This window comes from Phaseolus vulgaris, chromosome 7 (genome assembly GCF_051622355.1).
Source record: "Phaseolus vulgaris cultivar YP4 chromosome 7, ASM5162235v1, whole genome shotgun sequence".
In the NCBI taxonomy this organism is placed as follows: Eukaryota; Viridiplantae; Streptophyta; class Magnoliopsida; order Fabales; family Fabaceae; genus Phaseolus; species Phaseolus vulgaris.
Genome location: NC_143504.1, coordinates 16,087,283 through 16,148,729, shown reverse-complemented (window position 1 = coordinate 16,148,729; position 61,447 = coordinate 16,087,283). Strand labels below are relative to the sequence as shown.

Sequence of the window (61,447 nt, the reverse complement as noted above, 5' to 3'; positions counted from 1 at the left end):
TTCGTTCAAGGGCACACTATCACAGTGTTGCAACAGAACAAAATCTTTCCTCTAGGGAGTACATAAAATAATATCAAAATAACCGCCAGAGTACCAATTCATACCAGCATCAGGGGTCTAATCTATTTACGTAGGCACCCTCAACATGGTGTTATGCCCCTTCTCATCATACATGCACCATAACTCTTACATGCCCTAGCACAAATGGGATTAGGTTTAAAATAAAGTATTTACTTAAGCTAGACCCCGTGCGCACTAAGCGCACCCTTAGGTCCATAATTACCCCTCGCTAGCCGCCTACTTATGCATGAAGGATTACCTTAATTACACAAAAATGGACTTATACATACATTTGGGGTCCAATTACATGGCCTGCTATTCTAACCCAAAAGCCGATCTGACTTGTCTGTGATAGGTGCCGAGGTCCGACCATCGAATACTGAGCTCTGAATGCTCTGGTCCAGTACAATTTTCAAATTTATAATTCATAATGTATTTTTTTGAAAAAACACATTATGTTTTATAGAATCTGAAAGGTAAAAATATCTTTCGAATTCTAGAATCTATAGTTTTTGTGTATCACCCATTTAGAAATGGAAAACAACAATAGAATAAAAAATATTTTTCGTATTTTAAGAAGTATGTAGATGAAACTATGGAGGTGCAGGAAGAAATAGCCCATATCATTCTAAACTCAGGAACAAAGCGTCAATGCAAGTCAAAGCCCAGAAGCTCTTGAAGTCCAAAATATTCATTTCAAGCCCAATGCCAAAAGATCCATACATCTTTATTAGGGGTAATTAATATACCAAGTCATCTAAGTCAAGCATTTTTCATATTGTAAAGTATGCCTTATTTTTCATTTTTTTTATCCTTAGAATTATATAAATGAATCTAGAAAGTACAACGTTGTCGCTAGTATTTTGAAGAAAATATTGAAAATGCATGAATCTCGAAAGCCATATTTAGTAACTATTCCATGCGAGATATATAGGAAATATATTGATGATTAAGGATTACATCTATAAATATGAATACAATACACCCAAGGATACCAAATAGAGCTAGCTAGTTAAGCATATAATATGCATATCATGTAGTTTTAAGTAGTAGCAAGGATTGAGGTTTGGCTTAAAGCTAAAACAATCACAAACCCACAATTGATTATTCAGTTAATTTTGCGACAATTTTGTCGTACTTCACCATTGTAATAGTCTTTCACATCAAGCAGGCCCATCTTCACCATTGCTTGTTGGAAATCAAAAAAGAACATGGCTTGGTTGAATGCATAAGCGTTCACAAAGTTCCTGGTTCTGGGGCTAGTGTACAGTGTTTGGTCTGATGTAAGAACCCCGTTTCTCCTCAGCAAAGCGTTGAAGTAAACGTTGTCAAAATCGTTACTCGTCGCATCGAATGGTTGCTTTGCGTTGTCACCAGAACTGCATGTTCTCCCAAGTGTCTTGCCAAATTCTGTATCCAGAGTTGGATCCACTTGGCTCAACCGGTTCTTGAAAGAACCACAACTTGCCACTCCTAGTGTATGAGCCCCTGCGTATGCATGCAATCCAAGTACCCAACATCTTAATCATACTTTTCTACTTTCTAGTGAAGTAGTGAAGTGCTTGTTACATGGGTTTCTGTAATTTTCTTGCATGTTTGATGTTTCAAAGAGAAAGATAAATAACCTTTTTTCTGAAATGGATCTCAATTTTTTGAAATTATATTATAAATCGGTCGTTTTCAAAGAAACATTTCTTTCATTGGTGAAAGTGAAAGTTAATGGGACATAATGTTTTTTTGTTTGAAATATCGTTAACATGATTCAAGAGAGTAGTATGTTTAGGCGAGTGGGTACCAGAGAGAGCCACCATCTCTTGTGCAGAAAAACCACGTTGAGCAAACGACCTAATGAGCTCAGAGGCATTGAAAGTAGGGAATGGCAAATTGATAGTATCCTCAATTTTGGATCTTCTTCCATCCTTTCTTCCTTTAGGTATGTCATATACTGGTCCTCCTGCCTGTCATCATTCCATAATCATGTCAATATCTACACCAACAACATAAATAACTATATTTGAAAAGAAATGATTAATGAGTAATGTATTTTTTGACTTGAATATCTTACAAAGAAAACTGCATCTCTAGCAGCCATGGCCAGAATATCAGCACATGAAACCACACCAGGGCATTGAATTTCAAGCTGTTCTTTGATAGCATCTATCACTTCGAACCCTCTCAGGCTCAAATTTCCTGGAGAATCCTTTTCTGCTGTATTATCCTTAGTGGAGTCAATCAAAACTGAGCCATCACATCCCTATAGTACCCAAAAACAAATATTTTATTACTGTGGATTACTATATTATGTGAATGCAAAGCCACTTTGTCCTTTCTTGAGACACATGCACCACACGACATCTTCCATAGTGGTGAACAATTTACCGACAACAAATAGTTGAGTAACCACTTTCACGTTTTGGCCATTTTCTAAGAAATAAAAATACAGTGTAAAAATAGATTGATTATATTTGCACTGTATCTTCAGAAATTGTGTAGCATACTAGTTTGAATTATTTAGAACTTATAGTTAACTAAACTGATATTTAATTACTTACGTTAAAGTTAGTGACAATTAAATACTCTTACTAGAGTAGGATTGTAGAAGACAAACATTGGAGGCTATATTATTTAACTGTATATTGCTAGGGTTTTAATGGTCTTACACCTCAGGGTTTTTTGGGGAGAGAGAGGTAAGGAGACAAACACAAAGAAAAAGAGAAAGTTTGATAGATTCAATAAATAATGTGCCAAAATGAAGATGGAATAGTATTACATCCATGTGTGAGTAGAGAGAGAAGGAACCTGAATGAAGCAGTCATGAAAGTGCATTCTAATAAGACCAGCTGCTAGAGTGGGATCTTCCATCAAAGCTCTGTTGACAGTGTTCTTAACAACAGGTTCAATGAAAGGACAACTCATCAAGTAGTAGTTCATGTTCAAGCCATCTGCTCCGAATCTGAAGCCATATGCAAACACCTCAATTAGCAACAACACTGTAACAAAGTTTGCCATGACCACCTTTGAAGGCCTCACACATGATTTGTACAACATCTTCACAAAACACACACACTTATATATACTGGGTTTGTAGGGAGAGGAGTGAGGTTGATTTGCTATATACAAGACCCAAAAATTAAGAACCTTATATAGTGGGGAATAGTTGGCAACTGCATAGTGGGGTACGGCACTAGTGTATTGTGTGTGTATACACATGTTATACTTATATAATGAAAATGATTGGAAAAAAAATGTTGGCCAAAACTTGAAAAAAAGGATAATCTAAAACAAAATAGAAAAAGTTAAAAGATAGTGGTATGCACTTTATTATTTAAACCTGCACCATGTTTTTAATTTCTCAAATCCTACCTAATCAGCTTAAAGTCAATGTAAACGTTGTGGATTTAATAAAACTTTATTGTGTGTGAATGTTGATTACATGTATTATGTGAAGGTTGACACGCTAAGAATTTCACATTAGTGAGGGTCGAATGTGCATGAGCCACGCACTCGTGTGGTGCAACAATTAACCTCATTCCGTAAAATGACGAAAACCTTTGAAAAACTTTAAAACTAAAAAATCAGCATTAGATTAAAAATGAGTAGAAAATAATTGAGATGTGTTATATCTGAATTTTTAGGAGCACTGAGAATATGTATATTGCAAGTCAACTTTATCTTGGAATGGTGGAATAGAAATTGACAGACACAAAATGATCATTAAAGTTTTGGTACCATTTCGGTCATAGATTAATTAAAATAGTATAATTAATTTTGGATGGTTACAAGTTTACATTGATAAGAGACAATCACATGCAATTATAGTAATATATAGAAAGCCCATTTCCATTTCCTTAATTTGTATATATGGGGAACTTCTTCCATAGGTATGTTAAATAAATAGTTACACTGCATTTTCTCGATTATAGGGTTCGTTTAAAAAGTAAAATATTATAATAAAAAACGAGACAAATTTTGTGAAACTAATTTGATATAGTTGCGTAGATTTGTTATATAATAGATTTTTTTTATCATAAAAAATGAAATAAATTAAGGGTGTTTCAACCTGTATAAAAAAAATATAATAACTTTATAAGTTTTAGTCCCGTACCCTTAATAACATTCAACTAACTATTAGATACTTTAATACAATGAGATTGACCCATACAATGTTCCTGTCATACATTAGGGAGACTAACTGAACCAAAAATAACTTCCTTCGTGAGCTTTGATATAAAGACATCTTGCACATTCATTGTCCTCCAATTTCTACATAACACCTCATACCTCATACCTCATACCTCATACCTAGTTGTCCATGTTACGGGTTTCTGAATTTTTGTCATCCTTACAGTTTACTTATAGTTTATGTATCCCCACAATCTAGGGTTTTGATATTAGTGCTCCCTTCTATGTAGTCTCTTGAATAAATGTTTGCATCCGAATTTTTACTATTTGAACTGAAACGATTGTGACAATTCATATTGTTTTGGGTAAGTGTTCGAACACCAATTTTGTGAGACTATATATTGTTATCCATCTTGTTGTTTCTCCGCTCACTGAACTAACATCCAATCAACTAAACCAAACATAACTCACTTCTTTCTCCTGCATAAATTAGTAAACAATCTCAATATGCTTTGGGAGGTGCATTACACATATATAATAAGCTCTTTTGTTGATCAATAATGTAATCAAGTCCTCATATATCTCTATCTCCCATATAATCATACAGTTTTTAGACATTCCTTTAAACAATCCAGTTGAATATGAAAACTTAGCTCTAGGTATTTATTTGACAGTCAAACTCAAACATTCAGTTGTCATACAAAACATTTTTATACCATATATTTTTTTTGTTTAAATATTATCCTGTTTTTGTGATTCCAAATCATTCACACAATAGCTACTAGATGTTCTTCCAAGTTTATATGTTTATAATTCAATTCCATTAGATTAAAATTTAGAAAATGTTCCACTAGGTTATTATGATGAACTGATTGGGTTCAAACTCATTTGTCACACATATGAGATAGAATAAAATACCTTACATGTTAAGAGTACATGTGAAACCATTTCCTCTGCTAGATGGCAGAATTCTCAAAGGGTACCAAGTAACCCTACCCCCTGCCTACCAAATTAATCTTTGTTGGTATTCTACCCTTCAATCGTCTCCATGCCACATGTGTAGCTAGTGGGGTTGAATTTGTGTTCTACATAATAGGGTAACAGTTGTAGTTGTCTACTGCAGATTGGTTCAGACAACTATATGTTGACTTTACATTATATTCTCTCGTCCTCCTTCCCTCCACAACCATGTATCCTCTTCTAAGTTCTTAAAGATTACACCCCTTAAATTGTCCATTAGTTGTAGTTCCTGTTCCTTTTCCCAATCAAATATGTTTCATCTCCACTCTAATTTCCATTCCAAGTTTACCTAGATCAACAATTATTTTATCCTTATCCTATGAGACATCATATAACCTAAAATATATATCCTTAAGTGTTATATGTGTAATATATATATATATATATATATATATAATTTATTATAATCGTAGATATAATAAAATGTATTATATAATTGATTATGTATATATAATAGATTATATAACAAATATTTCATTATATTTACATATATAATTATTATACTAAATATATATTATATTTTTTTATATAATTAATTCTTCTTATTAATTTATTAAAATATTTGAATTTGTATTAGAATAGAATAAATCTAATTAATTATAGAATATAACATAATAAAAATCATAAATAATAATAATTATTATTATTACTATTATTAATAATACAAAAAAACAATTATAAAATATTAATTAAAAATATATTAATAATCAATTTATACAATAATAATATAATTATAAAAATAAAATCATATAAATAAAAAATAATGATAAAATTAAACAATACTAATAATAAAAAAATTAAATTATTAACTAATAATAAAATTATTTTTTTATTTAGTTATAAACAATTTATTATAATTAGGATAATTTAGTTATTATATATATTTTTTCAAAATTTATTATACCTATCAAATCATTCCCAATTTTTCTCTTACTTTCCATTTTCTTTTTCTTAATCCAAACAATCTCACGTTTCAGTGTCTTACTTCTTTTTCACTCTTCAAATTCATCCCTCAACCCAAAGAAAACATTAAAGAAAGAAATGTAAGAAAACATTAAAAAAAGAAATGTATGCATTAATGATACATAGTTACCGGTGTTATCCTATTTTTTAAATAAAATATTGAAATAATGATGAATATGTACTTATTGTTTTTGTTCTTATATTCATCTCTATTTTAAATTTCGAAACATCTAAGTTTACTAGATAAGTTTAAAATTTATTTTTACTATTCTCTTAACCGTTAGACTAATTTGATTTTAATTAGAATAAAATATAATTATATATTATAGATATTATAATCAATTATTTTGTTTTCTTTATTTTTCAAAGTTGTTTAATTTATTAGTACATTACTATTATATATAACACTCTTTTCTCAATAAAAGAAACATTGAAAATGAATTCTTTCTCAATAATATCCTCCAAGTTCACTAGGATACTCAAGTTACTTTTCCTCTCTTCACGATACTAATTACACACACATTTTTTTTTCACAATATTAATTACACACATTTTTTTCACAATATTAATTACACACATTTTTTTCACAATATTAATTATACACATTTTTTTTCTTTGTGTGATTTGGTTCAAAACCATGTATTGTATTTCAAGAAAAGTATATCTCAATCTCTCGTTACAACACATTTAATCATATTTCACTTATTTTTAATATTAGTATTGTTGCTTTTTTTAAAGCTATAAAATTATCAATTTTGAGTGTACCATTGGATAAAGTCTTAGTTTATCATATAACCTAAAAAATTTATCTTCTTTTCTTTGGTGCTTATTTTCTTTTCATTTGAAGAATTTCTTTTTTACACAATTTTTTATTTTTTTACTAATTTGATGTCCATGTGCTCTATTTCCCCTTAGTTTGGTAATTACAACATAATGATGTCCATGTGCTCTCCCTCTCTTTTTACACAAACTTAGTTTGGTAATTACTTTCGTTATTATAAATTGAGTACAATATTTTCTTAGTATTGTTGTGAGAAGAGTTACATCAGAAAACAATTATGCAGGTATTTATTTTGTTAAATATAAAAGAAGTATATTATGTTTTTAGTAAGATACCATAATCATTTCCTTTTCTTTTCTATGCTTTAAGGTTTTTCTATTGGTTGTTTTTTCACTTATAAAAGAGGTTATTATTTGCTCCTAAAGTCTTAAGAAAGAAATGTGTTTATTCTTTCTCTAGTTGAATTATATTATTACTTTGTTTTTTTTATCTTTTATTTATTTTTATTAGTTATGAATTCTTGTTGTATTACCTAACCTAAATAAAGACTAAGTGAGTGTAGTGTGTCTAAACTCTAGACATAAAACATAAAATATATTACTACAAATTTAATACATTCAAGCAATGCATTTTGACATTACATGTGGCCATATATAGGTTGAACTTTCAAACTTAGTTCAAAACTTTATGTTGTATGTGCTTAACCTCATATATTGTGATCTGATTAGTTATCCATAATATGATTACTTAATATTTAATGTAAGACAAAAACTAAACCTTACTAAGTTGGGGTCGTTAAGAAAGTTGATTCAGCTAGCTGGTTGCCATTAGATTTAAGAGAAAAGAAAGTGCAAAATGTGATGAGTGCGTCCTAAAGTGGGACCAAACTTGGTAATGAGAAGCACAAATTTTTTACCCCCTTTATTCATTTTGCGAGTGCTGTAGACACGTTGCTTATGGCACTGGTGGTGCCTACTTTACTAACATTTAATATTCTTATGTACATTACAGGCTCCAAATTTCAATTATATTTTATTCATAATTTTAATTTTGTTCAAAATGACTATTAAATTATTATTTTTGTTTCTATTTGCACAAAATATATACATTTTGTGATAGATTTTTTTTTTTTACTTTATTTTTGTTTTTTGAATGATAGTTTTTTTTAAATATAATTAATAATTAATTATAAATGTGGCATAGAACATGAGAAAACCTATACATAAATATGCATAGGGAGCAAGTGTATTAAGAAACAATAATTTTGAAAATTTACTGATTTAAGTGTTTTTTAGACCAAGTGTTAAACCGGTATGTTAATAATGGTTTTAGTATTTATCTTGCAAAGAAAACACTAAAATTAACCATTAACATTAACTTTAAATAATTAACATGTATATATTTTAGTTTGATGCTAATAAAATAATTGATGAAATAAAAAGAGTATTATTTTGAACACTTTAGGGAAACAAAGGAAGCATGAAAAGAAGGATGTGAACTTTGGTGTTTATGAAGATTGGTTTAAAACAAAATGATATGTGGGTATATTAGTATGTACAGAGTTTAAAATTGTTTTGTAGTATTGGGAGATATTAAGAGTGTTTCTGGGTATGTATAACAAGCTGATATCCATTTTTGTGAGTGCTTGTAATTATTTAAGCGGGGGTGTATATTGAATTCTACCATCTTTAAATGAAAATTGACTTATAATAATAATAATGCATTATTTAATAATAACCTATCTTTGAGCCAATTCTTTTTTGCCACCCGACCTAACTTGAGGTGACCTATCATATCAGGTCAATCTTAATAATTTTACTAAATTAGAATAACATTCAATTCTACTAAATTAGAATAGTATTGAAGTGGAAGGCTACCATTTAATTTGTTTCCAAATAGAAGGTTGAGACATTAATCCTTTTTTACTTATTTTTTATTTTCTCTTCCTTTCTTTCTTTTTACCATCATCACAACCTAGGGTGTTTACAACCCTATTAATAGATTTTTTTTTTAATGAAAACTGAAACACAAACAATTGTTTTTAATTTTTTATATATAACTGAAATCAGATCCTACTGTACAAATATGTATAACTCTATATTTAAGAAAATGAATTTGTTAAATACTTATAATAGTTCTATTATTAAAAGACATAAATAATATATTTTACTATAATTGGTTTACATAAATAGATTACAGTAATATATATATATATATATATATATATATATAGATAGATATATAATATGTGTAGTGAGAGAAGTGTCTTATATTGAGACAGTAATTGATAAAAACATTGAGGTGGTGTAGTTAATTCGGGTTGATTAAATTTGTGGATCAGAATTGAATGGGCGAATGAATTAATTATTTTGATTGATATAGCATCTTATTAGTAAGATAGTAAAGAGGGCCGTCCGGCAGGCAGTTCGACCCTTTACCCGCTATTATTTAGGTGGACAAATTCTTTCTGTATTTTCATATTTTTATATTTTCTTTAATTTTAATGATATTTTTAATTAAAATATAAATATAATTAATAAAATGTTTAATTTATATTAATATTTTTTAGAAAAACATATATATAAATAAAAAATACTAAAAGTTTAAAAAAAATTAATTAAAGTTTTTTATAAAAAAAACAAAATTAGTAAATATCACGTTTAAATTGATTTTTTTTTCATTTAAAATATATATTTAATGTTATTTATTTTTAAATATTAAGAAAAGTTAACTATTGAATTATTTAAACTAATTTGTGTTATAAAAATATAAGTTAACATGATTAAATTATTCTTCTTCTAATAATAAAAAAATTAAATCAAACTAAATCTAAAAATATTTAAAATATATATTTATTTTTATTATTAGTTTGAATGAAAATAATATTTTATTTTTTAAAAGTTTTAATCATTCTTTTCTTTTGAAAGTCATAAATTTTTTAAACTAAAAATTAGCCAAAGTATAAAAATAGACAAAGTATAAAAATAGAGTAGAAAACAATCGAATACAACAATTTTTCTTATTAATTTTTTCGTTTAAATGATAAAATTGTTCTCTTGATTATATAGAAATAAAAGTGTTGTCAATGAAAGAGAGGAATAAGGTTAAAAGTGTTGTCATAAAGACCCTCTTTGGATTGAGGTGGAAATTTGTGTGGAGGGGAGGGAGTGAATTAGAAAGGATGTGTAGGGATGTCAGAGGTTGTTTGGATTGAAGGACAGTATAGTGAATTTGTGACGATTATTTATTAAAATTTGTGATGATATGATTATTAGAAGATAATTTAGAAATTATTTTAAAAATATAAAAATATAGAATGGAGGTTGTTTAAAAATATAAAATGTCACAACACCTAGAAGCAAAGAAGTGTGAAAGAGAGGGATAAAGTTAAGCTGAGATAATTTAAGAATGTAGGTTGTTTAGCTTGTTTTAAATCTGATTTTATAATTAATATGGTAGTGAAGGAAGGAAGTATGAAGAAGGTAGAAGAAGAATTTGCTTTAAACAAGACAAGACAAGTCAACTTATTGAACCTATCATATAGATCAATTTAATTATTAAAGTATTTGATATTTACTTAATTGTTAGATAGTAAATTTTTTAATTAAAATATTAAAATTTAATTTACTTTTATTATTTAAAACATGATATTATGACTACAATTAAATAAATATATAAAAAAATTAAAAAATAAAATAAAAAGAGCAGACTAGTCTGCCAATCCACTTTATGTCAGGTTACTGGCCACCATTTGACACCCCTACTTATTAGACTAAAAAAATCTCTAACGAAACATGTAATATTTCATACAAAAGTTATACTCTCAAAATAATATTATTTAAAAGTTATTGATTTAATAGAACGGTTACGTAGTTCTAAAGAAAACGTGTCCCTGTGACACCATTTAGTTTAAATATATTCATTAAAATCCTTGATAGCAGCATACCGAGGAGAAAATACAGATAAGTTGTAAAAAATTTTAAAACATAGATACTTTCTTACAATTACAGCATTATAAAGAAAAAGGGTTGAAATGTTATGGAAAACCATGAAGCTGTTAGAACCAAAGAAAAGAAAAGAAAGTAGAATATTTTGATTTTACGCCCTCCATATCCTTCGTCAGTCAGTCAGTATGTACAGAAAATAAACAAGCTAAGGAAGAACCTGAAATATGAACAAGACATGCCGTGTCCCTGAACCTATTCTAAGGCCTATCTGTGTGTTATGTACAGGTTCTTTCAGGCCTAGGCAAAAAAAAAGAGGAGGAGCTTTTCATACAAATCTAATAACTACCTAACTAACTGACATCTGATGGCACTGGGAAGGGTTTTCCGAAACAACTAGTTGAAGTGCTAACGTTAGTGACAGTCTCATCTTTGCAGTGCCCCCCAGATTTGAGTTTTGATTCAGAGGTTTGGCATTTGAGGCAAACAAAACGTGCTGGAACAGGATCAGTATCATGGATGTCAGAACACCTAGTATGCCGCCACACTCCACATATATCGCACGCCAACATTCTCTCCCCATCGTCATCCTTCGCCCCACAGCTGCAATCTACAGTCCACCTCTCAAGTCCTCGTTCCATCCGGAACTTACTTAACCCATTCTTCCCAATGCATCTTCCTCGTACACAAACTACATCTTTCGATCCTAACAAGAGCTTGACCAGGGTGGAATCTTCAACACCGCTATAGCCTTCTAGCTCATCAACTTGAAATCTTCTGAACATTAGATATACATCTTGAAAAGCATTCGCTGCTTGACTTTTAAGCTCGGCCACTGTGGCATTCATGGGCAGCACTATTAATTCCGGTGGGGCAATAACTTCAGGATCTTCAGATTCATCTACGAGTTCAACCTGACATGAGATGCGTAACTTGTGCAAATCTGACAAAGGCAACAACTCAGGACTATAATCTTTTACAAACTGCTTGCAGTCAAAAAGCTTCTGAACTGAGCTCATCGCAAGAGTCCTTGTCCCTGCTTCAACATAGTTGACCATCATCTGAGGATGAAGCAAAGAGTCGTATAAATATCTCAAGCATTGTAGGAGGTTGTCTTCAGATGGATACTTCGAGGCTGAAGAGTTATTGTTTGCTAGAATTCCATAGCAAGCACCAGTGGCAGCCTCGAGTCTAAAAAGCAAATAAAATACCATAATATTAGAACCGATTCACATTATCACACCACATAAAATCAAAAGAGAATATTTCAAATAATACAAATGAATAGGCATTAATGCTTTGAAAAGAACATCAATATTTGAAGGTCCAAACTCAATTTTAGTGGACTTCATATGCAAACACTTCAGCAATAAACCAGATGAAAAAACCCCAAGAGAAAAAGCAAGGGAACGATCAAATATACTCAAAAAAAAAAAATTTGGGTCAACCTTCATGCATGATAGTATTGCCACGAACAAGTATCAAATTCAGCCTCATGCAATCAAGTAGCCCGTGTTTACAAAATCCTAAAACTGCAGCATCGTTGCATATATACCATGACTCGCGTCCGAGTCAGTATGTAAGACCTTCCTCTAAGGAGTTAAACATTCCATATGAATTAGATTGAAATCTAACCTGAACTCATAAACTCCAGTTTGCGTATTGCACCGGCTATTAACAACCATTCCACCATAGACCATTTTTCCTCCCAGTTCTCCCAGGCAATAATCAAGCAGTTCTGGAGAGCCTACCTTGCAGGCCGCACCCCTAAGAGCACGCCAATTCACCCACTTAGACTCGGACACTGCACGCAGCACTCTGATCATAGCTTGCTCCACACGTTCAATGTCAGTCTTCTCCCAAGAAATTGACAGTCCAGAAGCATTAAAACGACGCTTCTTACAGGTTGTGTCATCCACATTTGATACACTCTTGCGAGCATCACCAATCAAGCCTATTATGAAACAAAAGAGGTCTCTTATATTTACAAGTTCATGCTCTGACAAAGATTGGAAATATTTTATCATGTCCTGAACACGGGAATGGGGCATCGGAATCTGTCCCTGGGAAAAGGTGGACAAGGGTAGGTTGGATAGGTTTTCAACAGCAGACTTGTATGCTTCATGCGTGAGACAATAGCTACCAGAGCCAAATTTATAACCCCAGTCGCCATACCATGGGTGTCCCTTCATAATGGCATGGAGCAAGCGATACTCTAACCCATATTTCTTTGAAACATCCATCACGCTCACTTTTCTGCCCACAACAAAAGTGAAGAAAAGATAAGAGTTCAAACCATAGCTATGTTCACATAAACCACAAATAGCCAAAACAACTACTCCCACGTGAAAAGGGTTGTGTTATTTCAAGATACCCAAAAATGTTGAGTACTGTAGATGTCTTTCACCTCTAAAACAGGGTCATTCTTATGTGACACGAAGTTTAATTTGAACAATAATTTATTTTTTAAGAAATGCTTCTGTATCATTCTTCCCCATCTATCTATTAACTAGGTGACAAGACTGTCACGAGCGACCAGAGTATTAAATAGAAATTATATATATAAAAAATTAGCTCCAAGACATGCTAATTAGGTGACCAGAGTGTCATTATAACACAAGTATAAAATAGAAATGACAGAAAGAATTAGTTCCAAAACAATTGAAGTATATTTTAGAAAAAGAAATTGGAATTCGTAATTACAATAAAAAATCCTAACCTGACTCCAAGAGTCTTGCATAGGCGATCCCAGAAATCCATAATATGACAACCAGAAAGAAATCTAGAGCCCCCTTCTCTGCCATTAACCCGAAGAAGGTGCCCATATCCATTGCCATGGACAACGCCATGTAAAAGATGAGTCGTGTTCTCTAACTGGTGGTACACCCAGTCTTCAACATCATCAGTGGTAGTCACGTGGTTGCAAGACTTGCATCTGAAGATAGAAAGCATTACCAAAATGTAAGATCAAGGACAGAGCACCATTGCACTTATCCAAAAATAAGGTTCACTTAACAGTTAACATGATTTTGGGGATAAGCTCTATCAAATAATAACAAGGAAATCCTCTCAAACGAAAAGAAACTACCCTCTCCATCAGCATACTATGAAATTTCATAATAAAGGCAGTCCAAACATGCTCTGAGCTTCAAACGAAAGGAAACTACCCTCTCCTTCAGCAAAGTTGAAATTTCATACTAACAGATCTACTTCACGTGTTGAAAATTGATTTTAACTAAAGGACTCTCAATGATACAGAGCCCCAACAAATTTCAAGCTCTGACAAACAGGCATTCCAGTTCAGCAATCAACCACATTAATATAGAAAAATAACTCGGTATCAACACTGTTTTCATTTAGAGAACCGCTAATTTTCGAGACTTTGTTTCCCAAATTTGTATCTACAATCAAAGAAACAGTACGCAAATTAGAAGTAAATAGCTAACACAAAATTGACAGAAATAAGACCAGCATAAACATATTCAAATTTATTTCGGGTATCGATTACCCAAGACATCAATTGAAAAGCCAAAAAAAACCTAAGATAAAAAAGGTTCCATGAACAGATTAAAAGAAAAACAAAAAGCAGTGCTTAGGTAGCATAAATTACTTACTTAGATTCTGACAAATGCAAGATGTCTCCACAGCACATACACGGCTTGTGGTACCCACCAATAGAGCTTCCATCTGCTTTGATTATAAAATGGTAACGCTTTCCGCACACTGGATGGCCGCTCCAACCTAAATAATAAATCCATAACTTTCAATTCAAAGATATAATAAATAATAGTAATATTTACAGAGAAAAAAAAATTGACAATCCACGCGAATTTCCTCATAAAAAATAATAATCAATCCTATTAATAAATAACATAAAAAAAAAACACTAAACAAGGAAAGATCACGATTATGATCAATGAAAATTAAGATTTTCATGGAAAAACCAGCATATCCAGACTAGAATACGTGGCGCACGACTTGAGAAGCACGTCAGTACTAACTAAGCAAAGTTGGACCACAACAATAATGACTAAATATATTAAATTAAATATATAACATTAAATAGTATGAGCTGTCAAGCAACAAAGACAGGAAGGAGAGTTCCGACAAAAGAAGACTGACGCGTGGCACCTCAAAACCCTTCCACCTGTCAGTTCTTATGGCCCCACCTACCACCTAACCCTTTTTTTCTTCTGAATTCTGATCCTCCAATATATCTCCCTGGATTTTATCGAAACCAAACCAACGATACGATAGATAGTCCCCTTCCAGTTATGTATCGGTCATTTTCCTTATAAAATAATAACTCGATATTATTCTTTTGTAAACTCACTTAATCATACTTGTAAACTTCATCCAATTTATGATTATGTGGGCATATTGAAGTATGAGTAATAATAACAATAAATAATAATAAAATAATCATCATCATATCATAATAATAAAGTCATCTCGCGAAATGAACACGATAATTTCGGTGAAACGTTTCATTTTTATGTTTTCACAAGTTGAAGATCGGGAACCGGGAACCGAAGAGAAACCTGGAAAAAAGCGATGAAACCAAAAACGATTCATGCAAGAGAGAACCGGCTGATGTACTGGTGAGTCAACTCACCGAAAACTCGGCACTGATCGCAGTAAACGGATCTGGATCTGGCGACGTCCTCTTGCACAACGTCCAGGCACACAACAGGCGAGTCAGGGCCTTCGGTGAGCTCGCCGACGCGGAAGAGTATCTGCCACGTCAACAAGTGGGGGAACAGCGCGTACGGCGGCGGAAGCAGCGCGTGCTTCGTCAGGAAGGAGCGAACGTTGGATCGGAAGGGCCCGCCGGCGAAGTTCTCTGCCTCGGCAAGGGACGGCGAAGGGAACGTAAGGAAGTCGTAGAAATCGGCGGTGACTCTCTTCTTCGCGGCGCGTTTGAGGCCCTTCCCTCCGCTCACAACCATCATGGAGGCGGAAACAGGCGCGTGGTCCAGCGTAGGAGGCGCGTGGGGCGAGATCTTGAAATAGAAGGCTGGAAGGTTCTGGATCGGGTAGGGAGGAGAGAAAAACGACGCCGGAGTTTGGCGGTTGATAGAGAGAGAAAGAGAGAGAGAAGAAATGATCGTTTCAGATTAGGGTTTCGTAGTTTGTTTTCTGTTTGGATGGTGAGATTTGATGGTCGTCGTTGGATTAATCTGGGATCAGTATTTTTGTATTTATACACCCAACACATTAAATTATTCTTACAGTTTTGGAAAAAGAAAAAGGAAAAAGAAAAAAAAAAAGAAATATTCCTTCTGGGCATTCGCGAGAAAACTGAGTCAGTTTTGGAAAATTTAGAGGAGAGAGAATTTCAGGGATCGGAAATCTTAGCCGTTAAGCGAGTTTACCGCCATCAATACTCATGCATATTAGACCAAGTTTTTTTTTTTCTTAAAAATTAAACAAAAATGGCAAATTCTTATTTTAGAAGGTTTATCCCAACAAAACTTGTTTAAAAAATGACTAAATGCCCTGCATTGAAAAAAAAACTGATAAAATACATGTCTGTCTTTTAATGGATTTAAAATAATTTTTATATATTCTTCTTTCTTTTGCTAACTTGTCTTTTTTATTTTTCGTGGTGTAGGAAAGAATTGGAACTCTTGTCTTTATAATGTGGCGCGAGGTTAAATTAATATTTTTCCTAATTATTGATTTACATTTTATATACTGCAATGTTTTATTTATTTATTCATACTGCTTGCATGGAAGTTTCTAAATACGAAATTAGGAAATAAGAAAAAAAACATTGAAATGTATGTGTGTAATTGTAAAGAAACAAAATAATATTAAAATGTGGATGGTTAAAAACAATAAAAGTTTAGATTTGGAAATTTAAAACTTCCAATAGAAAAGATTATGTTGATGAATGTAGATAAGTATAAAAGTATTTATTAATACAATGATATCAATATATCTTTATTATTCTCTCATACATAATAAGAAGTATCTTTAAAAGTGTAGATTAATTAACTGTTATTTTAATTTATTTTTTTAAGAATTATGTGTGTTATTACTCATATTAATCATATCTCATTAGAGTTTTGTGATTTGATTTGGTTTTTTATTATATATACTGGAACCGTAACTAAGCCTAGTTCCATTTGGCTTGCTTTTAATTTAACATAAAATTTAAACTAAACTAAATTAATAGTTAATAGTTTTGCTTATATTCATTTATGCTGTTTTTATTTTTATAAAATTATTAAATATTTATTATAAAAAGTTGTTCAGTAGAAAATATGTTACGGATTTTCTTATAACTAAAATTATATTTATAATTTTAACTTTCTTTCTTATTTATATATAAATTTCATAATTTTATATTTAATTTAAAATAAAAATTTGTTTCGTAAATTTATTTTCTTATTATAAATATATTATTTATAATTTATAATAATATATAATAAGGATTCTTTTCATAATTTTTTTTTCACAAATTTTTAATTTTACTTTCATACTTATATTTTACTTTTTTTATTTAGTCATGGGCATTCCTTTGTTAAGCAATTGTTATATGTGGAACGGTTTTGAATTCAAACATATTGTAGATATTCTCTATTTGAGTTTACTTCAATTTTCATTCTTTTTTAAATTCTATTAGCAATAACATTACTTTCTTCGAAGAGGATCAAAGGTAAATTCTTCAACCTTTATCTTTTATTTCCTAGTTTTTTTCTCTCTAATAGTAGAGTTAATTTTATTCATTGTAGTGATGGTATATATTGTGGTTTTTATGATTGATAGCGTAGTGACGGACCCGTTTTGTTTGGAAAACTTTTTTTTTTGTTTTTCTTTGTTTCTAAACCCCGCAAAAGAGCACAAAGAAAAAAAAGGGAAAAATATCATAACATTCTTATGACCTTGAAAAGTCAAAAAAGTAAAATAACAAAGTGAAACACAAACACTCACACCAATTCAAAACAAACTCACTAAGATAAGATCGACAAGACTCAATTCGATACATTTTGTTGCTCAATTGAGAAATCTTTCACAAGTTCTTTTATCAAATTTGCAGCACCCACCAACATCACTCTTCGAAAAATCATACCAAGGTTCCTTTATTCTCATGTATTATTGTTGATAATTCATACCACAAACACTTCACAATTAGGTCAGTCATCTCAACATCCAAGACAAGGCCCCACTAAACATTAGAAAGACCTCAGCAAAAGAAGAACTGGACATAGGCCATAACATCAGATGTTCTTTCTTCTTGTCTTTTTACATGAAGTTTATGTAGATAATTTTGGCTCTTTTTGGGGGTCCAAATAGAAGAATAAGTTAGAGTAGGGTGTGCTTAGTAATTTGGGCTTGTGCTTAGTAATTTGGGCTTGTGACAAGCCCACCTTTCATGACATGTACACATAGGTTTAGGGTTTCTTTGATCTACCTTCTAGAAGGTTGCTCACAAATGACGCCCCTACCCCTCTCACTCGTGCTCCCCAAGTCACTCTCTCCTATATAAAGGGTGTCTTGCCTAATGTACTTTTACATTGAATTTTGAAAGTAAAGAAACTTTGTCAAAGTGTTTAGTGAGTTGAGTCTCCTATTATCTTCAGATCTTATCTTGAGTGCACAACACCTCAAGTGGCGGCTCTTCACCACTCATCTTGGAGTATCCCATTGATAAGAGCCAAATTTTAGTAATATTTCATATTAAAATATAGGGACTTATGAGTATTAATTGGTAAAATAAGTATAAAATAACCCTTAATTTATGAATATATACCTTTTTACATATTTTGTGATTTTAATTTAAATAAGAACGATTTATTGTCAAATTTGTATTAATTTCATAATTCTAGGGAAGAATGGAGATGATTGGGCAGAATGAGAATATACAAAGCTAAAAATGGAAAGTTGGAATGCATCAACATTCACCAAGCTGTCAAAACGCGTAAAAGAACCATCTCACCACCAGGGGAGCTCACTTAAGCAAGTTTTACGAGAAAAGACCCAACTTCACTGGAGTGAACTCGCTTAAGCAAGTCTTTGGCGAGTTTCTCTGGAGTGATCTTGATTGGCGAGTTTTCAATGTTCCAACTTTGTCTTTAACTTGTGCATTCTCTTTTAGCCCTTTTATCTTCATTTCCCCTATAATCATGAAATTAACACAAATTTGGGAATAAATCGTTCACATTCATTTTATAATCCAAAAGTATGTAAAAAGGTTCAAATTCCCAAATTAGGGTTGGATTATAATTATTTTATCAATTAAAGTTCATAAGTGTCTATCTTTTTGTATGAAATATTACTAAATTATGACACTTATCAACTTCAGAATCCAATCAGGGGAAGAAGGTCAAAACCTCAGAAGAAGTGAAGACAAGTCTCTGTAGAAGAAAGTCCAGAAGCCAAACGGGCCAAAACATCAAAGGATCCTTGTTAGTTGTAATTTAGCTTCTGATCATTCTTTATACTATAGGATCTTATTATAATACAAGTTATACAAGTTCTAATGATTTCTACACAAACTTGGAGTATTTCAAAACATTCTCATTAAAATATTATGGCTTACACAAATACAAACATTTACAATATAAGGTTTAAAACATCCTAAAGTTTTTCGGAACCTCCTACACCTGTATGATCATCTGCTCGTGTACATAGTACATTCATCGTAGTTCACAACACAATAAGAAAAGCAGGGGTAATAAGCTATTGAAAATATAATTCTATAATATGCACAATTAAATCAAAAGAGAAAACCAAATTACATGAATCAATTTCAGAATTATTCAATCTTCTTCGAATCCCAACATAAAACAATCACATAGATCTAACATGGATCTGCACATCTAGGATATTCAGCAAACATAATAACAATTAATGCCTTTCATTATGAATTCTTAGAATTTTCTATTTGTTATTTGCACTGCTTTTCTTTTCTTTTTAAACCTTAGAGTGTTTTGCCCGGGAGTGCAAAAGGATAAGTGTGGGGGTATTTGATGAGCATATATTTATTCACACTCATTAGCCTTAATCATAGATTATTGGACTATAATAATAAATAAATCCATTGTTTTAATTAATATTCTTATAATTGGGTTTATTTGGGCCTTAACTATTATTTTTGGTAATTTTGTGTTTTTAGGGTAAATAATATGAAGTTGTCTACCTTTGTGAATGGGTCAAATATGCAAAAGTCCAAGTTGCTTCTTTGAATCAAAACAGAAAACAAATTCTGAGGAGAAGAAAGAGAAAATAAAAGCTACAAGATCCCAGAAACAGAATTGGAAGCAAATCTTCTGCAAAATAAAGAGAATTATGGAAAGTGAAAACTGTTTACAAAATCTAAATTGCAATATTTTCCCAAGATCCTTGGAGCAGAAAAAGTCTATAAAAGGACACAAGCATCAAGGAGAAAAGGAGAGCTTCATAGGGTTTTCTTAGTTTATTTTCTTCTTTATAATTCTTTTGTTTTGCCTCCGCATGGAAGGCTAAACCTTTTTGGTTGATTCTTTTGTAATTCTCCATTGAGTTCTGAGGTTTTGTTCAATAAAAGTTTCATTTTTCAATTCTTTATAGCAATTGTTTTTATTGTCTAATCTTCTGGAAAACTAGTTTTTGTGAGAGGTTGTACTTAAACTTTGGTTTCTTAGTTAGTTCGCATTGTTCTAATTAATTTCTTGGGTGCATGATTCAAGAGAGAGGAGGTAAGCATTCCCATGGAGTATACACATGGAACAAAGTGGGTATTGATTAAACTAGTAGACGCATGTTTTATTGGTGAGTTTCAGTTGAATCAGATCGACGCATGTTCAATCTGGTTTAGCTCTGTTGGAGGACTGAGAAATGATTAATCTTTAGAGAACCTGTGAAGAATTCAATGGTGGAAGAACTTGGGGATCAACCGCTTTTTATTTTCTATTTCAATCTCTTTTATATTTTCTGCATAACTATTTTAACCTCCTTTTTATTATTATTATTGTTATTGCTAACTTTTATTGCTTGCAGATAGATTCTAAACACTGATTTACTGATTTTACTATTGGATTCGTTGCGAGACGACTTGGGGTCATCTAACCACAATTATACTATCATCTCTCTAGTGTTAGACAAGTTTACGCTAGAATCATCTTAATTTGAGAGCAAAATGACAACTACCAAATTTTGGGAGGAGAATCATAGTTTAGGATTTACCTTTTGTTGTTTTATTTTGTGTTTTTTATTGTCTAATCTTCTGGAAAACTAGTTTTTTGTGAGAAGTTGTACTTGAACGCATGATTGAGAGTCTTCCTTATCTTAAACTTTGGTTTCTTAGTTAGTTCGAATTGTTCTAATTAATTTCTTGGGCGCATGATTCAAGAGAGAGGAGATAAGCATTCCCATGGAGTATACGCATGGAACAAAGTGGGTATTGATTAAACTAGTAGACGCATGTTTTACTGGTGAGTTTCAGTTGAATCAGATCGGCGCATGTTCAATCTGGTTTAGCTCTATTGGAGGATTGAGAAAGGATTAATCTTTAGAGAACCTGTGAAGAATTCAATGGTGGAAGAACTTGGAGATCAACCGCTTTTTATTTTCTATTTCAATCTCTTTTATATTTTCTGCATAACTATCTTAACCCCCTTTTTATAATTATTATTATTACTAACTTTTCATTGCTTGTAGATAGATTTTGAATTCGGTTAACTAAATCACTATTGGATTCGTTGGGAGACGACTTGGGGTTATCTTACCACAATTATACTATCATCTCTCTAGTGTTAGACAAGTTTACGCTAGAATCATATTAATTTGACAGCAAAACGACAACTATCACTGTTCACGTGACATGCATGCAGTTTCACCCCCGGAACGTGATCCTCACAGGTCGTATCTTTTCTAGTGGCTCTTTACTTGTGTTACGCCTGAACGCGTCATCCACACCACACGCATGGACCCTCGTGACCTAGGCTTCTCCCTAACTGATAACTGGTGAGTGGTCTGGGATCCACCTCTCGTGGCCCAGCTCTGCTGTTTGACTTGTCGAGGTTCGAGGTCAACATATCTTGATGACCGATGTCTGACCACTCCTCGATCCTTTAGGCGTATTGTCTGCGAGACACTTTGGGCATACCGTCTGTGGGACCCACCTCACACGACCTGAGGCCTGGCCTCTCCTCAACACCCTAGGCGTACCGTCTGCAAGGCGTCGACCCATGCTGCTCGTGGGACCCAGCTTACGTGGCCCCACGTCTACTAGCAGTCAATTACGCCCGAGGACTAGTCGGTACAAAGTCCTACCAAAGACTAACACCTGATCCAAATATTACTAGAAAATCCAACAGAAAGGATTAGGGTAAGTTCAATACAACCCAAGTCGTGCATCTCATATGTCACGGTGTGCACGAACTCCCTCATCAGCTTCTCACCACCTGATATCTTAATCTATGTGACTTAAATCATCGGTGAAGCTCGGAGATCTCTGTTACCACATAGGCATCAATACTTAATACACAAACAAACCTCAGTCCATATATTATCTCAAATGTATGAATTCAATTCCATATAATTTTCATCATACAATATCATTCAAAACACAATCCACAATATTTAAAATCTTATTTAACATAAAAAAAATAAAACTTAAATACTAAACCATAAAGATTTATCCCCCATTCTGGATAAGCTTCAAGATTTAAGGGCCTAATGCAAGTTATCAAAACAAAACAGAAATTCAGTATGTAGTAGAATAAGTTGAGAGGATAACTCTTCTCAACTGACCCCACCAAGATTGATGACTAAATCCTAAGGAAAAATAGAGAACAAAGGATCTTTAGAGCAAAAATGAACTTACTCTGTTTGAAAACATGATCCAATAGAAATGTTCCTTAACTCCTCAGCTACAACATGGTCCGATCAGATTCTAAAATAGATGAAAATTGGAGAGGAAATTAAGAGAGAATGAAGAGAGTTGGAGAGATGGAGAGAGAGAAAAAGGAAAAGGAAAAACATTGTGTGTGTGTGCGTGTGTGTGTGTGGGGGGGGGGGGGGGGGGGGGGGGGGGGGGGGGGGGCTCTGTTTTTATTTTTTACGTCGTTACACTTATCATGAGTTGCTAAATCTATTTTGTTGGGAATGGATGACCCTGTGATATTTCTTGAGTTATTATTATTTATAGATACATGTTTCTCTTTTGTATTCAAATTCTTTGGGTCTAGTAGTATGCTTAACGGTGAGGAATGACCGTTGATTGTCCATAGGGCATGAATGAGACAAGAAGATGATTTCATGTTTTTGAACCATATTTAGCCAGCCATGAGATTCAATGATCGCATAGTGCGGAGTTGGGACTATTGTGAATATTTTCATCTTAATGTAGAGGTAAGATCATAACAATGACTTACTACTTTAGATAGCCTTGCACGAGAAATCGACTTTGTTTGGTCAAAATAGGAACAAAGATTTTGAATAAAATATTGCATTTATAAATAATAACAACAAAAGAAATTAAGAGGGTTATTCCAATTTCAATATTTGTGCTATATATTGATATCTTTCTACTTCAATGATTGTTTACCAATTCACCTCTCAATTTAAATATTATTAGTGCTATTCTTATTGATGTGGTTAATGTCACTACTGATATGAAAAAACCCTCAAAATTACAAATCACTTCATTATAAAAGATAATCATAATGTGATATATTTAATTCTTTGTGGATACAACAACCCACATTTGTACTATAATTAATTCAGTTTGTTTGCCAAGTAGAAAGAATGTGAATTGATTGAACAAGAAAAATATTTTTATAAACCCTCCATTATTAGGCTGATATTTAAAAAATACACATACACATAAACTTATAAACTTATGATGTAATTAAAAAATGTGGATAATTAAAAAATGTGGATACACAAATGCAAGTGTGTCTATGTTTCCGTTAATATTTAAAAAAATGTGAATACACATAATAAAATTGGAAAAGTAATAATACAGGGAGTATCTTTCCTCTAATATAAGTAAAGTGAATAAAACCACAGACCCTTTATGTATATAATTAAATTTAAATATTAAATATTATATTTAAATAAAATAAACAATTTATTTTCACTAAACCATTTTTATTCATAAAAAATTCAACTTTTAATGATTTATATAATGTTTTGTTAATTTTTTAATCATTTAAATTTTAAACACCCTAAATTTTAACTTTCTTTCTTATTTACTAGCAGAAACATTTAAATAGGAGACCAAACCAAAATTAATGTTCATGGATTTATTTGAGTGTCTATAATTTATAAAAATTAAAGTTGTATTAATAAACTTATTTATTAAATTATAACGACAATGGAATATATTATTTCTTTAAAGGATAAATTATATATATTAAAAGGTAAAAAATTATTATATATATAACTGTTATTTTTAAATAGAGAAGTTATTTAATTATTTTAAAATAAAAATAATTACTCAATTATTTATTTTATTAAATAAATAAATATTTTTTTTAAAAGATGAATAATTACACTTTTTTCTTTTGAAAAAAATTACTATTATTATAAGAACTATTGAAATGAAATATATAATTAAATTATAAAATATTTGTATTAAAAATTATTATAAAAATAAATATATTTTTTAATTTTGTTGTACGTATTTTTAATTGTGTATGTGGTTTTTTATTCGGAAGAATTATTTGAATTTAAAAAAAGAGTTATTTTTGTAAGAAATTTGATTCTTTGTTTTTTTTTAAATTCAAATTTCTCTAAAATTTTTAAAATTAAAATTTTCAATTTAAAGTTAATAATTGTTAAATTTGTTATATTTTAATATTTTAAAAGATAAAACTAGAAAATACACCGAAAAATAATTCTTCTTTAGATATTATTATTACTAACGATAACACATATGTAATAACATATGCATATTTATATTTTTTATTTTTATCATAAACTTACGTGTATATGTATTTTTTAAATATTATTATAAAAAATTATATTATAATATTTTAATTCATTATAAACATTATTATAAAAATTTATACTATAATATTTTAATTCATAATAAACTTATATATATATTTATATTTTAAAAATATATTATTATAAACTTATACTGTAATATTTATTAATTATAAAATATTTTTTAAATGTTATCGTAAATTTTATGTTTATTATAAAGAATTATATTGATCGAAATCGTATATAATAAATTTATAAATGTCATTACAAATTATAACATATATTTAAAAAAAAAACACTAATCTCTAATGATGATTTTGTAATAATTAATTATTCTTTAAATGGAAGACTAAGTAAATTTATATCTTCAATATGTTTTTCAACTTTCTTATCATTAAAACAATATTTTTAATAAATACATTTATTAAATTATAATATAATGGATTCAATTTATATTATTTAAGTAGAAAATATTGTACCGGTAGGCACCGGACGAACACACGTGGCCGACCGACCGAACACATAATAAATGTAAGTGCACCCGTGACAAGTTAAGGCGGTTAAGATACACCTCCGAAGAATAAGGAATACGCGTTGAAAGAAGATATGTTCCCCGGGTATTCCGGAGCACGACTGGCAAGACCTATCCATAACCACCCTGAGCCCAAGGGATAGAAAGCCCATTAGGCAATCCTATAAATGATGTGCTCAAGCCAGAGAAAGGTACGTTTTCATTCACTTGCTAAACCACACTTAGAATCTCATACTTACTTGAGCGTCGGAGTGCCTTCGCAGGTACCCTCCCCCGCCCGACCGAAGGAGACACCAAGAAGGAACGACCGACCGAAGGAGAAGAAGATCGACACGTCAACAGTTACACTATGTCAACCGACCGTGCCTGGGCCCCCATCTCTCCACTCAGGTACAATTGGCGCCCACCGTGGGGCCGAAGCAAAATCTCAATTTTTAAAGCTATAATGGTTGCGACAAGGAACAACAACGACGCTATGGCAGAACAGATGACTATGATTCAAACCCTCCAAACTCAGATGGAAGAACTGCGGCAAAAGGGGATAGAAGACTGTCGTCAACACGAAGAGAATAGACGCCACCAAGAGGAAGAAATCGCCTTATTGAGATAGCAGAATGCATGACTCCAGCGACAAGTCGATAATCCCAAACGAGAAGGCCAATCTCATATGGCCGACCAAACCGCCTCTCGCATACCTACACCGGCCGACACCAATCCTGCTTCCAGAGCTGAAACAGTCGAAAGAAAGTCAAGTAAAAGGGGTCATCCTTTTACAGACGAAATCATCACCACACCACTTCCTGACAAATGGAGAGGCCTCGCCATTAAACTCTATGATGGCTCGACCGACCTGGACGAGCATTTAAATGTTTACAAGACGCAAATGACTTTGTATACCACAGATAATAATGTGTGGTGTAAAGTATTCCCCACGTCGCTTCAGGGAGAACCTCTTACCTGGTTTACAGAGCTACCTCCGAACTCCATTGACGACTTTGACATCCTAGCCGCGAAATTCTCCACTCAATATGCCACCAGCCGACCGCATCACATGTCCTCATGTCTCTCCTAGCGGTACAACAAGAAAAAGGTGAATCTCTCAGAACCTTTTTAGATAGATTCAACAAGGCATGCATGAATATCCGAGGGCTCAAACAGGAAGTTGCGTTACACCATTTGGTTTCGGCCATCCGGCCGAGCCGTTTTACCGAAAGTCTCATCAAAAAGCCGCCTCAAGACATGGAAGATCTTCGAACTCGGGCAACCAAATTCATGCAAATTGAGGAACACATTGACTATCACCAACGGTTCAAAGTCGTCGGATCCGAAGTCCTCAAAGATCAAACCCCGAGCAAAGAAAGAGAATTCGAGACCGAACGGACCGTTCGAACCACCCCAAGGTCCGACCAGAACAGAGGAGGCCGAATCCCCAGGTTCAACAGTTACACCCCTTTAACTGTTCCGAGGGGACGAGCCCTAGATGAAGCACTGCAAACGGATTTAATTCCGACACTAAAACAGTATCAAACACCACCGAATGCAGATACTGCTAAGCGTTGTTAGTACCATCGGAATTTCGGTCACACGACCGAAGGATGTCAAGCGTTGAAGGACAAAATCGAAGAGCTCATCCAGGCTGGCCACTTGCAGCAGTTCGTCAAGAGGACAAGGAATTCAAGGTCCCCACCACGGAGTACCGACCGTCCATCCCGTGGTGTCGACCAGTCATACCGTAACGATTACAAATGTCGAACTGACCATAGCTAGGCTTCGCAGAAACGCAGTGAAAGCCCCGTTCGGCGTACACGCGCCCGCAGCACAAGTCCCGACCGAAACGCCCGCCCTCGCCAACGAGTCTGCGAAGTCATCAACATGATTGTTGGACCTGTTACCTTGGGCGAACCGAACCACGAAGCAAATTACATAGCCGGGGGCTTTGCCGGTGGCGGGTGCTCAAATTCCGCTCGAAAGAAACATCTCCGGGACATCCAGTCCGCTCATGCTACCACGAGGAGGCGTCCACACATACCTCCGATCACTTTCACTGACGACAACTTCACAGCCATAGATCCAGCCCAGGACGACCCTATGGTAATCACCGTGGAAATTGACAAGTTCGCAATTGCCAAGACTTTGGTCGACCAAGGTAGCTCAGTCGACATATTATACTGGGAAATCTTCAAGAAAATGCGCATCCCAGAATTAGATATTCAACCCTATAACGAACAAATGGTAGGGTTCTCAGGTGAACGGGTCGACACTAAGGGGTATATAGACTTATATACAACCTTTGGTGAGGAAGACGGTCTCCACAAAACAATAAACGTACGATATCTTCTGGTCAACGCTCAAACTTCCTACAACATCTTGCTCGGTCGTCCGTCCATCAACAGATTAAAAGCCATTGTTTCCACCCCGCACTTAGCCATGAAATTCCCTTCGGCAAATAATGACATTGCAACAATCCATGTCGATCAAAAAACCGCTAGAGAATGTTATGTCGCAAGTTTGAAAAGTGAGCCAACTCGACGGCTCTACACGACCAATCCGGACGACCGACCCCCGCAAAAAAGAGGACGATCCCCGACCCGACATTCCGGACGGCGCATGTCCCGTCGACAGATGATAGCCCTTGTCGATCTCGACCCTCGTATGGACGATCCCCGTATAGAGGCAGGAGAAGACTTGCATCCGTTCCCACTTCGCGATGATCGCCACCCTACACATATCGGCACTTCGCTGAAGCCGGACGACCGAATGGCCATAGGCACGACACTTGTTAAAACACCTTTACCGCCGAGGTTATACCCGACCACTCCTTAAATGTTTGACACCCGACCAAGCTTCCTATGTTGTCCGAGAGTTGCACGAAGGAATTTGCGGAACTCACTCCGGCGCGCGAACAATGGCTGCCAAAGTATTCCGGGCCGGGTACTACTGGCCGACTGTCCAAGGCGACTGCACCAATTTCGTCCAAAAATGCCTTAAATGCCAAGAGTTTGGCACTTTGTCCCATCAAAAACCTGAAGAACTTCATTTTATGTTATCACCTTGGTCGTTCGTCTAATGGGGTATGGACATCATTGGCCCTTTCGCCCCCGATAAAGGCCAGTGTAAATTCTTACTGGTCGGCATTGATTACTTCACCAAGTGGATCGAAGCCGAGCCTCTGACTGCGATCACCGCCCGCAATGTTCAAAATTTCGTATGGAAAAATATCGTTTGCCGCTTCGGGCTTCCACAGATCATCATCACCGATAACGGTCGGCAAATCACCGACTGGACGTTAGCTGAATTTTACGAGAAACTCCACATCAAACACATCGCCAGTTCAGTCGAACATCCGCAAACAAACGGACAAGCAGAAGCTGCAAACAAGGTCATCCTGAACGAACTGAAGAAATGTCTCGGCCCAGCAAAGGGTAACTGGACTGAAAAACTCTTAGAGGTCTTATGGGCATATCGCTGTACTCCTCAGACGACTACACAAGAAACACCGTACAACCTAACGTATGGCACTGAAGCTATGATTCCTGTCGAGATTGGAGAACCTTCTCTCTGTCGACAAACCCTTGATCTTGATCTAAACAAGGAAAGTCTCTCGGTCGGCCTCGATCTCATCAACGAAGTTCGAGACAAGTGTAGAATTAGAGAAGAAGCATGCAAAATTCGGGCGGCCAGACGATACAACTCCAAGGTCAAACCGAGACTGTTCCACAAAGGCGACTTAGTATGGCGAATGCGGAGTAACGCCCGAAAGGAAGGAGGCAAGTTCTCTAGCAATTGGGAAGGACCATTCCGCATAGCAGATACGGCAGCCGGTGGAGCCTATTACTTAGAACATTTATCTGGGTAGGACATACCGAGAACGTGGAATGCCACGCATCTCAAATTTTATTACAGTTGAACTTAATAATAAAAGTGTACTCTTTCCTCGCTCGGTCGGTTTTTCCCTAAGGAGGGTTTACGACCGAGAAGGTTTTAACGAGGCACTATAAATCACACTCCACGTCTCTCCTAGTTCTTTTATCACTCTCAATCTATGCCTCGTTCGGCATCCGAACTATCATTATTACTTAACGTAATCAGAATTAATTATGCCTCGTTCGGCATCCGAATTATCATTATTAACGTAATCAGAATTTATTATGCCTCGTTCGGCATCCGAACTATCATTATTACTTAACGTAATCAGAATTTATTATGCCTCGTTCGACATCCGAATTATCATTATTAACGTAATCAGAATTTATTATGCCTCGTTCGGCATCCGAATTATCATTATTACTTAACGTAATCAGAATTTATTATGCCTCGTTCGGCATCCGAATTATCATTATTACTTAACGTAATCAAAATTAATTATGCCTCGTTTGGCATCCGAATTATCATTAGGCCGCTTGTTGGATACCCAACCGGAAATATTCTTCGCTAATACGAAGCATAAAGTCATGGCACTTGGTCACTTCCGCTTTCAGCACCTCCTCCCGGTTGGCTCCCTCTTTTAGTTGCGCCTCGAGGTTCTTCGTCAATCCCTCTTGCGCTTTCACGGTCGCCCGCTTCTCCTCCACTTGGGCTTTCAATTTCTCGGCCATCTCGGCCGCCGCCTTCGCGGCTTGGGTGGCCTCGGTCACGTCCTTTTTCAACCGAGGAACGGTGACGGTCGTCACTCTCTCGAGTTCTTCAACCACCGTTCGGCTCGCTATGAGCGCTCGGCTTTGTAACTCCAAGGTTTCCACCATCAGCCTAGTTGTGGGAATGGTGGAAAAAACCTCGTTGTCCTTCGCCGTCAGCTCCACTTGCAAATGAGCCGCCACCTCCATGTTGACCGTTAGCAAAGTCGGCTCCGAGGTCGTCCGGGAAGGACCCGCTCTTCCTTCTTGATTCCCTTTAGCAGGCCGTCCCCTTTTCTTGGCAGCCCCCGCAGCCGAAGCACCCCCGGCAGGAACAGTGGTGGCCGGCTGAACCGTCAATACCCCACTCGCTTCGACCGAACCAACCTGTCGATTCCTTTGTCGGCGTAAGTCATTCATGTATGCACTAAGGGATGCATCCGTCCGAGTCATTATCTCTACAAAACATACATGAATTATACATTATTAATGAAACAACCCGATCAACCCAAATTACAAAGTAACATACCAACAAAATCCGCCCAAGGGTCGGACGACGTATATAAGGAAATTATCTCCCTCGTGGGCAACTTGTGAGGTAGCTGATCGAACACTACCATCTCAGCCTTGCCCATTACTGATACGGCCGTTCGGGAATTCGTGGTGAGAGCCGTTGGATTCTGCGTCCAATGAAAGGGAAATTTGGTGCCACCCTCGGCCAGATAGAAATGTTCTCGACCGTTTGGCTCTACGAACACTTTGAAATACCTCTCCTTGAAATTCTTGTATGACGTGGTGAAGGCCGCAAAACGAACACACCCCGGACGACTCACCAACGAAACCCAACTTACTGGGTTGGCCGGATACGTATTATAATAAAATAAGAAAACCTCCGCTCTGGGTGTCAGGTCAAAAAGCTAACACACCATCCGGTAGGCCTGTAAACACGCCCATGAGTTCGGGTGAAGCTGAGTCGGCGCTAGGTTGAGAAACCTTAGCACATCGGTCGTAAACTCATCGAACGGCAGGGTCACTCTTAAATCGACAAACAAAGTATTATACATAAAGAAAAAATCTACCGGAGCATTTTCCCTCCCATGACACACACGGTCGGTATACCCACATATCTCGGCAACTAAAATGTCCGACGGTAGACCCGAACGCACAAGGGAAGCCTTTGCTATCACCTTATCCAGGTCATCAGGTTTCCTAAGCATCGTAGCGGCATTCCTAACGGCAATCTCAACCCAATCATAGGTCGGACCCAACGACCCACTAGAACTCTCGCTACTACCGGACGACGACTCCCCACTCTCGCTCGACTCTCTACTCCCTATTCTATTTGAAGAAAGTTGGGACGACATAACTAACCTTTCACAATCAGTCGGCAATGACGGATCGTACAGCCACACAACTCGCAATTTGGACTTGGCGCTCGGAGCGATTCGGATGCCGAACTCAAGAAAACGTAGTCCCTCTGCAAATGCAAGCGCTATTTATAGCATTTCTCCCTCACCCTCATCCGTTAGATCCCCACTCATCCTACGGCCTCTATCAGCCGGTAGCTGAACCGCCACTCAATCCACACCGCTAGATCCATCTCCGCCGCCTTCGACAAAAAGAAAAACGTCCCATCATGCCGTTATCATTAATTTCTGACACCTTGGAAAACCCAACAATCAGTACGACTCTTCGGCTTTTATTCACCTCGAGCCTGGGGGGCAAGTGTACCGGTAGGCACCGGACGAACACACGTGGCCGACCGACCGAACGCATAATAAATGTAAGTGCACCTGTGACAAGCTAAGGCGGTTAAGATACACCTCCGAAGAATATGGAATACGCGTTGAAAGAAGATATGTTCCTCGGGTATTCCGGAGCACGACTGGCAAGACCTATCCATAACCACCCTGAGCCCAAGGGATAGAAAGCCCATTAGGCAATCTTATAAATGCTGTGGTCAAGCCAGAGAAAGGTACGTTTTCATTCACTTGCTAAACCACACTTAGAATCTCATACTTACTTGAGTGTCGGTGTGCCTTTGCAAGTACCCTCCCCCGCCCGACTGAAGGAGACACCAAGAAGGAACGACCGACTGAAGGAGAAGAAGATCGACACGTCAGCAGTTACACTACGTCAACCGACCGTGCCTGGACCTATCTCTCCACTCAGGTACAAATATAATTTAAATTTATAGAAATTTTATAAAACATGTCATCTATAATTTTTTTAATTTAAAAAGTAATACATAACAAAATTTAAATATAATGTATGTATGATACATTAATAATATATAATTTATAATAAAAGATTTAATAAATAATAAGAACATGTAAAGACAATATTTTTGTTTAGCATAAAGATTAGTATAACGACTATCAATTGATGTAAAATTCTTTTCAATCCTATTAATAAAAAAAAAATTAGAATAAATACATTATTATAAATTTAAATAACTAAAAGAATTTAAATATATATATATATATATATCCGTTAATAAATAAAATAATACTTTAATTTAGTTTGCTTCAAAAAAAAAATTGAACTAAAATAATTAATTAATAAATGAATAAAATATAAAATATATATTACCTTTTTTACCAATCAAACTATATAATATTATAAATTACTTTTTTAAAAGTTGAATAAAGTTGTAACAGTGTAAGAAAAATTGAGATGTTGAGAAAGGAGAGAGAACAAAAATAAAACATATGTATTAAAAAATCACAAAAAAAATCTCATTTATATATTATTATAAATAATAAGTAATATATATTATTACATACAAATAACTATAACATATTATGATAATATATTATTATATTATTATTATACGTAATATTATATTATAATTATATTATTACAATTATAATTACATATAAATATTACACATGTAATTATTATTATAATATTATAATATATTATTATATTGTAATATGTATTATATTATAATAACATAATACATGCATGCAAAACTCACCACACATATATAAAACTCACCAATTAAAAATTTATTATTTTTGTTTTAAAATAAGTTTCTTATATATTTTTAAATTGATATGTAATATATTACATATTATATATTTTTTCTTAATTTTTTTAATTCATTCCTTGAGAAGCTGAAATAAAAATGAGGGTAATTAAAATATTTATTAGAAAGAATTATTTGAATTTTAAAATAAAATAGTTAATTAAATAATAAAACTGTAAGAAATTTGTTTTTTTTGTTTTTTTTTTCTCAAATTCAAATTTCTCTAAATTTTAAAATTCAAAATTTTAATTTAATATAAATAATTTTTAAATTTATTGTATTTTAATATTATAAAAAATAAAATTAAAAACGAGATGTGTACCTAGAAAAAGAATCTCCTTTTATATATATTGTTAGATTATTATTATAAAAGATAAAATTGAAAAACAAAATGTGTAAAAAAAGAACCTTTAATAATTAATTATAGATATATAAATTACACAAATTTATATTTTAAATTTGAAATAAAACTTTTTTTGTAATAATATTTTCTAATATATAAATATATTATATAAGTAGAGTACAATAAGATCGTAAACAAATACTTAAAGATATATTCATGTATAATCAGTTACTAATTAAATTTAAATATAAAATATTGTATTTCAATATAATAAACAATTTTTTCACTAAAACAATTTTATTGAGTAAAAAATAGATAAAAAAAAATAAAATTGTAATTATTAATATAATTTTTTTGTAAATTTTTGAATCATTTTAGTTTTAAACCGCCTAAATTAAATAATATATATATATATATATATATATATATTATTATGTTACACTCCAAAAAATACATCTAAATAAATAGGTTTCTATACAAGCTTAGAGTATTTCAAAAGGTTCCTAATACATGATTAAGACTTGTATAAATATAATATTTACAATACACATACTCAAAATCACATCCTAAGGCCCTTCAGACTCTCTTTGCACCTGTATAATTATTTGTTCGTATACTTAGTACAATCATTGTAGTTCACAACAAAACAAGAAAAACAAGACTAAGCTAGTGATTTTTTTTATAATATATACAATTAAATCAAAAGAGCAAACCAAATTACATGGACCAATTTCTTAATTATTCAATATTTTTCAAATCCCAACATAAAACAATCACATAGATCCCACATGGATGCATTGACGCATTATGTAAAACCTGTATTAAGTAAGTTCTACCAGAGACTAACACCTGATCCAATATTCAAAACTTAGATTATAAATGAATCTAAGAGAAATGATCAAGGTAAGTTCAATACAACCGAAGTCGTGCATCTCATAGGTCACGATGTACATGAACTCCTCCATCAACTTTTCACCACCTAATATCTTAGTCTATGTGACTTAGATCATATGTGACACCTCATAAGCATCAATACTTAATACACAAACAAACATCAATTCATACATTATCCCAAATGTATGACTTGAACCCCATACAATTTTTATCATATAATATCATTCAAAACGTGATTCACTACATTCAAAAGTCTATTTAACATAAAAAAAAACAACATTTAAATACTAAACCATCAAAATCTAAAATTTCTACAAGTTTAAATAATATATAAACAAACAACACAATATATAAATAAACAACATCCCTGCAATAGAAATTGAATATTGGGATCACGTCCCCTCCACATTCAGATTTTCTAGCCTAGAGTACTATTGAAAGTTAAAGTTAGTTCCCTTACCTTAATTGTTTGTTTTCCAAGCAATCTCTAGAATTAGAGTCTCTAAGCACGATAAGTTTCAAAATATAAGGGCCTAATGCAAGTTATCCAAATAGAAAAAAAAAATTAGTATATAGTAGAATAAGTTGAGATAATTACTTTTCTCAACTGACTCCACCAAGATTGATGACTAAATCCTAATGAAAAATAGATAATAAAGGATCTTTAGAGCAAATATGAACTTACTCTATTTGAGGATTTGTTGTTCGGGTAGAAATGTTCTTTAACCCCTCAGTTATAGTGTGGTGCATAAATATCATTCATAAATTATCTCAAAAATATATAGGAAATTTAATATTTACATATATCCAAAAACAAAATGTCAAAATAAATTAAAAGATTTTATCCGCTCAATGTAGAGTTCTAACATTATTTGCACAATCATCAAAAATAAAGAAATACAAACACACCTGTCTAAAAGTAGAGTATTATTTGGATGCAGTCACTCTTAACTAAAATCGAGTATGTTTTGGAGAATAATCACACTTGACTAAGATAAAAAAGTTTATAAAGAAAATAATCTAAAAGATCATTAGATTGCTCCATAGAAGAAAGATTGCGTCTTATGACAAGACAATATTTAATCTACTCTTTTAGGTCACTATTAAATACAAATAATATTTTTTTCTTATAACTACAACAACTAAAAATGACTTAAGATCTTAAACTCTTTGTTATCGTAAGACTTTCATCAATCTTTCTTTCTTCTTTAATAAAATCTTATATATATATATATATATATATATATTCAAGATACATTAAAATTCTCTTTACTGAGTATTAAATAAATATAATTTTTTTTATAACACTTATAGAACATGACAAACTTTATAGACCAAACTAGTTTGATTTTTCTTTTCATCATTTTGAACAATGTGCAAACAAACATTCCATAAAACTGGTATCCACTTTTTCCAAATAAACTATTTACACGTTATTTAAAAAATATTGAAAATTTTAATATATATAATTATAATTATATTATCTCATATAACAATTTCAAAATAAAAAATAATATATATATATATATATATATATTCCAGTTAACAATGAAATGTATAATTAAAAAATATTTCAAATAAATTTTACATGGCACGCTTAAAAAATCTAAAATATACATTAAAAAACATTTATTACATAAGAAAAGTGTACTGGTAGCCTAAAACCGAGAGGTATAGGCCGAGAACTACATGTTCAATAATCAAAGTGATAAATTAAAACCGAAAGGTCTGGACCGAAACCTGAAAGGATAATAGAAATCATAATAAAGCCCAATTTAAATAAGGAACTTGCACAAGGGGGTGTGAAAGTAATAAAAAGGTGTGAGAAGAAAGTCCAAAAGTACTGTAGAAGGCCCATCAACGAAACCCTATAAATAGGAGGTCAGCACAAGAAAAAGGTAAGAGTGATTTTATCTGAAAAACCATTACATTGTTTCTGACTTTGGCATCGGAGCGACTTGCAGGTACATCCCCCCACCTGTGAGGAATACCAACCGAAAGGAGTAGCCGAGAGGTGCAGCCGAGATGAACAGCCGAGAGGAGCAGCCGAGATGAATAGCCGAGAGAAGCAGCCGAGAGGAACAGCCGAGAGTCTAGCCCAGTTGAGAGTCCAGCCCAAGAAGTAATCCAGCCCAATAGGAAACCGAGAGTATAGCCCGAAATTAGAAGATTTGTGTAAAAGGCCATCTTGTTGTTTCGGTTCGAGTGTTCTTGGTCCCTTTTTGTAAGAACATTTTGGCGCCCACCGTGGGGCCGAGAACTAGTTAGAAAGAAAGGTAGAAGACAAGATGGATAAGAGAGAAGGACAAGAAGGAGAGCAAGTAGATAATGTCAGTATGCCAATGACAATGTTGGTGTAGCTGCAGAAAGAGTTCGAGACGTTAAAAAAGAGTAATGAAGAAGAGCTGAGTATGTTAAGAGCCGAAAATGCACGCACGAGGAGAAAACTACAAGAGGAGACAGTTTTGAATGCATCATTTGAAACTGTTCAGCCAAGAGCACAAGTCAATGAAAGGATTTATCATAATGAAAGTTCCCAAACGAAAAGAAGATTCCTTGGAGATTCTGAAGTTTTTGCAGGAGCATCTTCAAGAAAACATCCCTTCTATGATGTTATAGTTGATACTCCATTGCCTGACAATTGGAGAAGTTTAACTATTGACAAGTATGACGGAAGCACGGACCCTGATGAACATGTTGCGGTATATACCACGCAGATCAGTCTATATACATGGAACGATGTTATTATGTGCAGAGTGTTCCCTACAACGTTAAAAGGGACAACGTTAAGTTGGTTCACACGCCTTCCGCCCTTGAGCATAGATTGTTTTGATACATTGGTGGAAAAGTTTGGAGCTCAGTTCGCAACTAGTCGTCCCCATCATTTAACCTTGATTGCTTTGGTGAATATAAGACAAGAAAAGGGAGAGTCGTTAAGAATGTTCATGGAACGCTTTGGGAAGGTTGCCCTGGGAATTCGAAACCTCAGCCCAGAGGTTACCATGCATCATATGATAACAGCACTAAAACCAGGGCCGTTTGCTGATAGTCTCTGCAAGAAACCCGCAACTAGTTTAGATGAGCTAAGACAACGAGCGTCCAAGTTCATGCAAATGGAAGAACTGAGAGAGTTCCGGAATCAGGCAAGGATGGATGGAGGTGAAAAAAAGGTGATAGAAAAAGAAAGTGGACCTATGGCTAGAAGAGCCAGGGAAGAATTCAGAAGCCGAAAGTTCCAGCAATACACACCCTTAAATACAAACAGAACAAGAGTCTTACAAGAAGCCATGGCGGTAGAGATAATACCACCAACTAGAAAAGCGCGAACACCGGAAAGGGCCGACCACACCAAACATTGTGAATATCATAAAAATCATGGCCATCATACAGAGGAGTGTGTCGGGTTAAAAGATAGAATAGAAGAATTGCTGGGCAGTTGAAGCGTTTTGTTCAAGGAGGAAATGTTAGACTGAGGTCAAGTCCGGAGAGAAGATTGAAAGGAATCGAAACAGGGGGAAGAAGGGCAGACAGATTTGAAAGAGAAAAAAGAATAGAAAAAAGAGATGATAGAAGAGGTGGAAAATCAGAAGGAAGAAATGACAGGGTTTACCAAAACACACAATCAGTAAGGAGAAGTAGGGAACGAAGTTTGGGGAGACCCGTCAGGGGGTTTATAAACACTATTTCAGGTGGTTTCTCTGGAAAAGAATCATCATCAGCAAGGAAACAACATTGGAGAAGTATAAGGACCATTAACCACATTTTTAAAAGAAGAACTTTGCCACCAATGCTTTTTACAGATGAAGATTTTCAAGAAATTGATCCCGATCACGACGATCCTATGGTGATAACAGTAGAAATAACCGAATATGCCGTCATGAAAACCTTGGTTGATCAAGGAAGCTCAGTTGATATTTTGTTTTGGGATACTTTCAAAAGATTGCATCTAAAAGAAGAAGACATTGTACCTTTCCGAGAACAAATCATTGGTTTTTCAGGGGAGAGAGTCAGCACGAAAGGATATGTGGATTTGATGACTACGTTCGGAAGAGGGAGTAAGACTAAAAAGATTAAAATCAGATATTTGGTGGTGGATGCTTCTACATCATATAATGTGTTGTTAGGACGTTCTTCTTTGAATAAGTTGGGAGCAATAGTTTCAACACCACATCTAGCAATGAAATTTCCAATAGAAAAGGGGGAGATAGCAACAGTCTATGTTAATCAAAGAGATGCTCGAGAGTGTTATGCAGCCGGTCTGAAGATGAATTTAAAAACACACAAAGATACCGAAAGAATGGTGGCAATGGCGGATTTGGACCCAAGATTAAATGATGAAAGGTTGGAACCGAAAGAAGAGACTACAGCCGTGGTATTAGGCCGGGACGAGAAGCAATGCACTTATATAAGTGGAAGTTTGCCCGAAGAATTGTTAAACAAACTTGTCACATTGTTACGCGACAACAAAGACTTGTTCGCTTGGACACCGTCTGATATACCTGGAATTGATCCAAAGGTAATTTGTCATAAGTTGTCGATATGCCGAGAAGCGAGACCGATATCTCAGAAACGAAGAAAGTTGGGTGAAGAGAGAAGAAAGGCAGCAATGGAAGAAACTGAGAAGTTAATGCAAGCCGGTTTCATTAAGGAAGCTCAATATACGACATGGTTGTCCAATGTAGTGCTTGTCAAAAAACCGAATGGAAAGTGGAGAATGTGTACAGATTATACAGACTTAAATAAGGCTTGTCCGAAAGATACATATCCATTGCCCAACATTGACCGATTGGTAGATGGGGCGTCTGGACAAGAAATGATGAGTTTTCTCGATGCTTATTCAGGGTATAACCAAATACAGATGTATGAGCCGGATGTGCCCAAAACAGCTTTTACCACAGATACGGCAAATTATTGTTACAAAGTCATGCCTTTCGGCTTAAAGAATGCCGGAGCAACGTATCAGAGATTGATGGATAAAGTGTTCAAAGATCAAATTGGAAGAAACATGGAAGTATATGTGGACGATATGGTTGTGAAGTCAGAGGAAGTGGAGAAACATTTGGGAGATCTAGAGGAGGTGTTTTCACGCATAAGAGAGTACAATATACGTCTCAACCCAGAAAAATGTGTGTTCGGCGTCAAAGGTGGAAAATTTCTAGGTTTTATGTTAACCAACAGAGGGATTGAGGCTAATCCTGATAAATGTGAAGCAATTATGAAGATGGGGAACCCGAAAAACCTGAAAGAGGTGCAGAGGTTAGTGGGAAAACTAAATTCATTGTCAAGGTTTTTACCAATCTTAGCTGAAAAAACTAAACCGATAATAAGCTTGTTAAAAAAATCTGAAACCTTTGAGTGGAATGAAAAATGTGAGCAAGCCTTCTCTCAAATCAAAAGCATGGTAGCTGAACCACCGATCCTAATCAAACTTGAGTTGACCCAACCCATCATAGTTTACTTAGCAACTTCCAATGAAGCCATAGGAGCAGCGTTAATCCAAGAGAATCCGGACCAGAAACCAATATACTTTGTAAGTAGATCCCTTGAAAATGCTGAAACCAGATATCCCAAAGTAGAAAAAGTTGCCTTGACCTTGGTGTACGCCGCAAGACGTCTTCGGCCATACTTTCAGAATCATCAGATAATTGTGAGGACAGATTATCCAATATCAAAAATTTTGAGAAAACCAGAACTTGCAGGTAGGATGGTGACATGGTCAATGGAGCTTTCCGAATATGGAATCAAGTATGAACCGAGAGGACCAATCAAAGCTCAATCCCTTGCAGATTTCATCATCCAGATGCCGACAACAGCACAGCAGGAGCAGTGGATATTGTATGTAGATGGCGCGTCAAGCAAAAAAGGAAGCGGAGCAGGGATAGTACTTGAAGGACCAGACAACTTCCAAATAGAGATGGCATTGAGATTCGAGTTCAGAACATCCAACAACCAGGCCGAATACGAAGCTCTTATTGCAGGACTACTACTGGCGAGAGACATGGGAGTTGAAAACGTCATTTGCAAAAGTGATTCTCAGCTCTCAGTGGGACAGGTACGAGGAGATTATCAGGTAAAAGATCCATTATTGATGCAATATTATCATAAGGTATTAAATGTCATGCAATGTTTCAAACAAGCTGAAATAAAATATATTCCGAGAGAACTAAACATGAAAGCAAATTCATTATCCAAATTGGCAAGTCAACAACGGCAACTCCAACACAATTCGGTTATACAACAAACCCTCAGTTACCCGACAGTCGGTTTCGAGGAATGTTGCAACGTCACCACAACAAAAGATGAATGGATAGAAACATATATGGAAGCCATAAAGAATCAAGAGCAAGGTGTTCAATTGGATACAAAAATGACAAAAAAAATAGCTAGTTTTGTGTTAATTGGAGATGAACTCTACAAACGCGGATATTCAATACCTTTGTTGAAATGTCTCTCAAAAGAGCAAGCTCAATATGTAGTGAAAGAACTTCACGAAGGAATATGTGGCTTACATTGTGGAGCTCGAACAATGGCAACAAAAGTTTGCAGAGCTGGATATTATTGGCCAACACTCCGAGAAGATTGTGAAATTTATGTTAAAACATGCAAGAAGTGTCAAGAGTTTGGAAGTTTGAACCATATACCAGCACAGGCGTTACAAGGAATTACTTCTCCATGGCCATTTGCAAAATGGGGAATTGATATACTCGGTCCATTTCCACTCGGCCGGGGACAAACTAAATTCATGATAGTCGCTGTAGATTACTTTACAAAATGGATAGAAGCAGAAGCACTGACTAAGATAACAGCTCAGCAAGTTCAAACATTTATATGGAAAAATATAATATGTCGATTTGGAATCCCACACACCATAATAACTGACAATGGCCGACAATTCATTGACAAAAAACTTATGGAATTTTATGCAGATTTGGGAATCAAGTCAACAAGCACTTCAGTTGAACATCCGTAGACGAATGGACAAGCGGAGGCTGCAAACAAAGTTATTTTGGGACAATTGAAGAAGAGGTTAGGAAATGCCAAAGGTTTGTGGGCAGAGAAGTTACCAGAGATCTTATGGGCATATAGATGCACACCACAAACTTCAACTGGTGAAACACCATTCAACCTCACATATGGGATGGATGCAATGTTACCTGTAGAAGTGAATGAACCAACGTTACGAAGGCAGATAGAAGACTGGAATATTAACAACGAATGCTTGAGAACCGACCTTGATCTCATTGAAGAACTTAGAGAACGAGCAAAAATAAAAGAGGAAGCAGTAAAAAGAAGAGCAATGAAAAGGTTCAATGCGAAAGTAAAATTCAGAGATTTTAAGGAGGGGGATTTAGTATGGAGAATGCGAACTGATGCACGAAAAGATCCGCGACATGGAAAATTGGCGTCTAACTGGGAAGGTCCATTCAGAATACTCGAAAATTTGCAAAATGGAGCATACAGATTGGAAACTTTAGAAGAAAAAATAGTACCAAGAACATGGAATACAAGTCATTTAAAGTTTTATTTTAGTTGAATTTGAAGATGTACAAAGAAGACTCTGTATATATATCTATCCATCAATGAAGAAGCATTATCCATTAACAATGTGTCGTTCATTTACATAATTTTCGGTCTTGGATGATTTCACTCTAAGTGAAAACCCACCCGAAAAGAAATGTATTCATAAAACTTTCGGTCTTGGATGATTTCACTCTAAGTGAAAACCCACCCGAAAATTCGTACATTCATAAAAACTAGTGATCTCGGACGCTTCCATTTCCAATAAAAAATTCACTCGCATACCATACTTATGTTGATAATAAATTGGATAAGTCACTAATAAATTATGAATCAATAACCCATTATGATATTTTACAAACTTGATTTCATGCGTTCATAGATTACAAAATCCGCAAAGAATCCGCTATTTCGAAACAACTTTCGGATAAAAACCGACAGATACTCGGCGTGTGAACAAAACGTCATCGCATTAAAAATATTACAATTAAATTGGTAGGTGACAATTACGTAGTATACGATCAATAACGCAAAATAATATAACAGTTGATAATCCAGCAAACTTTATATGTATTAAGGTTCTCAAAAAGACATTACATTTAGCAAAACGAATCCCCCCACATGGATTAGCATATCAAAAAGCATCCATACATGGATTCGTAGTTCAAAATAAATCTACTTTTGGCAAGTAAACCTACGCCCCTCTAGCTCTCAATATTGACATCTTCAGCATCAGTGTCTGGGATCTCGTTAGCCGGCACCAATTCACCCTTGTAAAAATCCTTTTTAACATCAAAGTTGCCTTCATCAAGTGGAATCTTGTAAAAATATTTTGCTTGCTGAAGCGCTTTCTCAAAACCAAGTTGATGTTGTTCAAATATAAAACTTTCGGCTTCAAAAACGTTGGTCCTCAGCTGATTTATCTCTTCATCCATAAGTTTGATTGCGTTCTTGTCGGCTTCGTTCGTAGACAATAACGCTAACACCTTCTCATTCAGCAGTTGATTCTCTTTACGGAGTTGAGCGTTTTCTTCACTAGACCTCAAGCTTTCATTCTTCAATTCAACAATTTCTTTTTAAACTCTTCCTTTGCAACTTCTTGTTCACCTTTTTGTTTCTTCATCTCTTCTAGTTGCTTGAACAAAGAGCTCGTTTTCTCCTTATATTCAGCAAGGTCAGTCCTCAATTTTTCAAATTCAGATAAAGACACACAATTTCCATTTTTCTCCTTCATCATTTTTCCAATCAACAAACTTCTACTCGACAATTCAATAATGGAATCAGCTAATGAAGCAACATCCATATTTTTCAACATATTATAAGACGATTCGTTAAAAGAAGTTTGGACAAACTTCGCATACTTAGTTGATGCACAAAAAATGGTTTCAGAAAGCGGTTCAGACGACACATTCTCAACGCGACGATGACGCCGAGAAGAAGAGTGCGATCTCTTGCTGCTTCTATCTCGCTTCTTTGATTTTTTCGAAGGCCCGACAACATCAACATTGTGTGCAACTCCAACCACTTCAACAGGCGCAACACGCTCCGCTTCTTCCGTTTCAACAACAGGATTCACCACATTTTCACGCCGAGGAGTTACATCACCTACCTTGTTTAGCAGCTTCGAAAAATAAGACCGAGCTTTCGGATTTGTGCTTGCCATCAAAGCTGAAAATCAATAAAAAACTTAGCAAAGTTAAAAAACACATCCTATAAAACAAGAAAATGAAGAACAACCACCTACCAATAAGATCTTCTCGTGGATGGGACGAAGTATACAATTGTAGCAAGGCGCGAGTGGGAGCTTGGTACGAGAGGTGACTGAAAACTTCAATAACATGACGATCGGCCGCCCCCATTGAGTGAAAAGATATTGAATTAAACTTCACGGGATCTCTTGTCCAGTAAAGAGGAAATTTTGGAGACTCTCCATTGAAAAAATACTCTTTCCCTATCGGCTCTATTAGAATTTTGAAAAAACCTCCCTTAAAATCCTTATATGATGATGTAAAAGGTTTAAAGAAGCAAACGTTGGATTTACTAATAAGAGAAAGCCATCCTGGTCGTTTACCAGGCCGAGAACTATAATAATACAGGAACGAAGCAGGACTAGGAGAAAGCGACAGTAATTTACACAAAATACTAAAAGCTTGCATGGCAGCCCAACCATTAGGGTGAAGCTGAGTAGGGGCAACATTAAGAAAATTAAGAACGCCTATTTGAAAGTTGTTCAAAGGCAATCGAATATGAAGGTCTCTAAAAAAGCAAGCATAAAAATAGAAAAATTCATAGCTATCATCTTCTCGGCCATGGCAAACGTTATCAACATCTCCAACACGCCGAAAAGAAATAATATCGTTTTCAATATCAGAATAATAAATCTGAGAATGAGAAAGAAAACTACGAAGTTCAGTAGCAGAACGATACTTCGAAAAATATTCCCGAACTCTAGGGTTAACCCACTGATAACCTCGACGAAGGTTTTTCCGAGGCAACATAAAATCGACTTCTTGAGGAACATCAATAGTAGGGGCTCCATTAGAGTCATTCATGCAAGAAGGGGTAGCAGATGAAGACTTTGAGTCTGGATGATCCTCTTCCCGAACCACTCGCCCAGTTGATTCACCACCCGCGCTCGAACAATCATCACTAGCAGAAAAGCTTGAAAGAGACATTACCTTTGCCAGAATTAACTGAAGATGGAAAATGAGCTTCTTGTTTAATAGCGATAAGTTTCACAATCATAAAAAGGCTAAAAAAGGAACCTATTTATAACCCACGTGAACCCTAGAATTTGAAACGTTATGATCACACAAAATTATTCAAAAATATATATGATCTAACGGTTAAAATAGACATTTCATGTCAAATCATGTACTTTCAGAAAAGTAAATTACGAAAACCAAGGCATTAAATACCAAATCAAATCAAAACTCAAAACTATTATATTATATTAAGACACAAATACTTTCAATATAAATAAATTATTTTTGTCTCGGGGGCCAGTGTACTGGTAGCCTAAAACCGAGAGGTATAGGCCGAGAACTACATGTTCAATAATCAAAGTGATAAATTAAAACCGAAATGTCTGGACCGAAACCTGAAAGGATAATAGAAATCATAATAAAGCCCAATTTAAATAAGGAACTTGCACAAGGGGGTGTAAAAGTAATAAAAAGGTGTGAGAAGAAAGTCCAAAAGTACTGTAGAAGGCCCATCAACGAAACCCTATAAATAGGAGGTCAGCACAAGAAAAAGGTAAGAGTGATTTTATCTGAAAAACCATTACATTGTTTCTGACTTTGGCATCAGAGCGACTTGCAGGTACATCCCCCCACCTGTGAGGAATACCAACCGAAAGGAGTAGCCGAGAGGTGCAGCCGAGATGAACAACTGAGATGAACAGCCGAGAGGAGCAGCCGAGAGGAGCAGCCGAGATGAATAGCCGAGAGAAGCAGCCGAGAGGAACAGCCGAGAGTCTAGCCCAGTTGAGAGTCCAGCCCAAGAAGTAATCCAGCCCAATAGGAAACCGAAAGTATAGCCCGAAATCAGAAGATTTGTGTAAAAGGCCATCTTGTTGTTTCGGTTCGAGTGTTCTTGGTCCTTTTTGTAAGAACAAAAAGTAAAAAATATATGTAACTTTTATTTTGTCACGGTGACATTCTTTATAGAAATTAAACAATAAATATTTTATATGATATTTTATTGACATTAAATACTTTTAATAATAAAAAAATTTATATTATCTTATATATTTCCAAAATAATATTATGCATTTTAGAATAAATAAAATATCTATGGATAAATAATAAAACAAAATACTCTAAAAATTCTTTAAATTTTTCACATAAAAAACTATATTTTTGTGTTAATAATTGAATAAAAATATTTACAATGCTATTTAATTATAATTATATTATCTCATATAATAATTTTAAGTATACTTATTAAAAAAATGAAAATTATAATTAAAAAACATTTTAAATAAATCTTACACCAAAATCTTAACAAAATCTAAATTACGCCTTAAATTAATAATGTTTATTGCATTAAAAGTAAACAACAACATATATGTAAGTTTTATTTATTTTACCACGATAAAATTTTTTTAGAAATTAAATAAGAAGTATTTGATAACATATTTTATTAATATTAAATACCTTTAATAATTAAAAATATGATATTATCTCATATTTTAAATAATAATATGCATTATAGAATGAATAAAACTCTTTAAAAAAATTCACAGAAAAAACTAACTTTTATATTAATAATTTAATAAATAGTGCCTTCATTTATAATTTAATTTAATTTAATTATGTTATCTTAATATATATATATATATATATATATATATATATATATATATATATTATGTCATTTCATGTGATATATGTCAGCAAAATCTAGAGTATATGCACTATACAACCTTTATGTATTAAAGTAATTTTTATTTATTTATTAGTATTATAAAAATCAAATAAGAAAGATTTGATAACATATTATATTAGTATTATATACCTTTAATGATGAAAAATATGATATTATCTTATATATTTTGAAAAAAAAATATATTATTGAATGAATAAATCTGTACAGATCAATAATAAAATGAAACAATAGATTCTTTAGGACTTTTCACACAAAACAATAATTTTTGTGTTAATAATTCAACAAACAATATTTCTAATATTATTTAATGATAATTATATTATCTCATGTAATATATATATATATATATATATATATATATATATACATATATATATACATATATATATATATATTTTGTTAACGATGAAATTTATAATTACAAACATTAAAATAAATTTTACAGAACAATGTTAACAAAATCTAAACTTTACACATATATGTACTTTTTACTAAGAGTAAAAACACATATGTAACTTTTATTTGTTTAATCACAAACACATTTTTTAACAGAAATTAAAAGAAGAAATATTCGATGAGATATTTTATTAATATTAAATATATTAAATAATTAAAAATATATTTCAATGTTATATAATTATAATTATATTATCTCATATAATAATTTTAATATATATATATATGTTTATTGTATTAAAAGTAAACAAGTATATGCAAGTTTTATTTATTTTACCATGATATTTTTTTAGAAATTAAATAAGAAGTATTTGATGACATATTTTATTAATATTAAACACATTTAATAATTAAACATATGATATTATCTCATATTTCAAATAATAATATGCATTATAGAATGAATAAAATTCTTTTCAAAAGATCACAGAAAAAATTAACTTTTACATTAATAATTTAATAAATAATATCTTCATTTATAATTTTATTTAATTATAACTATATTATCCTAATATATATATATATATATTATATATATATATATATTATATATATATTTTATGTTATTTCATGTGATACATGTTAGCAAAATCTAAAGTATATGCACTATGTATTAAAGTACAACAACTTATGCTATTAATTAAGAAAGATTTGATAACATATTTTATTAGTATTAAATACCTTTAACGATGAAAAATATGATATTATCTTATATATCTAGAAAATAATATATATTATTTAGGACTTTTCACACAAAATAATAATTTTTGTGTTAATAATTCAACAAACAATATTTCTAATATTATTTAATTATAATTATATTATCTCATGTAATATATATATATATATATATATATATTCTTGGTTAACAATGAAATTTATAATTATAAACATTAAAATAAATCTTACAGATCAATGTTAACAAAATCTAAACTTTATACATTTATGTACTAAGAGTAAAAATCACATATGTAACTTTTATTTGTTTAATCACGAACACATTTTCTAACAGAAATTAAAAGAAGAAATATTTGAGATATTTTATTAATATTAAATATATTAAATAATTAAAAATATATTTCAATGTTATATAATTATAATTATATTATCTCTTGAATTAAAATTTATTGAATTTTGTAATGTTATACTAAAAAAATTAAGGATAACTTTATTTAATTAATAATCCTATCATATCTATTAAATTTTGATATTCTTATCATAAAAAGGGTAATGAGTTAAAAAGATATAGAAATGAATCTATATATAGAAATTTATATATGATTTTATTAACAGTATATATACTTTTTGTTTGTGACCATCTACTTCACAATTTTATTTCTCTTGGTTTCAGTTGCAATTTTCTTCTCTTGCTATATAGTAACAATGAGAGGAAAAGGAGAAGAGTCGGAAGTTGTTATGCTAAGGAAAGCAGAGGAAGAAAAATCGAAGGCAGTAAAAAAGGTTAAACTGGTAACTTCAGATGGAGTGACTATAGAAGTGGAAATTTCAACTGTAAAAGAGATGGAGACTATTCAAGCTTTCATCAACGCCACTGATACTGACGATTCAGTTATCTTCCCCCTTCCCAGAGTTTCCAGCCACATTCTGAGTCGAATCATGGAGTTGATATCAAAGGAATATGATCAAGAATTGGTGAAGAGACTTAGTCATGAAGAGTTGAAGGAAATTTGTATGGTTGCCAACTATCTTACTCTTCTCCATCGAACTTCGCAAAAGTTATGAATGGGCATTCCAAGATGTTGATGAAGATTGAGTTGAATGCTTTCATATTCTATAATTACAAGTATCAATTCAAATATTTATATATATATATATATATATATTCATTTACTTGTGATTAACATATTCTTAATCTTGTAAGATTGTCTTTTAATTCTTATATTATAAATGATTTTTACGAGAGATTCAAATTTATAATAACAAAATTGTCAAATGTTTTTTTTTAAATTTTTTCTATTAATTTCTATTTCACAAGTCTCCAATTATGAAGGATAGATTAGACATATTAATTAATAAATTATATACCTATCTTCCCACTTCAATTTATTTTTAATAGATTAAATGTGTAATAACTTAAATTAGACTTGTATTTTCAGCTTTAAACATAATCAACATATATGATTTTTTAAACAAAAATTATAAACATTGATATGCATATGTAATTAATTTTATATCTGTACATGTTTTAATTTATAAAAAATGTGTAATTTAAAAATATTATATTTATAGATATATTTTAATTAATTAATTTATAAAATGTTATTCTTAGAGATATATCAAACATTTCGTTTCTACTATTTATTCTTCAACAATTGTAAAAAAATGACTTCAAAACTTCTTTTAATTACTTACTTTTCACATTTTCTATATTACTTTTAGCTAGATCTTCCTATTTAATCAATTCCATTTCATAGGATAAAAGCAAGTCATAAGATTTAATCAATTCCATTTCATAGGATAAAAAGAAGTCATCCACGTGTTGATCCATGCACGGATCTAGAATTAGCCATCGAGTACGCTTAAAAGAATAATGAATTAAATGATAAAGTAGTTACTAATTTGTTGAAGATATGTAATACCTTAAAAAATACATCTAACTATTAGAATACAAGTTCTACCGATTTTTATACAGAATTGAAGTTTATCAAACATTCTTAATACATGATTAGAACGCATAGAAATACAAATATTAACAATATAAAGTTCAAAACAGGTTCAAAACTACCTCTCAAATCCCTCCGACACCTGTATGATCATCTACTCGTCTACGTAGTACAATCATCACAACTCACAACACAACAAGAAAAGTAAGGGTAAACTAATGAAAAGAAATTCCATAACTTATTTAATTCATGCAAAAAGAATTAATTAAACTAATCATTTATAAATATTTTTTTTAAATGTTTTCATATAAAATTTCAATACCAATTTCATCATTCATATATACCACACATGGATCTATTTTCAATCACAATCTTTGGATTTTATTTCAATCCCAATCATCGGATTTTATTTCAATCCCAATCATTGGATTTTATTTCAATCCCATTGATTGCACATGAATCCATCTTCCGGAAGACTCATTAAGTATGCCCCTACTAACATCTAATCCATACATCAAGGATCAGAGTAAGTTCAAACATCCAATATCGAGTATCTACAACGAGACTCAGTGTGTATGAACTCGCTCATCAACTTCTCACCACCTGATATTTTAGTCTACATGACTTATATCATCAGTGAAGTTAGAGGATCTCTGTTAAACATAGGTTTTTCATACTTAATGTACCATCAAACAATAACTCATATATTATCCCAAATGTATGACATCAATTTCATACAGTTTTCATTCATATATAATACATATCATTCAATCACATAACATTCAAGAACTTTTCGAACATAAAAAATAATATTTATCTTCCAAACTATCAAAATATAATATTTATATATGTTAACACAACATAAAATCAAACAATTTTATCAAATAACATCCCTGCAAGAGAATTTGAAACTTGGGACCACGTCCCCTCCATATTCAGATCTTCTAGTCTGGGGTATTATTGAAAGTTAAAGTTAGCTTCCCTTACCTGAAATTCCATTGATGGAAATTTTACCTCAGGAGAACGACTTCAAAATTTAAAAACCTAGAGCAAGTTATCCAAATATTACCAAATTTTAGTATGAGGTTAATCAAGTTGAGAGAAACACTTTTCCAACTGGCCCCACTAAGATTGATAACTAAATCGTAGAGAAAAACAAAGAATAAGAGATCTAAAATGAACTTACTCTGTTTGAAAATATGATATGGTAGAAATGTACCTTGACTCCTCAGCTACAACATGGCGTGATGAGATTTTGGAATAAATGAGTTATGGGAGAAAAACTGAAGAGAGAAGGGAGAGGAAGAATTTGAGGGAGAGAGAGCTGTGTGACAAAGATAAAAAAAAATGAGGGAGAAACCTTGTCAAAGATAAATCTATCTAAAGTTATATGTTATAAGGTCAAATACAAATGTTTGACCAAAGATAAATAAAAAAATTAAATTTAAATTAATTGAATGAAAATATTTATTTAAATATGAGATTGGAGGAAAGTGTTAAATCAAAATTAGATAAAAAATTTCAATTTAAACTAGTCAAATAAAAATATTTATCTAAATACAATAATAAACGAAAATGTTTGGTGAAAGTTGAATATTTTTTTTTAAAATTAAAATAATTAAATGAAAATATAAGTGTATAAACAAGGTGAAAAAAAAAAGTTAGAAAAAAAATTAATTTAAATTTTTTATTTAAATGGTTGACCTTGATTAAATTAGTCATAATAAGTTGATATATTTTAATAGTCAAGCTACTTCCAAATATAAAGTTATTTATTAGAAGGTTATTCAAATATTAATTAATCAGTTATGAATTGAAGTATAATTTATTATCAATAATATATAATAATATTTTATAGAATGATACATTTTTTATTAATATTTTATTTTACTTTTAGTTTATTTATCAAAGGTTTAGAAATTTATAAAAATATATTGATTTTATACTAAATATTTATTTATTATTTAATATATATATATTCTTATACAAAACTTTTATTAATTTGCGTATTGGAGAATTTTAGAATAATAATAAAATTTATTGTAAATCGATCATTAAAAAAAATGAAAAGGTAAAAATGCTTTTGTTGTGAAAAAAGTAAAGAGAGAGAGAGCACGAAAATTTGATGTGTAGTATAAATTTTATTTTTAATTTATACTTTAATTTTTTTTTTCCATATTTCTAAGTTTTATTTTATCGCATGTCTTATTTTGTATTATGTTTCTAATAAGATAAGCATACATGGATTTTGGAACTAAAGAGATAGATCTATCATTTCATGAGTAACATAGGAGTTTATTTCACTTAACTTTTCATTTTTTTGATATTATTAATTTTTTTGAAATGACCATGTGTTTAAGTCTTAAAAATGCATTGAAAAAACTAAGAAACCTAGTCCCATTTGTCATTTAGTTAAAGAATCACCATAGTAGGAAAATTGCAGATTGGGATGGATAGGGTGACTGGCCCACCCAAAAGATCAAACAGGTGGTTTGGGGCTTAAATTTAATGGGTCGAAGCATTACTTTCACCACATCTTTCTGCACTTCCATGAATTCAATGTAACTTTGGAGTGGTTCAATAATGATTTTCCTATTAATTTCTATTTCACAACTCTCCCATTATGAACGACAGATTAGACATATTAATTAATAAATTATATACCTATCTTCCCACTTCAATTTATTTTTATACGTATATTATTAATAGACACTTTAATTAATAGATTAGACATATTAGACACTTTAATTAATAGATTAGACATATTAGACACTTTAATTAATAGATTAGACATATTAGACACTTTAATTAATAGATTACGTATATTATTATTATACGTAATATTATATTATAATAATATTATAATTATATTATTACAATTATAATTACATATAAATATTACACATGTAATTATTATTATAATATCATAATATATTATTATATTGTAATATGTACATAATACATGCATGCAAAACTCACCACGTATATATAAAACTCACCAATTAAAAATTTATAATTTTTGTTTTAAAATAAGTTTATTATATATTTTTAAATTGATATGTAATTGATCCTGCCTGTTGACCGGAGCGCTGGAGTATGCCTCGTCAAAGGATCGACGTGCGCACCGCTTCACACCTCCGTTCCTCCTCGGGATCTATCTCAAGAACCTGCAAAGAAACGATACGGCGCCGCTGCGGCCGATCGCACTCCGACGCTCAAGTCAAACACTGTATCACTAAAAACTGATAGAACTAGAACCGTGCAAATCCTCTCTCACAAACAGCTCTGTCACTCGCAAGCGTAAAGTGTATGAACTGAACGTGCGTACCTCAGAAAGTCTGTTAAGAACTCTTATATACCTGGTGATTTTCTCTCTCCTGGCAGTTACAGACTTGGACACGTGGCTCGCATCCAACTGTACACGTGCCATCATCTGGAGGCTCCATGACTTGGTGCCGCTTCTGCTCTCATTTTGGCTAAGTTACGTATGCATGGTACTGCCCAGTGCATAGCAAACTTAGGAGTGCGATCTCTACTGAAACTGGCGAGTTGGGGACTTTCATACACCTTCCCTGTGGTCTCGCCGGCCGCCTTCATAATCTGCTTCTCCTTCATCTTCGGCGATGTGCTTGTTCTGGCGATCTCCAATGACTGCTTGGTCGCCTGAGTCATCATCTGGCGACTTCATCTTCAACCTGGCGATCGCCTATTCTGGTAAGCTGGAAATCGGAACACGCCAACTTAACAATCGGCGACTACACGTGCCTCCCGACTTCCTTCCTATCTGCCAACCTGGCGCCTTGTTGACACGCCTACACTGTAGCAGGGTGCCACGTCATCACACCCGACCACCAGGGCGGTACACAAGCCCCCCAATCTTAAGCGAAGACTTGTCTAGCGAAAAGACTGAAAGAGCCTTCGATAACACCGATCTACGTGGCACTGACGCAGAATTCCAAGCGATTGTACTTTCTGCTGCTCTGACGCTCCACCAAACCCTTCACCCATCGTTCGACACGTGGCTTCATCAACGGCTCTCTTCATCTGCCGTTAGCGCTTCCTAACTTATTTCGAAAACCCTTAAACCCATTACGCTCCACTGTTCCATCACTTTCCTTCGTGCTTGCAAACGCTCTCACTTCTTTCTGCGAAAGCTCTCGACGTTCCTCGACGCTCTAGATCACCATCTCCCTTCACCGTCTTCCTGATCATCGAAAGGTAACTACTTTCCTTCATCTGCTGGGTTTCCTTGCATTTTCACCGATTTGCATCATCCTGTAACTGCCTGGTGCATACGCTGTGGGTTGTTTTTCCATTTCTCTTTCTGCGTAACTTAGGGCTTTGTCGATCGTCGCGACGAACATACATTCGTTCGTTTTTTTCACCTTCCTTCTGTGATCGAGTCAGCCTCTGTAATCCCTTGATCGTTTTTTCTTTCTTCTTCCTTTGCAGTTGCTATCATGACTCGCACAAAGATCACCCCGAACCCCCCTCCTTCAGCACGAAACCCTTCTTCACAAGCACACGACCCAACACAAGTTCGTGGTGCTTCCTCTTCGCAGGCTGAGAGGCCTGCATCTTCCCAAACTGCCCTGGCTCAGGCGACTCCATCTAACGCTGGAGGAGCCCCCGCCCCTCTGCCAGACTTCAAAACTCTATACCCTTGGGCTAACCCAACCCTTCTCAAGGAGACCTCGTCGGTGAACACTGCGGGAGCAGTTCTGCGGTTGACTAAGGGGGACGAGGCCTATCAATCGTTTCACAAGGAGCACGACGAGAGGATGATGGTGCTGCCTTGCCCCGCTGCCCTGCCAGTGTGTGCCGATGACAAAGTAAGCACCAACGGGCCCTTCTGCTTTGTCTACACAACTTTCTTCAAGAAGGTCAAACTCAGGTTCCCTCTCACCCGATTCGAGAGGGAACTCTTGACCGAGCTCAACATCGCTGCCGCCCAGCTTCACCCCAACAGCTGGGCGTTTGTTCGAGCCTTTGAAATAACGTGCGACCACCTGGGGCTGCCCGCGTCGGTGGACGTGTTTTTGTTTCTTTTTGAGGCCAAGCACCCAGGCGACCGCCTGTGGGTCAGCTTAAACGCAATTGCTGGGAGATCCATTTTTACCATCTTCCAGCAATCGTACAAGGACTGGAAGGGGAAGTTCATTCAAGTACGCGCAAACGATAAAGACATTTCCCTTCTCGACGGCTTCCCCTTGTACTGGGTGGACAAGGGGAAAAAGGAGTCCAAGAGCTGCTTCAGGAGGCCCAGAAGTCCTGATAGCATGGGAGCTTTGGACCGAGACCTCTGTCTATTCTGGAAGAGGGTGGCAGATGCCAACATAACATTCCTGACCCCCACCCTGATCTCCTTCGAATTCTTTGAGGACCAGCTAGAATTCCAAATAGGTTAGGACGCTACACTCTTGTCTTGATATTACTTCTGATACTGCTTCTGGGCGTCTTGTGTGATACGCACAAGACTTTGGTTTTACCTTTTCTGCATATATTACCTGTATTGCTGTTTCATTACCTCATACACTTATCCTTTTCTTCTCTGAGCTAACTTATGCACTTTCGTTTCATGCAGACACCATGTTGGGTAAAAACATGCTCGCCGACTTAAAGGCGCTCGCCCGAAACCACGGGTTGGCGACCGGTTCCCAGACGGTGCCCAACTCGGCGGTCGAGAAGGCCATCGTTCATGGGCGATCACCGCCTAAGGAACCCACCCAGCGCAAGAAACTGGTCCTTAAGAGGCCTAAGCGAAAAGCCCCCCAAATCGTCCAAGAGGAGGAAGAAGAGGACGACGAGGTCACAGAGGATGGCCTTGTCACGAAAAGGAAGAGGGTGGCACCATCTTCTCCACCTGCTCCACCCCCTCTTCCAACCTCATCACCACCATCAACGCCCGCTCCTCCTCCCTCATCGCCAACACCACAAGCCCCTTCATCACCAGTCCAAGCAACTCCATTGGCCACTGCGCCACCAGCAGCTGAGGCTCAAGAGTCAAATTTTCTGGAGGACCCCCCAAGTGCCTCTACGCCACACATCTCAGCTGGAGGGGGCCCCCCTTCAAACGCTTCAGCTGCAGAAAACGTTCCAATCGGGGATGAGGTTGCTCACACCTCTCCAATTCTAATTACCGAATCCCCGATTGCGTCGCCACGCCAGGAAGCAAACACTGAAAATGCTGCTAAGGAAGGTGGCGGCGAGAACCCTCAACAAGCCCCCCTGGCGCCTCTCCAAGCATCAAACCTTTCCCTTGAAGTCACAAGGATGTGGGAACCTCTGACTGCCAAACTCAAAACCATAGCAGAGGATATCCCATCGATCATAACGAGGGTTGTGGAGAGCTCCACCAGGAGGCTTCAAGACGATCTCTACAACCTCAAGACCGAAAATAACACTATGAAGGTTGAGGTAGAGAAGGTGTCATTCAGCTTGACGCTCGCGGAAATGGAACACTCCCGAGTGGAGGATGCCCTGAGTACCGAGCTCAGGCTGGCGCGCAAGGAAGCTGCTGACCTTCGCCGCAAAATTCATGATCTTGCCCAAGAGAAAGTCGAGCTAGAAAGCAAGATCGTGCCTCTCCGTACCAAGGCGAGCGACCTGGAGGCTCACATTCAAGCTGATGCCGCCAAGTTGCAAAGACTGGAGCAGAGGTCGGTCGAACGCGAGAAGCTACTTGGGCAAGTAGAGAAAGCGAGGGACAACGCCATGGCTGATCTCGCCGAGGCAAACAAGGAGAAAGGGAAGATGGCTGCCGAGCTGGCCCAAGCCCAAACGGAATCCAAGAAGGTTGCTGACGACCTTCTCCATGCTCAAGAGACCAACGAACAACTTCGAAAACAGGTCGAAGAGCTGGAGCAGCAGAACAAGGAGCTCAAGAAACAGGTTGAAGAACTTCAAGGGCAAATTGAAGAACTTAAGCTAAGCTCTGCTCAGATTCTGGTTGCTGGATTCGAAGCCGCTCGGGAGCAATTCGCATGCCTATTCCCTGATCTCGACCTCAGCATGGTGTCGTTAAACAACGAAGTAGTAGATGGAAAGGTCGTTCCCGCTGAAGACTCAACCAATTCCACCTCATCTGCTACTTTATAATTTCGCTTGTATATACCTTGTAACAAAAACTCGTGCATATGTGTTTTGAACAGATACTTATTTCAATCACAAAACTTGGATATTCTTTCTTCTGACTTCTTTAAGCGCTTTCACCTTCTTTGTATGTTTAACTTTGTCGGATTTAACTTAGTGATTTTGCAAACGCGACTTTTGACGTAATCGCCTTGAACCAATTCAAACTTAAGCAATAATCACTTCAAACAACTTGTATTCTTAAGGCAACTAACCTTATTGCAAGAATACCCTTCAAGCAACGAACTGTAACTCGATCATTGGCTCAAACAACGTCCCACTCGACCTGCTTTCTCAAACAAGTCTTTCAATCTTCTCGCCGTGTTTGAACTTTTCCCGATCGCCAAGACCTCTTGGCAACACCAGCTTTTCCTAGCCTCATGCTTTGGCAATCGTTTCTTTATCTGGGGTAGAAACGCCCTTTGGGATCTTCCTTTGCCCCCCTGAACTTCAGAGCAAAAGACCGGCTGACTAGGCGTTCTCTTCGAACCTACCTTAGCCACCTTTCAAGCTTCTTCCACCCTCTTCGCCATACCTGAACTCGTTCGAGACGAGAAGGATTTTATCTTGCCTATGCTTGCACATAAGCGAGAAGGTCTTTTACTCGCCTGAACTCGCTCATCGGCGAGAAGGACTTTTTACTCGCCTTAACTCGCTCGACGGCGAGAAGGACTTTATCTGGTGCCTCAACTTGCCCAGGGTGTACATCTCCTCCCCCCTGGATGCACTGAGGACTTTTCCTTTCTCTCGCCTGCACTCGCTCGACGGCGAGGAGGTCTTTAACTGGCCTTAGCTCGCACGACGGCGAGAAGGACTTTATCTGGTGCCTCAACTTGCCCAGGGTGTACATCTCCTCCCCCCTGGATGCACTGAGGACCTTTCTCGCCTGCACTCGCTCGACGGCGAGGAGGTCTTTAACTTGCCTCGACATTACCCCAGGAGTTACATCTTCTCGCTCCCAGAAGCACGGAGGACTTTTTCTCTTTCTCGCCTGCACTCGCTCGACGACGAGGAGGTCTTTTACTTGCCTCAGGACGCGCGAGAGCGTTGAGGTCTTTCATCTGGGTGTACATCTCCTCCCCCCTGGATGCACTGAGGACCTTTCTCGCCTGCACTCGCTCGACGGTGAGGAGGTCTTTAACTTGCCTCGACATTACCCCAGGAGTTACATCTTCTCGCTCCCAGAAGCACGGAGGACTTTTTCTCTTTCTCGCCTGCACTCGCTCGACGACGACGAGGTCTTTTACTTGCCTCAGGACGCGCGAGAGCGTTGAGGTCTTTCATCTGGTGCCTCCGATCGCCGACGGACGATGAGGACTTTGAAAACTTAACTGGTGCCTCTAATCGCCGAAAAACGATGAGGACTTAAAACTTAACTGGTGCCTCTAATCGCCGAAAAACGATGAGGACTTAAAACCTTTTAGAAAGCACGCGATATATCTTTTCTTGCCTTAAATCATGTACAAATGACAAGGTCTTTCTTCAAAACTTTTGAAAATAGCACACATGCAATCTGAAAACACCTTATGCTTCGAAAACTCTTCTTTTATTGGGTAGCCTCATTAAAAACCCTCCTTAGGGAAAAAAGAGTGCCCCCTTCAAACTGTTTTAACAGAGACATTGTAATATAACATTGTGTTTGTCTTTACTTACAAAGCTCTTAACTATAGTACAACTTCAGGTGTGTGGCATTCCAGGTGCGAGGAATCGCCCCTCCTTCCAGCGTTTCTAAGCGGTAGGCTCCGTTCCCGAGCGCCTCGGTTATTCTGAACGGTCCAATCCACTTGGGTGATAGTTTGTTCTCCATCTCATACTGGTGGGCCTTCCTCATCACCAGATCGCCTTCTCTAAACTGCCTTGGCATCACCTTTGAGTTGTATCTTCGCTCGATCCTCCTCTTCACCGCCTCAGCCTTCAGCCTCGCCTCTTCCCTGACTTCATCCAGCAGATCCAAGTTCAGCCTTCTCTCTTCATTCGAATCTTCTTCTACGAAGTTCTGGAATCTCGGCGAGCTCTCCTGGATCTCCACTGGAATCATGGCGTCACACCCATAGACCAAGCTAAACGGGGTCTCATGGGTTCCTGACTGCTCGGTGGTGTGGTACGCCCAAACTATACGGGGCACCTCCTCAGCCCAACTTCCCTTGGCTTTCTCAAGCCTTCTCTTCAAACCTCTCAACAACACCCGATTAGCTGATTCCACCTGGCCATTTGTTTGAGGGTGTTTGAGGGTGCTCGACGGATGCAAACACTTGTTGAATTCCCACCCCTTCGCAAAGCTTCTTCAACAGGTGGCTTGCAAACTGCGTCCCATTATCTGACACCAGGCGCTTAGGCACTCCAAACCGGCACACGATGTTCTTCCATACAAAACCTTCGATCTTGTGTGCGGTGATCTGGGCCACTGGTTCTGCTTCAATCCACTTGGTGAAGTACTCAATCGCCACCACCAAGTACTTCATTTGCCTGATCGCCAGCGGGAAAGGTCCCAGGATGTCGATTCCCCAAGTATGAAACGACCAAGGGCTATAGATCGACTTCAACTCCTCGGGAGGTGCCTTGTGCCAATTGGCGTGCTGCTGGCATTGTTTGCAGCACTGGGCATACTTCTTGCAATCTTCTCTCATAGATGGCCAATAGTAGCCTGCACGGAGAGTCCTCGCGGCCAGAGCTCGACCCCCGACGTGGCTTCCACATATACCTTCGTGGAGCTCTGCCATAATTCTCGTGCACTTCTCGCCGTGTATACATTCCAGGAGTGGGTGAGTGAACCCAAACCTGTACAGATCGCCATCAATCAATGTATACTTGCTGGAATTTTTCTTTACCTTCCTAGCTTCTGTTGGATCCAGCGGGAGGAGACCATCTGCCAAGCACCGCTTGTACTGTGTTATCCAAGTGTCTGGCTCATGGGCGGCGCAGACCTGCATCACGTCCACTCTCTCTCCTCGACATGCTCTGATTCTCGGCGATCTCAGAGTTTCTTGCGTCAAAGACTTATGGCTTCTCGCTGCTCTCTCCGTCGACTTGCTTATCTGGAGGACCAGGTGATCTGCTACAAATGCTCTTGGCGTCTTCAGAGTTTCTTGAATCACCGTCCTCTGCCTACCCCCCTTGCCTGAGCTGGCGAGCTTAGCAAGCAAGTCAGCTCGGGCATTCTGCTCTCGGGGCACATGCACTACTTCAAAAGAGGCAAAGGAACTCTTTAATTCCTGCACATACGCCAAGTAAGCCGCCATTTGTGGATCTTTAGCCTGGAACTCGCCTGTTACTTGCCCTGTGACTAGCAGTGAGTCACTCTTAGCCATCAGCACCCTAGCTCCCATCTCCTTGGCCAGCAGAATCCCGGCGATCAGCGCCTCATACTCTGCTTGATTGTTGCTGGCTTTGAAGGCAAATCTCAACGATTGTTCGATCAGCACGCCGTTGGGCCCTTCCAATATGACTCCAGCGCCGCTACCCTACTGGTTCGACGACCCATCCACCGAGAGTACCCAACGGAAATCGTCTCCTTCAACCCGCGTCGCCTCTGATGAGAGCTCGACCACAAAATCTGCAAAGATTTGCCCCTTGATCGGGCCTCGGGGCTCATATTTAATGTCAAACTCTGACAACTCCACTGCCCACTTCACCATTCTTCCCGCAACGTCAGGTTTCTTCAAGACCTTCTGGATGGGCAGGTCAGTCATCACCAGTATTGTGAAACTGTGGAAGTAGTGGCGCAACCTCCTCGCCGAAAACACCACAGCCAGCGCGGCCTTCTCCAGGGCCTGATATCTCGTTTCTGGGCCCTGCAACACCTTGCTCACAAAATAAATAGGCTTCTGAGCCTGATCTTGATCCTGGGCGAGCACCGCACTCACCGCCCTCTCAGTCACAGCGAAGTACAACCTGAGAGGGATTCTCGCCAGCGTTTTGCACAGAACCGGCGGGCTCGCCAGATACTCCTTCAGCTTGACGAAAGCTTCCTCACACTCTTTCGTCCAAGCGAACTTGTTATTGCGCCGCAGACATTGGAAATAGGGATGCCCCTTTTCTCCGCTAGCTGACACGAAGCGAGATAGGGCTGCCATCCGACCTGTCAGCTGCTGGACTTCTTTCACCGTAGCCGGGCTTCTCATCGCCAAGATGGCGGCACACTTGTCCGGGTTAGCTTCTATTCCTCTTTCAGTCAAGAGAAAACCCAAAAATTTTCCAGCCTCCACGCCGAAAATGCATTTCTCCGGGTTGAGCTTTAACTTGAACTTGGCGATCGTCGTGAACAATTCTTCCAAGTCTGCAACGTGCTTGCTTTTCTCCTGCGAGGTCACGACCATGTCATCGACGTAGGCTTGCACGTTCCTTCCCAGCATTGGTGCAAGTACTCGATCCATCAACCTCTGGTACGTGGCCCCCGCGTTCTTCAGCCCAAACGGCATCACCTTATAGCAGTAGCACGACCTCTCCGTCATGAAGGCTGTCTTTTCTTCATCCATGGGATGCATCTTGATCTGATTATAGCCCGAGAAGGCATCCAGGAAACTCAGCAGCTTGCACCCTGCAGCACTATCAACCAGGGCATCAATGCTTGGTAAAGAATACGAATCCTTTGGGCAAGCTTTGTTCAGATCGGTGAAATCGACGCACATGCGCCATTTCCCGTTACTCTTCTTCACCAGTACGACATTCGCCAACCATTCAGGGTACTGGACTTCCCTGATGTGGCCTGCAGCGAGGAGTTTCTGTGTTTCGTCCCTGATCGCCTGTCTCCTCTCTTCATTGAATTTTCTTCTCCTTTGTCGCACCGGTTTCACCATGTTGTCCATCGCCAGATGATGGCACAAGAAGTCGGGATCGATCCCGGGCATGTCCGAAGCGGACCAAGCAAACGCGTCCAGATGCCGCTCAATCACCTTGGCGATCTGGTCCTAGAGATCGACCTCCAGAGATCTTCCGAGCTTGAAAACTTTCCCTCCGATCTCCTTCTCGAGCCACTGCTCGACAGGTTTGGGCCTGGATTCTCTGGCGATCACCGCCTTGGCGATTCCCAGTTCTCTCGCTTCCTCGGGGCGATTCCGCGCCTCTTCCTCCTCCAGGCCAGCATTTCTCTCCCCTAGCTCA

General features: G+C 35.6%; 4 protein-coding genes across 9 annotated transcripts; 2 read left to right on the top strand and 2 right to left on the bottom strand.

Moving 5' to 3' along the window:
• Nucleotides 1-964: 964 nt before the first annotated feature.
• LOC137828012 (peroxidase 47) lies at nucleotides 965-3,249 on the bottom strand. The gene is made up of 4 exons (XM_068634406.2): nucleotides 2,860-3,249; nucleotides 2,126-2,314; nucleotides 1,856-2,018; nucleotides 965-1,548 (listed from the first exon to the last, which is right to left on the bottom strand). The coding sequence occupies exons 1-4, from the start codon at nucleotides 3,106-3,108 to the stop codon at nucleotides 1,169-1,171; spliced, it is 981 nt and encodes a 326-aa protein (XP_068490507.1). The 5' UTR covers nucleotides 3,109-3,249; the 3' UTR covers nucleotides 965-1,168.
• A 7,770-nt stretch (nucleotides 3,250-11,019) lies between these two features.
• Nucleotides 11,020-16,283, bottom strand: LOC137828009 (PHD finger protein At1g33420). Of its 6 annotated transcripts, XM_090304894.1 has the most exons (6): nucleotides 15,506-16,062; nucleotides 14,505-14,631; nucleotides 13,979-14,291; nucleotides 13,610-13,825; nucleotides 12,526-13,146; nucleotides 11,020-12,081 (listed from the first exon to the last, which is right to left on the bottom strand). In XM_090304894.1, exons 4-6 carry the CDS (start codon nucleotides 13,648-13,650, stop codon nucleotides 11,244-11,246), a joined length of 1,500 nt encoding a protein of 499 aa, XP_090161020.1. In that variant the 5' UTR covers nucleotides 13,651-13,825; nucleotides 13,979-14,291; nucleotides 14,505-14,631; nucleotides 15,506-16,062; the 3' UTR covers nucleotides 11,020-11,243. The 6 variants fall into 6 exon arrangements, 5 of the variants coding, with proteins under 5 accessions (XP_090161020.1, XP_068490501.2, XP_090161018.1 ...); XR_016523251.1 differs by lacking the exon at nucleotides 13,979-14,291 and having other exon boundaries at nucleotides 12,339-13,146; nucleotides 15,506-16,176; XM_068634400.2 differs by lacking the exon at nucleotides 13,979-14,291 and having other exon boundaries at nucleotides 15,506-16,283.
• Nucleotides 16,284-36,637: 20,354 nt separating this feature from the next.
• On the top strand, nucleotides 36,638-37,666 carry LOC137829196 (uncharacterized). Its single transcript, XM_068635993.2, has one exon. It carries the CDS (start codon nucleotides 36,638-36,640, stop codon nucleotides 37,664-37,666), a length of 1,029 nt encoding a protein of 342 aa, XP_068492094.2.
• Nucleotides 37,667-47,975: 10,309 nt separating this feature from the next.
• Nucleotides 47,976-48,335, top strand: LOC137829195 (uncharacterized). The gene has a single exon (XM_068635991.1). It carries the CDS (start codon nucleotides 47,976-47,978, stop codon nucleotides 48,333-48,335), a length of 360 nt encoding a protein of 119 aa, XP_068492092.1.
• Nucleotides 48,336-61,447: the final 13,112 nt, after the last annotated feature.

Bases quoted from the DNA above. Each gene is read 5' to 3' on its own strand.
- LOC137828012 (XM_068634406.2), bottom strand. From the start codon at position 3,108: ATGTTGTACAAATCATGTGTGAGGCCTTCAAAGGTGGTCATGGCAAAC. The intron at 2,019-2,125 runs GTAAGATATTCA...GAATGATGACAG, and splicing joins CTAGAGATGCAGTTTTCTTT to GCAGGAGGACCAGTATATGA. The intron at 1,549-1,855 runs GTACCCACTCGC...ATGCATACGCAG, and splicing joins AGAGATGGTGGCTCTCTCTG to GGGCTCATACACTAGGAGTG.
- LOC137828009 (XM_068634400.2), bottom strand. From the start codon at position 15,842: ATGATGGTTGTGAGCGGAGGGAAGGGCCTCAAACGCGCCGCGAAGAAG. The intron at 14,632-15,505 runs GTGAGTTGACTC...TTTATTATTTAG, and splicing joins CGATCAGTGCCGAGTTTTCG to GTTGGAGCGGCCATCCAGTG. The intron at 12,082-12,525 runs GTTAGATTTCAA...TTTGCTTTTTAG, and splicing joins ACTGGAGTTTATGAGTTCAG to ACTCGAGGCTGCCACTGGTG.
- LOC137829196 (XM_068635993.2), top strand. From the start codon at position 36,638: ATGTTAAGAGCCGAAAATGCACGCACGAGGAGAAAACTACAAGAGGAG.
- LOC137829195 (XM_068635991.1), top strand. From the start codon at position 47,976: ATGAGAGGAAAAGGAGAAGAGTCGGAAGTTGTTATGCTAAGGAAAGCA.